Source organism: Watersipora subatra, chromosome 9 (genome assembly GCF_963576615.1).
Source record: "Watersipora subatra chromosome 9, tzWatSuba1.1, whole genome shotgun sequence".
In the NCBI taxonomy this organism is placed as follows: domain Eukaryota; kingdom Metazoa; phylum Bryozoa; class Gymnolaemata; order Cheilostomatida; family Watersiporidae; genus Watersipora; species Watersipora subatra.
This window is the reverse complement of record NC_088716.1, coordinates 21,896,657-21,957,604: the sequence shown is the minus strand read 5'-3', so window position 1 is coordinate 21,957,604 and position 60,948 is coordinate 21,896,657. Positions and strand designations below refer to the sequence as shown.

The 60,948-nt window shown below is 37.6% G+C and overlaps 1 long non-coding RNA gene and 1 pseudogene across 1 annotated transcript; both read right to left on the bottom strand.

Annotated features, from left to right (window-relative positions):
* Positions 1-785: 785 nt before the first annotated feature.
* LOC137403828 (uncharacterized) lies at positions 786-30,083 on the bottom strand. The gene is made up of 3 exons (XR_010979622.1): positions 29,947-30,083; positions 14,766-14,841; positions 786-1,038 (listed from the first exon to the last, which is right to left on the bottom strand). It is a non-coding gene; the product is annotated as an uncharacterized lncRNA (long non-coding RNA).
* LOC137404062 (uncharacterized) lies at positions 3,814-9,420 on the bottom strand (annotated as a pseudogene).
* Positions 30,084-60,948: the final 30,865 nt, after the last annotated feature.

Here is a 60,948-nt window from a genome sequence, read left to right as displayed (position 1 = left end):
TTTCGGCGAACATCTGCGCATTTTCAGCACACCTGACAATCTCTCACGGCATGCTGGATTGCCATGGTACTAGTATACATAATAAAGATGCCCTTATATATTGTTTTCTCCCCAAGGTGCGGCAATAAAAAACAAGACTTTCATAGCTAACTATCGGATAACCGTTATTCAAATCAAAGTCGAGAACTTATAGCAACTTGATGCTTTACGTTATATGGCATTTTTTGTGTAATACTAAGCATGATCAATGTAAATTCTTAACGTTCAAGGGAGTCTACACTAAAGGAAGTTTTAGCTATAAGAGTGTCTACCATATTTGCTTACTAGCTGTGCTACCCGGTGTTGCTCAGGTATTAAAAATCTATTTATAAACAATGAAAGGTAATGAGAGTTGCCTGCCATTTGTTACTAGCCCGGCATATTGCCAATGTATAATTTAACTAAGCTTAGTAATAAGAGCTACGGCTTTTCGTGACTGTGTCGTGACTGAAAAAGCATATTTGCTACCATTTAGCGATATATATTGCCTAGCAAATCTATCAAGCTCGTTTTGCTAAATTGGTCAGGTGTTGGACTGCTGAACGAGAGGTTCCAAGATCAAATTTTCTTTGATGCAGATTCTTTATTCCAAGATTTAAATAACTGTAGCTGGACATATACAAATATGGTTCATCTTTACTGTTAGACTTAATGCTAGGCTTATAATTGCCAACCATACTATAGGATGGATGTTTCACAGCCGTAGTAGCCCTACGTGATGGTACAGTGTACTGGGAGGTTGCGGGAACTGTATAAAACTAAATTTATTGTCTGTTGTAAAAAATACAAGAGCTCACAAAAGAAATGTTGCAGCCCAAAAAAGCAAAATATGAACTTCAAAGGGCAATTGGCTTGTTAGCCTCTAAGACAGAGAATGAGTTAGTACTGAACATCGGTGTTCAAGCAATCTGTGATTCAGCGCCTGGACCTGAACTGACACCTGAACTCCTCTCTAAGCACCCTTTCTGACGCACGTCATTTGATTGTCGTGTGGTTTTTCTGCAAGAGAGGACAATCTCCTAATCATAGCTGAATATTATTGCTATTAATATTTAGGGGAGTCAAGTGTCCAACAGACAAGGTCACTAGCTTCTATATTTGTTTGATTGTAAAATGTTTACTAGTCATAAAATTCTTTGCTTTCTCTCTCAACAATTCTAACAACACATTGATGATAGTTAAATATTTAAGCGAGCTAAAAGTCAGGGTGATGATAACTCTCAAACATATACAGATATGATATCAACGCTGAGAGCTCATGGTTTAGGCAGGTATGATTATTATGATTATTTAAATTATATATAGACATGGCTGTTGGTCATTGTAGAAAAAAATTGCCATATTTGTATTATCTATCAATGTTACCCATAGATTTTACCTTTAGAAAAAATCTCCAAACTGGCAAAATGTATACAATATTTTTAACTAAGGCACCTTTAATGTTTATAAATAGTTGCTACTCGCACAGGAAGTTACGCATAATATGCAGAAGGTAAAACAATCAAGCAGATAATAACAATACTTTTATGGCTTGCACTGACTTCACACATTACTTTATATGGAATTTCTACCATAATATTGAACCAAACACTACATATATTCTTTATATTTTATAATTTGCGTAAAAAGTTTACAATATAACAGCGTCTACTATTCTTGGTTATTAGCAGCTTTGAGATTGTCAGTTATCTGTTTAGCTTGGCAATTAATGGACACAAGGTAGCTCCAGTTCATCTTTATTGCTAGACGTTCTCTCTAAGCAGTGCCAAAAATGGCTAAAATGATTCAAAGCTCTCCTGCTATAAATCATCTATTTTAAATGGTTGACAAATAACTACAAGCCTCACAGAAAGTCTTGCAATAAAGATAAACTGGTCCGTTGTATAAAATACAGGAACACACGAAAGCAAACTTGCAGCTCCAAAAAAGACAAATGTGACTAATTAGGCAATATGTCTGCTAGCCAAACCAGTAGAGAATCAATTCTTATCAGACATAGGTTATTAAAGTGGAATTTACGTAAAAGAAGGTTTACGATTTAGCAGTGTCTATTGTGCTCATTTAAAAATTATGTTACTCAGGGCTTGCATATGTACATATACTGACACTAACTCTAGAACACCATGTAAAGCTCAATTTAATAAAGAAAGCTCTATTATTATATTTTATATATTGTTATACCTACATGTATATATAATATATTATTGAAGAAAGAAAACAACTAATAACATTTAGCTTCATAAAATTGTTATCAACATCGAACGCTCAATATTTAGCATGTTAGTCTCTATTTAAATCTAATCGTTGAGCTGAGGAAGTTAGAAAAATACAAAGCGATTTACAAGAGAACATTTATAACCTGCAGCCATCACACTGTTGCTAGACAATGACAATCAGGTAAAATTGGCTAATCATTCTGTAGCAATAACCAATCATGTTACACTCTGGCCTGCCATGTATAATAGAGAGTGTTGACTAAATGTTCAATGTTCAAATTGAACATTTAGTCAACTTGACTAAATCATGTTGACAAAGTGTCCAAATAGCAATTAAGGCTTTAGCTAAAAGAAAGTGATTTAAAATTGGTCTAAATCGACGGTAGTGTACAAGGTTGTACAAGTTTACATTTCAAAGCTAGTAAAAAAATTGTTGTTTATTTGATAATTTTCTCTCGGTAGGGAGAAATTTCCCCACTTAGAATTTCTCCACTATACAGTGCACCTTCGAGATACGATGTTAATTCGTTCCAGGGTTGGCATCGTATGGTGAGAAAATCGTATATCGGGGTATAGAGACCATTGTAATTATACAATGCAAACACACCCTGGTGAAAATCGTCAAGTCTTTTTATAAAAATGTGTACATATTGACAATTGGCAACAAAATAGTATGTTAACTTTAGTAATTATAGTTACCTACTATAAAGTTCTTTGAACTTTAGAAGTTATTTATCATGCGTGTGTGTGTATATTTGTATTTAGAGTACTTCCCAAAGTACAACGGTGGTTAGATCTTTGTTGACTGTGACTTTATTTCCAACCGACCGTGAAACCTGAAAGGTTTTTAAAAAACAAATTGATTCACAATCTTTAAAGCAAAATTGCTGTCTGAATCAGAAAATGTTACGTAAATTACGTGATATCAAATGTTATAACCAAAAATATTAGATAAAAGACAAGTAAACACAAAACATACCTCTGCCATACTCCAGAATATACATATAAGTTTCTTGTCCGTAATATCGTTAGAATAATGTTTGTTTGTCAATGGCACACACGCAACTGACTTGATCGAGCCAGGTGTCAGACAGTCTTTTGTGTAGTTCTTTCGAAATAATGTCTGATGACAGTTTATAGGTGAAAAGAGTAAAAAATGTTCATTGAACGACCACCATGGCAAGTGTAAAGGCCTGGAAAACTCATTAAATGTTTGGCGACTCGTGAGAAAAGGCAGCTGTTTTATTGTCTTTGTAAACAGGTCAATCAAGTTGTTCTACAGTCATTTTTTATGGCAAGCGATAATAAGTGCTGTACGTATACATCCTAAGAACTGGTTTATTTTTGTAGATTTCGTGCTTTTGCAAACTTTACACTCTCCCACCTAAATTTTTCTAAAAAATTTACTAGTTCTATCTGAAGTTAACAAATCTAAATCTAGTATAATGTAATTGTACTGAGTGTATTCGTGTATACCTAAATAATTGATATTTGGTACTACTATGATAATATTTATGCAAGAAGAGAATAACATACGTTTGGTTAAGAACACTGCGCGTTAGTACTTGGAGTTTATGCTAACCAATAGCAGTAGTTTCTGTATGGGTCTGTAAAGCATGTTAGGTTCCCCTTTCCGCTTGCCGGAACGCGTTATCTGTTCTGGGTTTGAGATTCTGACAGTAGCGGATCTGACCAACCCATCTCTACCTGTATTCACGGAGTCGACGGCTCCCACCTTCCACTGACTACGCCAAGTGTTTTCATCAACAACTGCGACAACGTCTCCCACCTTAAGGTTTTGGCATGGATTTCTCCATTTTTGTCGGGTCTCTACCTTTGTCAGGTAGTCCTGCCAGTGGCGCCAGAATTCATCGGCGAAACGTTGCGTCTTTTCAAACATGTTTTTTCCGTATACCTCGCCGTCTGGCACTTCACCTATCTCCTGATGTGTAGGTACTGACACAGGCTTCATGGTGATCAGATGATGTGGGGTTATAACTCCTTCATCGGGATTGTTCAGATTTGAACAGGTCAGTGGTTTCCCATTGATTATGCTGCAGATTTTGTACATGGCGGTCCGTAGTCCGGCGGTGTCCATCCTCGCGGAAAACCTGCCTTTCATTTGGTTGAATACATTCCTAATCATTCTTATTCCCTGTTCCCATACGCCGCCCTGGTGGCTAGCACCGGGAGTGTTTGTCTTGAAAGTTATTCTTGATTGAAGCATAGTCTTAGAACCCATGAAATTGGTTCCGTTATCGGAGAAAATTGTAACTACAGGCCCTCGTATGCTTTCAAGACACCTTAGCGCTTGTAGGAAACTCTCTGTGGATAAGTCACTTACGACTTCGATGTGGATCGCTCTGGAATACATACAGGTGAAGATGATACACCAGCGTTTCATCTCCTTCCTGCCTTCTTTGACGAGGAAGTGTCCAAATGTATCTACCCCTACATGGGTGAATGGAGGGCTATGTTCCACTCTTTCTTTGGGTAAGGATCCCATCTGTTGACGCAAGGGGGCACCTCTTAGGCGTTTGCAGCCTACGCAGGTTCTGAGTAATAATTTGATGAGGCCTTGTGCACCTATAATGTAGAAACCCGAATGTCTGATTGCAGACTGTGAAAAGATCCTCCCTTGATGGTGGACCTTCTCGTGGAAGTGTCTGATCAGTACTGTGGCTAGGTGACTGCGCTTATGTATGATTGCGGGTCGTAGCTCTTTGTCTGTGAGAATAGTTGAGGATTTTGCTCTACTGCCTATCCTTAGGATTCCTAGATCGTCTAAGTATGGTGACAGCTGTCTGAGACAACTTCCCTTGCTTACCTTTCCGTGTGCTTGGATGTCCAGTATTTCTGAATGGAAGTACTTTTGTTGATGAGAAGAGCCTCTGCATCTTGAGAATGTTCTCTAGACATTTTTTCAAGTTTCCAGATTGGCTTCAGCTTGTCCTTGGCTCGTTTAGCGACTGCACGTAGTTGTGCTGTTGCCCTGATGAGATTGTCCCACTTTGAGAAGTTTTCGACTTTGATGGGGTAGGTAACCTGGTTCATATCTACCCTAATAGTTTTCCTCAGTTCTGGATCTGATGCAGGAACATTGAAGCGCGTAGGTTGATTGAGCAAGATGTCGTCAAGATTTTCCTTCCATAGGAAGTCTGGGCCTGAAAACCAGTGAGAGTTTGTCAGTTGATGTATGGTTGCGCCTCTGGAGGCCATATCAGCTGGATTGACTATTCCAGGAACGTGGTTCCATTGTGCCGGCTTTGTTCTGTGTCTAATTTGGGTTGCTCTGTTTGCTACAAATGGAGAAAATCTTGATGTTTCATTTCTGATATAGCCCAGTACGATCATGCTGTCTGTCCAGAAGAACACTCCGTCTATTGGCATCCTCAGTTCCTCATGCAGTTTCCCTTGGAGCTTGGTAGCTAGCACCGCACCTTGAAGCTCCATACGAGGTATGGTCGTTCGGTTCAGGGGGGCCACTCTAGCCTTTGAGAGGACAAGTGCGCAGTGGATGCGATCTGTGGTATCGATAAGACGGATGTATGAGCATGCGCCATAACCATCTTCACTCGTGTCCGCAAAGTGATGAAGTTCGGCTCGTTTGATAGTTCCAAAATCCTTTGGCTTTATGCAGCGGTCAACTCTAATATCATGAATAGTGGCGAGTTGTCGCGTCCAGGCTTCCCATGACGAAGTAGTATCTAGATCGATCTGTTCATCCCAGTCAAGTCCTTTGCGACAGACATCTTGTAGCACATTCTTTCCCATTAGGGTAAAGGGTGAAACCAGACCAATCGGATCATATACCTGGGCTACGGTTGAGAGAATACCGCGTCTTGAGAGTGGTCTTGCGTCGATATTGCTCGTGAAGCAGAGCTGGTCACTCTGTAGACACCAACTAACTCCAAGTGTTCTTTGTGTCGGCATGATGCTGTTGAATGAGATAGCTTCCGTCTCTTTCTCGGATTCTGGCAAATCGGCAAGAGCTGCGGGCTCATTACTGACATACTTGTGTAGGCGAAGGTTGCCTTTAGAGCAAATTTCTCTCGCTGAATTCACCAGGTCTTTGGCAGTTCTGATGTCATCCACGCTGAATATTCCGTCGTCCACGTAAAAGTTGTCTTTGAGGAATTCTGCCGCACTTTTAGATATTTCTATGTTGTCTTCAGCCAGACGCCTCAGACCAAAGGTGGCTACCCCAGGCGAAGAGGTTGCGCCAAATATATGGACTCTCATGCGAAAGGTTTTCACTGTTGATAAGTCATCGCTATACCATACGAATCTTAGGAAGTTCCTATGATTTTGACTTACCCGAAAATTATAAAACATGGATTCTACATCACACGTTACTGCGACCTTCCCTGTGCGAAATCTGCATAAGATACCAAGTAAGTCATTGAGCTGATCTGGGCCAGTGAGAAGGTGATGGTTGAGGCACGTGTTGGCGTATTTTGCACTCCCGTCGAAGACCACACGTAATTTCCTTTTCTTTGGATGAAGCACTCCAAAGTGTGGTATATACCAGCACTTACCATCTTCTCTTACCATCTCTGAGACTGGGACTTCCTCCGCAAATCCCTTTTCGAATAGTGTGTTCATAAATTTTCGATAGTCTGCTTCATATGCTGAGTCCTTCAAGAGTTTGTTTTTGAGCAGTCCGAGTCTCTGCTCTGCTTGATGCCTGTTGTTTGGCAGTATTGGCATTGATGATGACTTGAAGGGCAGAGGCATGACGTAGCTCCCGTCCGGATCTTGGTGAATTCCTTCGTCAAGGATTTTAAGAAATTGCATGTCTTGTTGTGACAGGGGCTTACCTCCAGGGTCTTCAAAGTCTTGTTCCACTATGGGAAAGAGTGTGGCGTCCGTCTTAAAACTTGTTGCCAGTTTGGTTTTGAGTTTACCCCCGCATAGTGTCCATCCAAACATCGTCATACAAGCTGATGTCTCCCCAGCTTCTCCTCTTTTTGTCAGGAGTGGTGTGATGATTTCTGGACTGTCTTTACCTATCATCAGTCCGATCGGGATGTCCAGCTTTGGTGGGAGATGCCTTGCAAGGGATCTTAAATGTGGTATCTTGCGGCACTTCTCATCTGTCGGTATGTTGTCTGAGTGGCACTTTATTTCTGGTCGTTCAACTGCATCAATTGTTGAGATTTCATCGGTTAGGTATCCTCTGATTTGCAGTTTTTCATACCTCAATGTGGATGATCGGCTTATGGTGTTCATGGTTTCTAGGTTTAGGGTGTCGGGGATGCCACTAGCTCCAATCTCCATTGCGGTTTGCTTGTCAATGAAGGTGATGTCGGACAATGTATCGAGGAGGGCATACACTAGTTTTTCATTGTTTCCAGCGGATACGTATACTGGTACCATCATACTGAAGCTAGATTGTCAGTAGACTCCAGTTGAATTGCATGTCTTAGTTTTTGTTTGTTCTTTGCCTTGGTTGCTGGTAGTAGGTTGTTGGCTGGAATTTCGTTGTGAGTCCGATTTTTCTGTGGGCTTCCAGTCGGGATCATGTAACATAGTCGGGTGCATTCTATGGCAGTTAGAACATGTCTGCTTGCGGTTACAGATGCTTGATCTATGTTTACCGTTCAGACAAGAGAAGCACAATCCCTTCTTGTGTACAGTCTTTTCTTTCCTTTAGTGATTTCTCGGCCAGTTTTCTGCAATCCCTTGTGTAGTGTCCTGTCGTTGCCGTTGCAGAAGTAGCAAAATGGTTCTCTTCTTGTTCGTTCAGTTTGGTATGATGCAGCCCTTCTGTTTGTCCTCTCTTCATATCTGCCCTTACTTTTAGGCTGATCATGCTTTTGATCCTTACTCTGTGATGCCATGATGTTGCTCATGTAGCAGTCCGCTTGCTCGAGAACAAACTCTGTGAAATCAGAAAATGACAAATTTCCTGTCCTCATTCGCTTAGCTCTACATACTCTCTGCGTCCAAGAGAACTTGGCACTGTCGGGTAGCTTTTGGCAAATGCGTTCGTTGTATAGCTCAGTGTTGAGGATCTGTAGGCCTTCTGTGGAGCTCATGCTTCTTCTGACTTGATCCAAGAAGTCGCCGAACTCTCTCATCTTCTTTCCGTCTCCGGAGCGTATGTTTGGCCAGTTTTCCAGCTTCTTCAACAGTATCCTTGCGATGCCGCCTTCCATACTGTATCGATCTCGCAGTTTTTCACGAGCTTCCTGATAGGAGTTATCGCTACTGTATGTCAATAAACCGATTATGGCCTTTTTTGCTTCGCCTGCAACAAATTTCTTCAGGTATCGCAGGGCCTCCCTGTCTGTTAGTCCTTCCTCGAAAACGAAGGCATCCATATCTATCTCCCAATCTGCAAATTCGAGGGTATCGCCAGAAAAGATGCTCGGTTCAACGACTTCCTGTTTGGCTTCGACACACTAGCTGTCAATGAGTTCATTTTGGCATTGAACGATTCTGCTAGGTTGTCGGTGAAGGCTTTGAGGATGTGGCGGGTGCCAATTCCAACTTGCGGTTCCTCAGTTTGTGGTTGTTCGGCTTGTGGTTGTTGGGCTTGTGATTGCTCAGCTTGTGGTTGTTGAGCTTGTGGTTGTTGAGCTTGTGGTTGTTGAGCTTGTGGTTGCTCGGCTTGTGGTTGCTCGGCTTGTGGTTGTTGAGCTTGTGGTTGTTGAGCTTGTGGTTGCTCGGCTTGCGCTACCCTCAGGTTGATGCTATCGATTGCACTTGGTGCTGAGGACGATTCGTATCTGTCTGTGTTTGGAGTTGAAGATGCTGTAGCCCTGATACTTGGACTGCTCAAACGATTTACCCTTACTGATGATGATTCCATCCTTCTCAGGAGATTTTGTCTTTTCACTGTGTAAGCTCGCATTTCTTCTTCCATTCTCCTTTTAGCATCTTCGAGTGCCTTCTCTTCAGCTAGGATTTCACTCTCTTCTTGGCACTGTTCCTGGATCTGGGTTTTGAATGGCTTGACATCCGCTTGAAATTCATTTAAGAGTTGTTCATGGGTGGGGTTCTTCTCATTTTCATTTGTTTCAATAATTTTATTATATAAATTGCCTATATCTTTGACTTTCAAATCAAGGTTGTGAACAAAGGCATCAACAGCAGGTATATCAATGACATGGGTGGCATTTTCAACAGCTTGTGTGAACTTGTCTAGGAAATCTATCATACTCTCAGACTGTCTACTTATTTCATTGATAAAATCACTGCCTAGTTGTAAAATAGTGCGCTCAGTCAGTTTTTGACTCCTTGCGAGCGCTCGTTGTGTTCTAGGGTTGTTTGATTCAGTTACCTCATCTAACTGTAGCTGCTCTTCCTCTACTCTACTTTCGCTCAAATCGGAATTTGAATTTAGCTCAAGGCTTTCGCTTTCCATGATGACCAATTTAAATCACTGATAATTGCTATTAATTTTGTTTAGGCCTTTTTACCCTTATTGTTGCTACAATCTTAATATGAGTACAATTATTTAAACCACTAAAGCTGTCTGGCTAAATTGGCTCGATCGCGGTTCAGTTTTACAACACAGTTTGATTTTTAAACAAAATTATGATAACAACTGTTTGCAAAAGAAAAAATCCAAAATGTGTGACAACTCCAAATTTACTTTACTATAATAGTGTTTATAGCGCACACTAGGTTGAGCAAGGAAATGTCAGTTAGATTGAGTAAGCAAACCTTTCAACACAGTACGTATACTTAGCTGACTGATGCAATGTGATGACTTCCTCGTTGCTGACTATCTGATGTGCGGCTTGATGGCTAATAGGTACGCTTTTGCTTGGCTTGTTATTTGTGAACAGTGACGAGCAATGTTTGTTGTGTGGGTTAGTCTTTCTAAGCGACAGGCTTTCGACCTGTCGAAAGCAAATTGCGTAACCAAATCTATATCAACTGTCTGTTCATTATCCTTGATTTGTTGACAGATGATGTCCGTATTTATAACGCAAACTCGGTTCGTCGATTGTCACCAGTTGTGTAGCAAAACACAATCTTCAGCCTTCGAGACGTTTTGTTTGAGGCTTAGTATTGAATTCAATAACTTCCGTGGCTTTAGATGAGGGTTATCGTCCATAAATAGCACTTAGTCTCCGTATTTCGATAACTTCCGTGATGAGTTTCTATGAAGGTTATTGACCGTAGATTAGCACTTAGGCTCCGTAGAATTGTATGATGTGAACACCTCAGTATGTTGTATGCTTAAGGTTTCACTATAAAGTTCTTTGAACTTTAGAAGTTATTTATCATGCGTGTGTGTGTATATTTGTATTTAGAGTACTTCCCAAAGTACAACGGTGGTTAGATCTTTGTTGACTGTGACTTTATTTCCAACCGACCGTGAAACCTGAAAGGTTTTTAAAAAACAAATTGATTCACAATCTTTAAAGCAAAATTGCTGTCTGAATCAGAAAATGTTACGTAAATTACGTGATATCAAATGTTATAACCAAAAATATGAGATAAAAGACAAGTAAACACAAAACATACCTCTGCCATACTCAAGAATATACATATAAGTTTCTTGTCCGTAATATCGTTAGAATAATGTTTGTTTGTCAATGGCACACACGCAACTGACTTGATCGAGCCAGGTGTCAGACAGTCTTTTGTGTAGTTCTTTCGAAATAATGTCTGATGACAGTTTATAGGTGAAAAGAGTAAAAAATGTTTATTGAACGACCACCATGGCAAGTGTAAAGGCCTGGAAAACTCATTAAATGTTTGGCGACTCGTGAGAAAAGGCAGCTGTTTTATTGTCTTTGTAAACAGGTCAATCAAGTTGTTCTACAGTCATTTTTTATGGCAAGCGATAATAAGTGCTGTACGTATACATCCTAAGAACTGGTTTATTTTTGTAGATTTCGTGCTTTTGCAAACTTTACACCTACAGTAACTGTATTTAGAGTATTTTAATGGTTATGATCTGCAATAAAACGCAAAATTATAATGTGTGTACCAAATGTAGTACGTACGGTAAGGAGTTCTTGCCTTCAAAAGGCACGCATAACAAACTTTGAATTCACTTCAAGTAAGTTTAGCTTGCTAAGCCTACACTTAAAACTAAGTTTTAGTATGTATTTTGAACTATTTTAATGAATTTCAACATTTTATCACGAAATTTTATCCTTCAGCAGTTCCTATCTTCACTTTCACTATGAACTTTAGCCTATCTGGTTGAAACCTTTTTCAATCTAAATGCAGTTATAGAAAGCGACCTCTCGCACACTTGACCATTTAATGGCTATCGAAAAGAAAAAGAAAATTTTATTTTCTATACTGGACGTACATACCTTTGGAGTAGCGTGGCTTTAACTGGTACATGTAGCGGGTAAAGCAGAGAGGAGGAAAAAACGTATCAATGCTAGTTATGGTGCTGTACACTTGAAAATAAATTTAAAACGTAATGAATTGGAATTTTTTAGCAGGCTAAAAGAAATTGTCTATTCCTGTCCAATTTTTCTACTTTTTCTACAAAAAAATTGATGGTGCAATGCAGAAAATTGCTAGCTAGCGCCTGTAAAAAGATCCAGAGAATGTGGTACAGTAGTTTGTCTTGTATGAAATGTGCACAAGAATCAATGTAACCATACATACAAAGTTTGTACGTATTTATACCCTATGGGGGGACAGGGCTTTAGCAAATTTCAGAAAGTAATGTGGATGCGTCAACTATCTTGAGTAGCTAGTTATATGAGTTACATACATACATACGATGAATTGTATTCACGTAGAAGATAACAAGCCCACATGCAAAGACATGGTTAAACAAAAAAATATAACATAAAATCAAAAGGAAACAAATGAATAAAATATGAAAAACATGCCCCACAAGAGATAAATAATATATATTATACATGCATTGTTTTAATGTACCAGTCCACATCAGCAAATTAAACACTTGAAATATTTCTGCGAATGTGGGATTTTCTGTATCTTCTACATCCTCGCCTTTACTAAATGGTTGCTCCTTTTGAATGCTGATCGCGTGCATGACCTAGCTCATTCAAATCTTCAGTCGGAAGCTCTTTCGTGTGCTTGCTTTAATGGAGTTCTTGTTTTAATAATAATTGCAAATGCTGATTGGTTGCGATGATATTCCTTGACAATGTTAATAATACGGGTCCGTTCTTTTTATTTACGACATCCAACTTTGTTGACATAGAAATCCTTTTTCCTTCGTTTTGTAACGTTTGTATCGGTCTCAGATTCCATAGATAACGAATTAAATGTAGATAGTTGTAGTTATATACGTATGCTGACTTGAAAGTTCATAGTGAAAGCTATATTAACACTACAAATGAATATTTGCTCTCGCTTGTGTATTTTACACGAAATTTTCCACGCGGACATGAGAGAAGTCGATCATCGTGTCTCTTCTAAACGTTCTAAGAATGTTTTCGGCAAACTATATTGCAGTGTCTTTTTTATTTCGATGTGTGTTATGAGCACACCGACGGCCAAATTTTAACTCGGGCGAAACTTTTTTCAAATTTGTATAGTGAAATAAAATTCGTATAGCGAGGTGAAGATATCACAATGTTTCACTTCGTAAGGTGAAAAATTCGTATATCAGGGTAATCGTATCTCGAGGGTGCACTGTACAATATATCTCTGGTTTGCCAATACATGCTTGTCAGTCCGGATGAAGGTGTAAAAGGAGCTTAGCAGTCATTCTCAGTTACCATAACAGGCGCTTCCCACCAGTGTTGTAGTTGATTGAGGCAATACTAATCGCATAGGCTTCTGCACACTACATCTGTGACATGGCTACCTGGTAGCTTAGATGTGTGACTTCAACAAGAGATTTGAATTATTTTGGGAATGAGCTTCTATAACGCTATGAGCAGTAACTGCTGCCAAGTACAAGCTCCATCCTTTCTGGTACGTGAAGATAGAAGTATTGGATAAATAAAATAGTGGTTTACAGAACAGCAGTATGTTTTGGGTAACTTGCTTATTAGTGATAGTTTTTATAGTCGCAACAGTTTGAAGTGCCGCTGGTGGTTCCAATGATAGAAAAATATCTAGCCAAAGATGAATTGTTAGCTTACTTCCAATGAACATTTATAGGTAGAGGCAATATAATCTAATCACGGTTTGAATACTCTAGTGTATTTCTGAAATGTACTCGACCAGACTTGCTAGCAGCTGCTACTATTTACCTGCTACAGAGTTGTAAGATGAGCCTCTTGTAAGTGATAGGAAAATAGAACAGCAATTTTACTGTTTTCATGGTGTTTATTTAAAAAGTTGAAATCAAAAAAATTAAAGACATCGTGGCTGAATGGGTAACTTAAAAAGCAAAAAAAAACCGCTTAAAAAAGCTATAACATATGGGCGGGGCTTAATCCTAACAGAACACGATCATTAAACCATAACTGTCACGAACAACTTTTATTGTATTTTCTAGGTAAATCAGACACGCTGATTCCGATTTTGTACTCAAAATAAAGATTAGTCCACTAACCTTCAAAGTCATTTAGGCTTTTTTAAAGCGTTTCAATATCCGTTTCGAAAACAACACAATCGGCATTACAAGCTCCGCCCATAAATATGTGACGAAACCTAGCTTTTTCAGAAACGGAAGTTAGGAAAGTTTAGTCCGATTTAAAATAATAGAGATGGGTGTCTTAAAACCCATTATTATCTAAATCCAGCCTGTAAAATAGTTTCAGTTTTTTATGAAAGGGATATAAACTATTTAAAATTGCTCGCAGCTTGTTACATGACGTTTAAATGGGCTGGACGCCGAGAAAAATGAGCTCAAAAAGCGCGGTTTTATCACGAGCTAGCGTTGTTATCGCGCTTTTTAAATATGCAATGCTAAATAGCTTATCTACCTTTCAGAAAAGACTGATATTATTTTTAAAGCTGGATTCAGATATTAATAGATTTTAAAACACCCATCTCTATTATTCTAAATCGGTCTAAACATCTCTACGTAACTTCTGTTCCTAAAAAGCTAGGTTACGTCAAGTATTTATGGGCGGAGCTTGTTATGCCGATCGTGTTGTTTTCGAGACCGATATTAAAACGCTATAAAAAATCCTTTATTACTCTGAAGGTTAGTGGCCTAATCTTTATTTTGATTACAAAATCGGAATCAGCATGTCTGATTTACCTAGTAAATACGATAAAAGTTGTTCGTGGCAGTTATGGTTTAAACCCCACCCATATGATAGCCGTCGCCTATCCTTGGGGGGGGGGCGGTATATCATTGGTTGGAAGCATAAAAATAGGCATAATGTGAACCGAAACAAACAACTGACTCTTTTGTATACCACAGCGGCCATGGCCCCAAAATATTATTTTCGACATTACATGCTGGTTATAATTATGGGCCCAAGCACCAATGTTCAAATCAATGTTTAACTCAAACACCGCAAACAATTTGCTATAACGAAAAAAAAGAGCAAATTAAAGCAGATTTCATTCGTTGTACGAACAAAACAAAAAGCAGTGCCTTATGACAGACGCACAAATCGAGTTTGACAAACAGGTGCAGTCCATTACCTGTAGGCTACATGTTCTGCTTTAAGTTCATTTGACCATCCATCGTTGATCGGGTAGTCTCCCATGTAAGTAATAGCTGCAATTGGAGATCGAAATAAATAGTCTCAAAGAGCTGTTTCCTCCAACTTCAAGGAAACATGCTTCAAAGTCACACTCATTCGTTGGACTATTTCATCGTTGAATTAATTTCTTCCTTCAACTATTACAAAATACCTTTCGCATGAGTAAATGCAACATTTTTTGATTATAGAGAGATTTGTCTTTGTTAAAAGTTCAGGAAAACAGTTATTAAAATGGACTTGACCATAGACAAAGCAATCATAAACCTCCACCTTTGATCTCCACGTCACTGACCTACTAAAATCTTTCATTCAAAAAATGAGGTTTAAATGGCTTCATGGCTTCTCAGCAAATGCTAGCTGCTAGGAAGCGTGCGTAGCGACTAGGGACACATAACTGCAGATTGCTACAAAAACATCTGCTTAAGTGGAATTCATCTGGTGAAAATGAATGGCAACTGGTTGAGTAGGGATGCATCATGAAAAAAGTCAGAAGCAGAAACTAGGTATGCTATGGTTAGAAAAAGGATGCTTTAGCGATTACATGTGCTTGAGAAAAATTTCGTTACTACCTAGTGGGACAGAAATTTGTAAAATAGAGTCAGATCACAAACCTTAGATCTCGAATCTCGGTGAATAGATCTCTACAACTTGCAGACGAGAGTGCGTTTCAAGTTAAGGTTAATGTGGTGTGATTACAATATTTTTCATACAGCAAGCAAGAATATGTATTTAGCTGATTCTATGAGTCGCCCAAACAGCAATACATTTTGTGAAACTTATAAGTCTAAATGTAACTCGATATAAGCCTATGTACACAACATAGTCTCTACCAGCATACATGCCAATGTGAGGGAGGGGGGCCGTGGTCAGCGCTATGGCTAATGATGAGTGTGGTAGTCAGTCTATGGAATATTTAATCCAGATAAACATGGCTGTTTACCGGGTGAAATTTTTATGTTATGCAGGGGCAAGACCAAGCATAGTGTCACACACAAGCAAACTTTTCTCCATCTTTTGTGATCATAATTTTCTGTCAATTAGTGAGTAGACATGTTCAGACATACCGAAACATTAATTTTTTTTAAATGAAGCCTACTCTCATGATGATATAGGACATGCAAGTAGATTTTTTTGGTACGATGCGTGACACGCGGGACAATGGGTCATCTTCTCTCAAACTTTGCTATTCATTTTGAAATGAATTTTGCTTTGCTCTTATGATCAACACAAGAGTAAAATTTTTAGCCCAGGTGTTTTTTAGCAAATAAAATTTTTCTTTACCATTTAGGCAAGCAAAAATAGTTTGTCCCGCACGTCACAATTTTAGAGCATTTAGTTGCATCCTGTTCTCCCTAAGCTATGAGGTAAAAAATTCATTTGTATAATTCAATTTTGGGCTGCTATGCCTTAGCCAAACTTGTCAGTTTGCTGAAAATATGGCAAGTTTCTGATGTATAAGCACGTACAAATATTCCGGTCACACGGGAAATTTTTAATAATATGACGATGTCTGCCTATGTTTGGGATGTTTTTTGTTGTAAGAAAACCAGTTTTTTTTTGAGAGAATTGAAAAATTAGAATTAGTTTGCGATGTTTCGTAACTCAAATGGACTTTTTCAAGATTATCCTACTTATACAGACACCTAGCATGATGCCTTCAAATCACGGAGTAATCTCTGAACCAAATGTGTGTTTTAAAGTATGGTTACATAAATTACATCGCATGACAAAGGTGCAATAGATGGGATTGAGCGAAAGCGTCAAACAACAGGTTATAATGGCAGTGTACTAGAAAAGGTACGCTGTAAACTCCGCAGTCATTTGTGGAAGCCGCAACAATAATAACTTCCAAATCAGCAAAACCATTAAAGAACCACTACATCTCAGAAAATATGATTACTGAAACAGCGCGAATCTACATAGAACCCTGGTCAATAGTGCCTCTAATACATGGCATTCGATCGTGCCATCATAGCAACTAAAAAAGATAGCGATGTTGTTCTGATTGAATGGTGTCCTTCCTTTGGCAGCCAATTCCACACACACAGAGCAGCGAACCTAATCAAGAGGTAACCACAAGAGATATTTCACAAACACTAACGCAGTTTGCACCACAAATGCTGGTCGTATTGGCCTATGACTCTTAGGTCAACATTGGAGAAATTCTAACAGCAGAAGCCAATGAAAGTAGCTACACTATAAAGTACATGCACCGTGAAAGCAAGAAGTTCATGTGGCCAAACCCCAATGAAAAAAGAACCACCCAGAGAAACTGTCTTCTTAAAGCATCTCCAGTTATTGCACCAGCAAGAACTATCAGGTCACTGAGCTACTTTTGACAAAAAAATGAGGAAATAATAATGGCAAAATACGACGATTTTAAGAAGAAAAGGTTTACCGCATGAAAGTCTAATAATCTCTGAATCATGTGTTTTAAGTTTAAATAAAATATACCAACTTTAAATTATTATTTGGTTTACCGCTTGTATATCGAAGTTGTAACTCCAACTCATGACGATTTATTGTCTAACAACTGCAAAAATGTAGAAAAATGTGGGATTTTTCATGTTATTTTTGTCCCGCCCGTCACAGGCGGTTGCCTTTTTTGAAACCTCACAGAGCCATTAAACTTGGGTCTGAAAACAAAATAGTATGTATTTGTAAGAAATATGAGATTGTAAAACAATCTCACAAGTCAAAAATCTCAGAAGATTTTTGCAATTGATCACAAAGTAGTTTTTCATGTCAAATTATGGTCCAGCGCATCACACCAACTTAAATGTTTAATAAGTCTTCAATCCATTGCTGGATGAAACTTCATTCAGTGATAGTTGGTGTCAAATGCTGTCTAAAACAGCATATATGTCAGCAAAAGTTTACATCTGGGCTGTAAAATATGCGTTGAAGCATTCTAATGTCTCTCGCGCCACAATCAGGCTTAAAAATGGCCTTGCCCACACAGCTAGAAAAAGTTTGTGTGTATATGGAGTCATGTTGTATAATTCTAGGATATAAATACGCAAGTCTTTAAATCGAATTCAGGTTACATTGATGGAATGAAAAGAGAGATTTTGGCCACACCTTATGATATAATGTTTGATGACTCGCACCCGCAGCATGATTACTGCCCTGACAATGGCTGGTGTTGGTATAAAAATTCCAAAAGAGCGCCTTCAAAACCTGACTTACCGAATGCTCTGTTGAAAGCGATCCTGCCGGTGTACGAGAGATTGTCTGACAGGAAATTGTTGGAGCGGTATGCGAAGGTGAATACGCAGAATGCGAATGAAGGTTTGAATGGAGAAATCTGGTGACATTGCCCGAAAACCCAGTAGCATGGTAAGCGTGCAGGAACAGTCAATGCAACGATGGCTGTGATTTTTTTCAATGGTGTTAGGACCGAAGTATTTAGAGTCCAAAAGTATTTTGGTATGGTTGGAGGTGAGAAGTCATTGCTGCATGCAGAAGCCATAGATAGGCAGAGGTTGAAGAGAAAGATCATCAGTAACATCAGTAACAGGCAGAAGAAATCAACAGCATGTCGCAGAATGACCGAGTAACAGAGACAGCAGCATGTAAAAAGCAGAGGTTGAAGAGAGATCATCAGTAACATCAGTAAGGTTGACTTTTTCTTGCAATCACTTGAGCCTCTTCCTATTTTAGTTGAGAAAGCAGCCGAAGTTTATTTGCATAATGATATGGTCGATACCAAGTGAATACATATACCAAGTGAAAGCTCAGTAGAGTTGTCTATATATAGTGAAAATACAAATGGAAGAAGAAAACTTTTTATCTATCTATTTTTCAATCTGTACAGCTGTTAGAAAAATCAATTGGCACCACTAAAACCACGGAATCTCGCTTATGCATACCTATCCCGAATGCCTAAAGCAGCACAAAAAATAACTGTAAATAGGTATTACGAAGTTTGCACAGATCCTTGTTGCTTTCGGCTAAAAAAACTCAACATTGAAACTTTTTAAAACAAAATAGAATTATCCAGAGCTTTAGAAGTCGGATTGAATACACTGAGGCCATTAAGTTCAAACGTTCTATCAAAAGACAAAAAGCTGCTTGAATATATTTAGCAGAACATGGTCAGAACAGGTAATCTTTTGTTCCTATGTCAAATGTTGCTGCTAAACAAAAAAGTTTTATTTCTAATCAAATTGAAATTATTTTTGCAGGATATAAACGAAAGTGGTCAGAATACGATGAAGTAAGGTCCAAAGAACTTTACTTCGATGGTTCGTTATCGAAAAGAGTAAAGACGCTAGAGTTAAAGAAGGCCTTTCCAGATCGCTCCGAAGCAGTAATTCGGGCACACTGCAGCAACAAAGTTAAAAAAAGTGTTCAAGCCTTCTATGAACTATTCGATATTTACAAGAGACGCATTCTTATAAGTGTACTTTCTTTTGAAAAATATTAAAATTGTGAAATTTCCAACAAAGACTTTGAGATTATGCTGTGTGCAAAGTTGTGCGTTGTGTTTTATAAGTCAGATGACTTTTTAAACATTTATGTGGTATTAGGGAAAATACTGTTGTTTTTTCTGATCTTTCATATGACTTTTCTTTATCATAAAATATTTCCTATTTGTTTCAATTTGAGAATGCAAATATCATGACAGAGGGTATATTATATCCAGCTATATCTGCAGACAATGCATGTTCATAATGTGAACTTTATTTAAATAACATGGTCCCATAGCCAATAAAAATCTATATTTTATAATACAATAAATTTTTGGTTTGTAGAACGCAGGTCAACAGTGGGATCAAATCCAACAGACCATCAGTGTCCACATTTTTGTTATAATCATATTCATAATTAATTATTATGAGCTTTTATGAAGGGCTAGCTAGCATTTTATGCAATCCTTCAATTCATGTTTAAATATTCTACCCCTAGCAACAAATATTGTGTTGTTTCCAAAAGGAAACTCGTAAAAAGTTGGAATTCAAACCTACAAGTTCGTGTTTTTCACTCTGCTGCTTGTACCAATTTATGCAGCCATGTCAGTGGATGCGTTTCTTACAACATTTTTGAACTTGAAAATATGTTCCTATTGCTTGGTTATAAGCAGTTGCTTTTCTGTAAATTATTTGTCACACCATAAATATTTACATACGTACTAGGAATGAGCAGTAAACCTTCTATCCCAGGGTTCCATCCATATTTATAAATTCAGTGCATCTGAAGGTCTTTTATTTTGTTTTTCATAACATACATTGGATTCTTATAGTTATAATGCGGTATATGGTCTTAGTAATGGATTTTATGGGTAACTTCCTCACACAACAGCTCAAGGACCGTGTAAGTGAGAATAAGTACATTTTTATTCCTTTGCAACATTGAAAAGTATCAATTATTTTGGTTATGATGCCAGTCACTTAGAACTTAGGTAACAAACATGTTTTTGAACAGGTATCTAGAGGAGAAAGTTCCATTGATCGCGTGAACAAATATGATGTAACGGCATGAATATTCTAGTTGGATCCCAGTACGCATTCAATACAGAGGTTGAACGGCTATCACTGCAAGTTTTTGGTATTTTTATTTTGTTATACAATATGCAAGGTGTTACTAGACATGGACATTAGCGTTGATGCTATACAGAACCAGAAGTTTAAATAATGAGAGTCTGGTCATTGTTGTTTGTACGTATCACAGACTTGGAAACGCAAACGCTTCGCAAGCGCTAGATTAACTAGTTAATGTCTTATGATGCGCATGGTTTTTATATGGGGCGTGTCCATAAATAATAATTTGGCATTCAGAGTTATTTGATGCCAACTACACATGCTTATTTACTCACATAAAATTCTTTGAATTAATTATTTTCTTGGCGTTCAGATGATATAAAATTTACTGCTCTCAAAATAGTAGTTCTGGAGCTATGAAGTGAAACTTGCTTAAATGATGGGACATTTGTGATAAAAATATAATGTTGTGAGAAAAAAATTGGCTGTATTAAATCAAATTAATTGTACTACTTGGTTAGTTTTTCTTGTGATATTTCGCAATTCAGCTGTAGAGAAAATCTCGCATGACTAGGTCTTTCAGACCAAATTTTGGTATCTTAACACTTGCTTTTTGTTCTTGTCTCATGCAGATACTATGAATATTTATATATCGGTGAATCCTTAAACTAATGAGACAAACTAATGCAATTCCTCAGAAAAGTTCTTGATCTCTCCAGGACTAGAAACTTGAAACTAGCAGGACCGGATCGTAAAGCAACAACTACAAAAAAACTACGGAGGTCAATTGAACAAATAAAGCAGCCTGTAACAGCAGTTAAAAATATCAAGCAGTGAGTTACCTTTGTTACAGTGGCAAAGCATTTTGTTTTCTGTTTGTCAGTCTGATCATTTCAGCTGTTTTTAATTAAAAAACTACTTTTTTAAACACATTTCAGCACCGCACCAGTAAGTACGGAAATAAAATCGGCAATTATACAAAAAGGCTGACCATAGAATCACCATTTAGATAAACAATCTGTTTTCCCAGCTTGTAACAGTCTGTGGCGTCAATGTCTTCGTTCTTCTAATGCTCTTCTCCTGATATATCATTATTGGTGAGATGGGCAATTTTCTGATTTATGATTTGTACTTTCTATGGATTATCTCCTCAATATGGTGTGTGAAAAATTTCTTCTTTAAAATCTTAACTTCACTTATTGATTGGAACTGTGGTGGTGCAAACTGCGAGTCGCTGAATGTTATGATTAGTTTATTGAATATTGTAGTGTCATGTGGTTCGTTCTCTTTTTGAATTATATTTAAATTGGCCTGATGTCTGGCGAAGGGAATCCAAAAACATTGTCAGATGTGAAGAGCAAGCATCCATGGGTCATCGCAAAAATAACCAAATAGGTTGCTTGTGGTGCCAGAAGGCACCCATTCCTACGATGAAGCAGAATAAAGGAATGAACCCATCAACAGAGTGGATGAAGATTAAGGTCAGCTTTGAGCCAATAGACAGTGGCGCTGCCAATTTTAAACAACAGTGCACCACTAAGTTGTCCACGGTTAGGGGTGAGATAGCTAAACATTTAGCCTCAGAGGCACATAAATCATCAGAGACAGTATTTAAAGCTAAAAAAAGGACAGCGTCACTCAGAAGATGCTGGCAAATAAATGCGCCAAACACCTGAGCTCAACAGAAAAAGTATTTCGTGTAGCCTATAACATTGCAAAAATGAATAGACCATAACACCTTATGGTGAGCACCTGTGTGAGCATATTATATGTTACTAGCAGAATGGGATTGATATGGGCGGTGTCCTCCATAGTGACAAATCATGTGCAAGTATGATTTCAAGTACTTCTTCAGATATGAGAGGGGCATTGGTTGGTTATATCAGTCAGAAACAATTAAAGATTTCAGTAATGGTTGATGAAAGCAGTACAGTAAGCAATGAGGAGGAACTTGTTATCCATCTCAGGGCATGTGTTGACATTCCCACCACTTTATTTTAGATATGGTACATTTGAAGACTGCTGATGCTAAATCTATTGTAGATTGCTTGATACCAACTCTTAACAACCACGGGTGTGACCACTCATATCTGAAGCGCCACTTCTGCTTTGCCTCAGATGGTGCTTCAGTTATGCCTGGTCAAACTTCTGGGGTTAGACGTCTACTGTTAGACCGATTCTCAGACATCATTTCTAACCATAGATTAGAGCTTCCTGTTGGTGATGCAATTGAAGAGGTAGGTTAATTGTGGTATCAACTCATTCAAGATATTTGTCGCCAGCTTGTATTCTTTATATAGCAAGTCTCCCAAGATGCAGGAGGAAGTGAAGCAGTGTGCTGAATCTTTAGACAGTCAGTTTAGGAAGATAGGCAAGCTTCTAGATACAAAGTGGTGTGCATCTTCTCCGAGTATAGCAACAACAATATACAGGTATCCTTTGAAAGTCTTGTTGCCCACTTCAAGTCCCACCCACATGATACTAAGTTTCAAGGATTAGTTGCAACTCTAACAAGCCAGAACTTCGTCATCAATCAAGATATTATGCCAGATGCACTGGAAGAGGTTTCTAGGCATTCCTTACTTTTGCAGAACAGAGATCTTTCATTGGTAACTGCCAATTTTTTGATTAACCAAACAATCAAAGCAATGAGAGGATACATAGACATGCCAGGTAAGTATCATTCTGAAGCCCTGGTGTCCTGTGAGTCAGAAGAGTTCAAGGGAGTGGTAGAGGAGATGGGGGTATATTGGGACATAGCACATATTGACACATCACAATATTTGTTACTTGTCTTCTCTTGGCAGCAGTAATCTTTAGACAGGTTATAGGAAATGACATCATTGGGCAGCCATATTGAAATCAAAAGCCAGAGACCAAAAGCTACAATTTGGTAAGTGAAAACCTTTTGAGATATAAAAGTAAACTAGAGCCTTATACTGGATATTGTGCTCCGTAAAAATGACCAGGTACAAAGCTTAGATTTTTAAACAGAATAAGTTAATGGTTGAGAAAGTTACGTTGAGAAATTTTTGTCAAACAACTTTTTTGTGGTAGGTATACCCACGGGGCATATTGGGACAACATAGATGGGGCATATTGGACATGTCCCAATATGCCCCATATGCTGTTAGCACGCCTACATTATTAGTTGTTATTACAGATCATGGTTTGCAACAGAGCCCCTACAAAGAGAAACAGACCAGATGATACTCATATCCATGACGTTGTCCAGAGTCCATGACGCTGATATCCATGGCGCTGCAGAGTCTGTGAGTATGACTAAATCCACCCTGGCCCGTGCTGTAGACAAAGCAAGAAAAGCTCAAGAATGTGGCGACACTGTAGCTGTTTCAACCAAGGCATGGACAATATCGTATTTTCAATGACCGTGAAAAAAGCTTACTGGTGGACTACATAATCAAAGCTTCCAAACTGCATTCTGGACTGACCAAGAAAATGGTTAGAGAATTCGCCTACGAATATGCATGCTATTTAAATAGAAAACAGCCGAAAACTTGGAAAGGAGATAACATGGCCGGTGCTGACTGAATATATGGATTTTTAAAATGACACCCTACAATTTCAGTGAGGACACCAAAAGCGGCAAGTTTGACTCATGCGACCAGCTTTAACAAAACTAATGTCCAAACCTTCAACAATCTCGAAGAAGTTATGAAATAGTATGAACTTTTTATAAGAAATATATATAACATGGATGAAACAGCCCTCATAACTGTCCACAAGCCTGAGAAGATTCTTGCACAGAAAAACATCAAGCAATTAGGACTTTCAACTTCAGCAGAGAGAGGAACTCTTGTGACCCTAGTAGGTTGTATCCAATGCACAAGGTGGGTCGATTCTTCCATTTATTATTTGGACGCGGGTGCACATTAAAGAGTCGATGTTGAATGGGACACTTCCCGAGTCTGCAGGTACAGCACAATCGACTGGCTGGATAAATCAGGATATATTCCTAGTGGCTGGCTCATTTTGTTAACTGCACTCCAGTGTTCTAAGGGAGTGGAGTCCGTTTGTTTCCCTGAGCGTATCATTGCCTTCCATCTAACATTTTTTACAGTGAAAGCATATGCTAAGGATATGAAAACAACATATATGGTGTGGCATGAACGACTGGCCAGTCGCAAGTGTGAGGAAACTCATGTACGTTAAGGCTCTCTTAGTTGATCAAGATTACAACAACATCACATATTACATGGATAATTGTTCATCGCAGAACAAGGATTGGGGACCAATCACTACCATGATCCAAATTGTGAACTCAGGACGTATCAATGCTTCAGAAATAACATTTAAATTTCTAGAAGCTGGACATACTTTCATGTTCGCCGATTCCGTTCACGCTTCGGTTGAACGTCAAATGAAAGCCATCAAAGATGTATTTGACTTTGGAGATTTATGTAAATGCATAGAGCTGGCTGGAGCAAAGGTAGTCGTTCCACTCTGTGAAGACTTCAAAAACTACCAAGGCCAACAGCGTAGTGCAAAAATAAACAAGGCAGAACGCACACATCTTTCTAAGATGAAGTCGCTTCAATTCAGAAAAGGGAGCAACAAGCTGTACTTAAAGACGAGTTATGAGAAAGAAAACCAGGAGTTTGACTTTCTCAAGGTGAAAGCGAAAATATCACATGAACCTGAACCACTCCGTCAAGGAAATCGAGGAATACCTGCAAGCAAGAAAACCGAGATCATAACAAAGCTATGTCCCCTTATGCCGAGCTCGAGCCGCGAATTTTGGGAACAGATACAGGCAAATGATGTCGCAGATTTAATATCAGCTGATGATTGAATCGTTCAGACGTTTGTTATACATATATTTAGATAACCAAAACATTTGAATATGTGATGTGATTGTATATACAGTACATATGCATGATTTCAATTTTACAAACCTGTGCGACTGGTTGTTTTTATAAAAGTGTGTGATTTTAGGCTAATTAACTTTGTGCGATCTTAGTTCATATTAACATGTAACTTGAGCTGATTAAATAAATATTGAAATTTTGTAAAAAGACATTCTCTAGCAATTCATCTGGCTCTATTAGTTTCAGTCAATTAATGCATCATTTTTAACCTTTTTTACATAAATCAATGACAAAACAATGCTTTGGCTAAATGCAGTGTTTTGTCATTTATTTATTCCGGCATGCCTCACTTGAAGAAGAAATGACAAAACAATTTATCTCATAGAACTTGTTATCCATTTATTTGAGAATTTCTTTTCTTGGTCATCAAAAAGAGCATAAAATTCTGAATAGAATGTGTGAAAAGTTTTTCAAATTGCCATTGACATGTGAGCGGGGCAAGCAGTTAAAATTCAATCTTTACTGAACAATTGCAAATTTGGTCAATGCATTGTTTTGCCATTTATGGGCAGGGCTGGAGTTCGACTTTCTAAAGTCACGGTATAAACTTTTGGCTGACCAAGGACCGTCGCAGTCAGCACATCAGGGAGTAAGCGAGCAGAAGAAGCAGGGACTGGTCAAGAACCTGGTTGAGAAACATATGCCACCGAGCCATCAACGAATTTGGAAAAATTTGGTAGTCAGCAATGCTGTAGACTTGGTCACAGACTTTGAGTAGACCCATATAACTATATGTTAAGCAAGTGATCATTCAATTATTATATAGCATTACTGAGGGTTTATAATTTGTGTGGTATAATAATTATATTTAACTGATCTCCATATGTGTTACGCAATGTTTCTCTCTTCTAAACCATATATCAATAATTCAATACATATTTGTTCAAACGTACATGCTAATATGTGGATTATTGCAGGTGATAAAATGCAGACAAAGCCCTATATATCAAAGTAAAGGGTTTTTCTGCATAATTTTAGTGAACAAATGACAATATTAGCTCACTAAACCAATTATCCCATTGTTTACCCCATTGTTTAATCCGAACCAAAATTTCACTTGGTAATTATATTTGAGATAACCATACAAACATTGTGAAAGAAATTTTTTATATTTGTATTCATATGGTAAGGTTAGACAATAAGCGCTCTTAAATAATCTTTTCTGAACAATTTCACATTCCGGAGATATAGGGTTATGTCAGCACAGGGCAGTATACAATGATCATAGTCTAGCCATATGTAACATCTCCCCATGAAGAGCAGAAAACATCAAAAAGAAAATATGCAAAATCTTTACACAAAAGCAAGCCATCAATAACCATTGAAGCTAAGAAAAAGAAGGTTAATTTTCTAGATGACTTTTAACTGTAACAGCAGCTCATACAGACCCTAGACTAAGTCACAGGTAGTAATCACCTAAATATAATAATAAAATGAATGACGAAAAACATTAACGACTGACTGCTGATCGTCTTCTAGATGAAGTACAGGCTGCCTTGGTAATGGGCATATCTTTTCGACATATAAGCGAGTCGAGTAATTTTATGTATAGAAACCAAATAAAGTTGCTCCAAATTTGCTGTAATTTCATATCAATGACAAGTGATACAATTGTGTTCTTTATCGATTTTCCGTATTAGCACTGAGCAAGTAATGCTAGAATAGTATTGTATAAATCATTGCATAATTATTACTGCGGCTTAAGATGATAGCTCTAATATTACTACGAAAGTTGTCCCAAATGTAGAGAAAAAATCAAATGGACAGGATTGCCAGTGACGGAGTTTGATCTCAATAGATAACAGGAAATAGGTTGCTTACCATTTTTATTTGTCAAACTTCAATCTTGTACATTGTACTGATTTGCAAATACATAGTATTGCTACACTAAAACTTCTACATGACAAGCTTAATATTTTCAAGATATGCGAGGCATGTCAAACGCATTACAAATGTACTAATCTACGTAACCCTGCTAAAAACTTTGAACATTGTACATGTAAGTTAAAATTTCATTAGCAAGAAACTGGTTTCGTAAAAAAAAAAGTTTATTTGCGATACTTCTTTTGTAATCGCTGGTTTGTAGCCACAAATCCTAACACACGTGGAATTCGTTGAAACGCTGTCTGTAGCCCTGTAACTAATGATGATTTGAGTCAATGTTTCAAGTCAGAAAGTGAATTCCGCTGTCTAATGTTGTTTTCAATCGCATGGAAAGCTGTGCCACGTTATGGTGCTTAATGTAGGCTTGATGAAACGATCATTTAATATACCGAGTTGTGACCATTGCCTGTGGAAACCTATTGCAACAATGGCTGACCATGTAACGCTTGGCTTGTGGCTAGTAAATTCAGAAGGGACTGCATTTTTCCAGTTTGTCTACCTATTTCATCTAGGCGTTCTTCAGCATCACAGTCCAGCCCTTAGCATGAGCAGCAATCTAGCAACTTTTGGATTAGTCACATGCCCTAATGCCAAAGTAAACTAACATTTATTGGGTAATAAATGTGCTTTATATGGATGTACAAGCACAGAAGAGATGGGCCAATTCAATGGCCACCATGGTCACCAGATATAGGGCCAATTCAATGGCCACCATGGTCACCAGATATAACACTAGTGAACTTTTTTCTGTGGGTTTATGTGAAGGATATCATTATTAAAACAAAGGTTCATGACCTAATTGACTTGAAAACAAGGATTTCTAAAGCCAATGCCGCTATTGATGAGCATGTCCTGCAGCGAACATGGCAAGAACTGGTATATGTACTTGGTGTGCTTTGCCTCACTGACGGTGCTCATGTAAAGGTGTATAAAATTATATATAAAAAAAACTTCACGAATCACTGATGAAAATAAAACAAATCTGGTTAACATATCTCCACAACTGACTTTGTAATAAATTTTTTCAAATTGTATCAGGACTTTACGTACACCTTGTTAGTCGCAACGTCAAAACTTACATTTGTCGAAGTTGAAATTCTGTTTGGTTTAAAATATTTTTTAAGCACCTTATGCAATGACTGTTCATGTCGTCAAAATATTTGTTGGCTTTTACATTTCGTGTCAATTTTGCCCGCATTATTTTTCATGCCGCTTTATGGATATTTTTTGATATACGCATATTTTTTTCATCAACAAATAAAAAACTTCTTTCTGATGCTCTACACTTTGTGTAACAGTATATAAACATTCCTCATGACCAAAAATGCATATTACAAAAAGCTGTAGTGATTAACAATGGCCAACTATGGGCAAAAATATTTTAACACGTTTGACACCACCGAGGGCAGCTATGATGGAACTTAAGCTTGCTCACTCATTGGTATAATACATGCTGCAACTATTAAACAGCAACCTCAAAAACGAATGCGGCATTGGACTAAACAAGAAGCAATAGTCTAGCCATATGTAGCATTTCCCATGAAGCATAAAAAACGGAGAGGCAATACGAAGTCTTTAAAAATCATGCCTATCAATGACCATTGAGGCTAACAAAAGGGGGGTGTCGACTTTCTAGATGTGACTTTGAATCGTAACAACAGTTCATATAAACCCTAGACTAAGCCAAAGGACACCATGTCACATGTACATTGTTGAATTAATCCACCAAATACCAAAAATGAAAGACTGCCACAAACCGCAGGCTGATCACCTTATCTCTATTGAAGTAATTAAACTAAGCAGCAGCACCATCAAAACAAGAAGACCTCACCAAAAGCGGATTACAAACAGCTCACAAAACCAAAAAGAAAACAAAACTGAACTGTGACTTGATTTAGTCCACAACACAGTTGTAAAAACTAAAGGAAGAGGCTTTTCTCCACTATCCAGAAGTTTTCAACACCCAAGCACAGACCTTTAAAGTAAAAAACCGATACAACCCTTCTACCCATGCAACCCCGACCTAAAACAGGTAACACAATAAAGCTGTACTGAAAGAGAATAACAATACAAAAATCCAACAAACATCTAGAAATTGTTACTGCAGAAAGAGAACTGTACTCGAAATGGCAGCTAGATAACATTATCAAAAAATGTGAAATTTTGGGTCCTTGAGTTCACAATTAAATGCTTGATTCTAGATTCGTAGAAGAGATGCTTGTAGTCTAGAAGTTGAAGTGTGCCTAAAAAATAAAGGTTGAGGCAGCCTCATACGATTACAGAGTTGGAGAGGAAACCAAAACTGCCACAGTACAATAGTGTAACAATAGCGCTGATATCTGTTTATTATTATTTGTTATTTATTTAAATTATTACATGGTTTAGCACTTGCACATTCGATTTTCTAGCCAAGTATCACCAAAATTTGTGGTGTAAAAACTAGAAAACGGAGAAAATGCTAGATGTATTCTTCAAACCGAGCAGAATCCTTAACCTTCGGCCTAGAAACAAAACGGTACGTATTCCTAGTAAAACGATAATAGGCCGAAATCTCTGAACTGGTCGAATAATAATGTCATGACTTTAAAAACATGGAAGATTCTTTCAATCGAGCCATCATAGTTATTGATATGTCAGATTATGTATTTGCATGTCATAACAACTTAGATGGTTCATAATGTTTAATGCATTGTATGACAATGATGAAATATCATTTAACAAAAGCTGGTGTGGTGTGCTTTTTAAAACAGTATAAAGGACAGCAGAATGTCCCGTCTGGGCTGACTAATTTGCTAGAAAGCATTCAAATGTCCCGTGCGTCACAATTACTCAAAAACTGTTTTGCCCATACGTATTTAGGTACTTATGTACACTTTAGGTCTACCAATAACCGGATCACCAACACTGATGGTATGTCGAATGTTCCGTCTAACGAGCATCCGATGTCATGATTAACGCGAAATTAAAATGTGTTCGTAAAATGTTTTGTTGCAGTCGCGACATTGCGAGCCAGAAATGAAAATCCTATGCTGGTCGAGGTATTTTTATGCACCGAATATGGCTAATAGACTTTTTAACAGACTTTTGTATGATCTCTATCTATATTAATTTATTTTGCTATTTTTAAATATTTAATGGTTAGATAAGTCAATTGCGAATAACTGAGATAGGTATTTATTAAAAAATAATGACGTTTTTGGTTGTTTTCTGATCACTAGCTCACTCAGTCAAAACCATCGTAACGCCATGGAAAACCCCTGGTGAATCCTTTTCGTGAATGCTATTCGATGAGCTTAGCTCAAGCGCGAAACTGCACATTTCATTCCCGAGTGCTTGTGAGAAGTGAAATGTTGAATGTCGTTTGATGTTTCTTCTTTCTACAGACTTGAATTTACAGTTCGGAATAGTAAATGAATTTCATAGTAATGAGTGATTCGACTAGCGACGACACTAGATCTCCATATCTAAAAACCATGCGCATCATAAAACGGTAACTAGTTGTAAATCTTCTTTTGAATTTTGAAATTTGAATTTCTTTGGTGTATGTATCATTATAGTTAAGTTATGTATGCTACTTCTATGCTATTTGATATTGCTATGCTTCTACGCTACTTGTATGCTAGTCTGTTACTCTCAATATTTGGTGAAGGTGTATGAAGTCTGTTATTCTCCATTTTTGGTGAGCTGTATGCAGTCTGACTTTATTTCAGACAGAAAAGGTGCAGAAGAATAGGGGTAACAAAGGTGAGTAAGCTTATGTAAAACTTGGTTAATGCTTGAAAAACTAATCCTATTTATAATTTGTATAATATTACTGTCAGCTTTCAATCATGAAGGCTAAACATTGATTTTGTTTCCATCACTTGAAAGTAGGGTTTGTTCTATTTATAGGTTCGGCCGAGACCAAATATCAACGCTCACTATAAACGCTTCATGGGCAGCTTTCTTAAAAAACCAGACTACCTGTCCACACAGCAGCCGACAATTGTGCTCACAAAGATGGTGATATCGTCATCAGAGGTTAGTTATTTCTGCTGTGAAATGTTTAGGGCCATGTTTGCCTTGACAGTTTGATATACACACATAACTCAAATTTTGTAAGAATTTTGGGATACATTGCTGTGGTAAGGCAATGTACTGTTTGTCAGCCAACAAAGCGCAATAATTATTCTGTTTTGACCCAGTATGTGGCGACTGGGGTTTGATTTCCTTATCATCATGAAATGTCAGTGATCTCAGACTCTGCGAAAACAAAAACACCTTTTATTTGCCTAGTGATAGCGAATTGCTGGCACCAGAGGCTGTGACTGTTACAAAATTTGAGCCTTAAACAAATCCACTTCTTAGTTCTATGTATGCATAGAATAGTCCAGTTTCACATGTTGTATCATTTAGTACATGTAAATTTGAATTGCAACAACTATTAATTTGTTTTGAAGTTGACATGGATATCATAGTTGTTGTTGAAGAAAAAAGGTGTATGTGTCTGACTAATCCAACAGCCAGGTCAATTGGAAAACTGTTTATTATAGGAAGTAGCAGCATGTTAGAAAACAAGATAATTTTTTGAGGTATTCCAATAATCAGTACAGGTGATACCAGAAGACGTGTCATCAAAGTCTTTAAAAGCAGACACTGTTGGTGATGATGAAGGTAAATTCCTATTAGACTACAAGCTTTGAATATGCTTGATGTTTAAGTACATGTAGAGCCACGGTCCAGGACAAGGACCAATTGGTCTGACACATCATGAGTTAAGCCTGTCAGCTATGCTGTTGCGCACGACGCAATATTGAGCTCGTTGATTTGCCAATCATTATGCAAAGCGTTGTGTCAGAATAGCGAGGTAGGTCTGATGAAGTGTCAGACCAATCGGTCTCATGGACAGTGGCTTGCAGTTATCTTGATATAAGATATGGAAGCGCAATATTTAACAAGCCTCGGTTTGCCTTGATGCCATGTGTATACTAATAATATATATATATATATATATATATATATATATATATATGTTTCTTAGGTCTTGCTTATTTAAGTCACAGCTGTAAAACCATGTATGTGAATCAAATATTGACTCCTTTTCCAGAAGCTCTGCAGCACCCAAGTGTATGCAAAGACGCTCTAGAGAGCATGACACTTGGTGAAAAGAGATCTCTCGTGATGAAGCTTGTGCTTAGTAAGTTAGAAAGTGTTTATATCTAGGAAATAATTACTCTTTTGAAACACATCTTCAAAATTACTTAGTGGTTATCAGAGAGTTATTTTTTACATCAATCACAGCTTGTACATTTATTTTGGCCAGAGTTTGCCTTGTCAGTTTAATTGGATTTTATTTTACAGCAAATAGAAAGAGACCATGGTCAACATGGGGCGTGAAAGAGCAACAGCCAACATGGTGGCCCGAAGGTATCCCATTCGCGGCTCCAACAAGCAAGGATGAAAGCGAGTTTTAATTGTTAGTTTTAATCCACGAGTTAATTAGAAAGTTTTTCTCCATTTTATAGTAGTAGCAGTATCTGCTATAACACCACACATGCCTATCCTATGCCTGTCTTAAGAGTCCCAAAATACCTGGCATATCATACCTATTTGAAGTATTGAGTTCTCACCAAAGGTGTTGTTGATAAAAACTAGTTTGTGTATAATGGTTGTCATTGTTTTCTGATGAAAATCTACATCATTCCAGTGCCACACTGTCAGCTGTGCTCCTCTCCGCTCAATGCTTTGCTGCAAAGAAAGGCATCATATCAGTAAGTTGCGTGCAATTCCGATTGTTATACAACCTTTGCCCTTCACTTATCAGACCAAACGGAAAAATTGTACTCCGGTGCTTTGCCACTTTGCTTTCCGAGCACAGATCAAAATGAAATTCTGTTATGTTATTGTTCTTTTATCAAATGAAATTGGAAAATGCTTAAAAAACATTGCCCAAAAGAAATACTGCTCTGGGCACAATGTTCATGAAATGAGAACTTTTACATTGATGTCTGACCAGCTTCAAACCATCATTATAGTGAAGTGTTGTTTATTCACTAAACAACCATTTTTTAATTAAAATTTTGTCAAGTCTCCTTTTCTCAACTGCATCTCTTCATAGTCCATTACTCCCATTTTCGGCTCGTATGAATTCAACTGTACAGGTATGTTGTGGTGTATGAGTTTCATTTGTATAATATGGTGCTTCTCTTCTACCTTGATCAATAACCACTGCTGTTACTCTGAAAAATCTCACATCATTTCCTATTCACTATTTGTGATTTGCACATCAGCTTAATAACACTCAAGGCATCCATCATTGCTTGGTGTACTTTTGGCATTGATCTTACAAAACATGTACCATATTTATTAGAGATATGAATGGCTCTTCGCTTTATCCAATGCAGGTACCACCAAGTCCTCTAGCTGATGATGTCAATGTATCATCCCCATGCCTCAACAGTAGTTTTATTAAAACGACAGAGGACCAATGATCTAGATACGAATACAGAGCCTAAACAGAAACGTGTGTCATACAGGTGTGTGTTCATTTATAATACTATTTGGTCCTTTCAAGTAAACCAATGGTTTATTGCAATGTTCTATTCTGATTTCATCTTATGTCATTTTACATGCCATACACAGCCACACTACAATATTTTTAAGCCAAAGACAACAAGTATGCCATGTACATTGCAGAGTAGAACGTGAAGACATTAACATTTTACCGTCAGAACGTTTGCTCAACTATTTGAACTCGCCAACAGCATGGCTAGATGGCAAGATAATTGACTGTGCACTTAGGTAGGTTAGCCAAAAGATCAGTTACAATCTGTGGAACATTCTATATGTATCTACTATTTCTTGCACTGTTGGCTGTCAATATTCTATCGTCTTGATTTGTCAAATTTTCAACAAAGATTGAAATTATGATGTGTGCAAAGTTGTGCGTTACTTTGACTTGCTCAACCAAATCATTTCTGCCTGTAATCGTGCTATAAATTCTCAAAGGCTTCCAAATTATAAATTATCGCCTACTACTAGCCACTGCCAGCACTCATGTAATGCGTGTCAGCTGACATTGGATACATCATACGATTGTGTAAGTTCTTGGTTACTGCTTCAGATACTTATACTTGTTTCACAATCTCCAGTTTGTTTCTGAAAGACAGAGGGGCCAAGAAATGGGTTGCTTGGACAGCCGACATATGTCAAGTCCAAAATGTCAAAGACGCTACTCAAAGGTGGGCATTCATGCATCAGTGTGTTTTATAAGTCAGCTGACTTTTTAAACGCTCATGTGGTATTAGGTAAAATATTGTTTTTTTTCTGCTTTTTCTAATATGATTTTTTTTTTATACAATCGTTCCCATTTGTTTCAGTTTGAGAATCCCATCGCTCATACCTGAACATGAAGGAGTCGCGGTACACACGACTGAAGAATAGTGCACATGCTGATTGGCTGACGACATCAAGTATTCCCGCGAAGGCATTCGATTGTTGCCAGTCTATCTAGCGCATTCGAAGCATTTGCATTTCCAAATCTGTAGTATGTACTTGTAAATGTATGTTCAAAAAATGAGGGTATCTTTTTTCCTAATATTGAGTTTCAGCGAGAGAGTTGATCAGGCAAAAAAGACAATAAAGTCTTAGCTTAGGTCTTAAATAGGTTCATCTCGATACTTTCATAGTCCTTATGTTTCCTGGAGGTTGATGCGTCTGAAACCTCTTTCTCTTACCATCAATTCCTTATTTTTCTAGTGCACCTTGGAAGCTTTCACTGGGCTTTCGAGTACTATTTTCTCTCTAGCCTGGTGGTACACATAAAAAAGCTTGTTTCATTTAATTCCATTTTTCATTAAGCTGTGCGCACATCATGCACATTAAACCCGTCTTGGTGTTTTATACTTTATGTTCTGAATGCATCGATGGCAGTAAAATACACTGTTTCTTTCACTAATTTCTGCATTTACTCCCAATCACTTTGCTCTGCCTCTCAATGTTCCAGAATAATGTTCAACACCTCTTATGGTTCGTCTCGGTTCACCTGATTTCTCAGCACACTTGTACTCAGCTTTTGTGGTGGTCTAGCTAAGAAAAGCTTTCTTAATGCTTTATTGATCCTGAAATGAATGTGCTCAGGACTGAGAATACTTTAATTCTGCTATCATAGCACATATTGAGATGTATTTCATTCTACCTAATGCGCTACGAGTATCCTCCATAATTGCTTTAATCAAGCTGTTTATGTGTATTATCATGTCTATTTAGGTGCCAGACCAAAGAAATGGAAATGATTGTGGAGTTGCTGTGATAACTCTTGCTGCGAGATCATTGGTTTTCGAAACAAAGGCTTAATTTTTACAGTATTTCATGCTCAATAAAAACTTGGAGGTAAGTTGTAGCAGTTTTCATGAAACCATGTGCAAGGACCAAACTGCTGCACTAATTGGCATCTTGAATGCTTCAGAGGTATGTGAGCAATGAATCGAGGTTCATAACTTGATTGTCATCACATATAAAAAGACCAAATTTGCTGCAAACTATGACAAACATTAACATCAAATAGCATGCAAGCGGATAACAGATAAGACAGGCAGGCAAACTGCAAAAATGACTGAATTCAAGGCATTTTTATATCTAAACACAAAAAGCATATCCATCGCAAATGAGACCTACCACTTCAAAGTAACCAAACGTATCACTCTAATTACAAAGTTGAGGAATCTAAGGCAGAATTCATCATGAATGAAACTCAAAACACCCAGTCACGCTTTGCAAATCCAAGTTGAACAACATCTAGTCAAAAGCAGCATCGGCGGACAAAAGCAATCAAAAGATGATAAAACAATGAACAAATACTAAGCATCAGGAAAAATTAATAATAAAAAATATTATAGTACATGGGCTGTTTGACAGCTACTAAAAATGTAGCAGACAAAACCACAGCTGCAAAATAGGACATAATGCTCATATAAATTAAAATATAGATGATAACATACTTTAGTTTGAAGTTGAGCATTAATTACACGTAATGACCTAAACTAAAATGCAAAACTAAACCATCATGCCATGTAACTAATCCCACGAGATCATCGAGAAGTATCAAAAAATTTGTAAGACAAACTTGAACAAAATTAACAAAGAATTCTTTTAACCTGATGAAAAATCAAATCGAGCATGTGGAAAAACTTTTATTCAGCAGTTGAATGGTTTAACCCTTTATATCCTGACGACAGTGAATCCTGCATTGCGGCAGGGTGTGTCAAAAACTTTGACGACCGTATACACATGGCTGTGTTTACAATTGCTGTCATAAACTATGCCTAAACTTTACAAAAACTCATAAATGTGGCATAAACCAACCAAATTATTGTACAGAGCACCAGGCTAGAAATTTCAGTTTCATTTTCAACAGTTCTAAAATATCTTCATCATCATTTTCATCATCTCCTTCGTTATAACAAATTTTATTAGTGCGGTATCGCAAAAAAAAATCGATGTGACTTGTACTTTGCTAAGTTATGGATAATTGTGATGTAAAATGAAGAATTTTTTAATATTAACCATAAGTTTTCAGTTCATTTTGAGTCTCGAAACGATGGTGAACATGTGCTTGATGGATATGATGACACTGTAAACAATTTTACGAGTTTTTATTCGTATGAATTTACATTGTTTAGCCCCAATCACTGTAAAACACTTTTTTTCTGTTTGGTGACATTTGATGTGTTGCGGGAACTTTTTACTAGTGTTTTATAAAATATTATTGTATTATAAGCAAATTTAGATATATTTAATAAAAGTTTAAAAACCTCAGATCGGTGGAGGGAATTGCCCAAGGTTACCGCTACATTGACAAAGATGGCCTGAGTTTAAGAGCCAATGCAGCCAAAAAAGTTAACTTTCATAAAATTTGGTACATGCAAATTCTTTGAATGTCTGCTGCAGAGATCATCTTAAATGGGACACACACAAAAAGAGGAGGGCCAGAGATTGCCTGCATTACATCATGCCCCAACATTGCTGAACTCATGATGTGTCTCCCTACGAAACGTGTGGCACAACTACTGTACATACCATGGTGAGCTTTGACTTGCACTACAAGATGAGATTTGCCGCATGACATGTCTGCTCTGTTTAGCATATCCCTTCTTCATCCTATAACTTTTTAATCTTTTGAGCAGCTTATTATGCAGCTCGATGTACTAACTTCTTACAAGAATATTATACATATCTTATTGCTTAGGTTCACCTACATCCAGTATGATAGGTTGAAAATCACCCATAATCTTAACCTAGCATTCGTGTACTAGGTTTTTTTTATTTAGTCCTGGTCAGTTACGTAGACATCCACTTTATCCTTAAAAATTTCAATCAATGCACCATCAATGAATAACCCGAATCACGATTAAGGTTAACCTTTGTTCCTTTTATTACAGTACCACAAAGACCAGATGCAGAATCACTTAGAGTGGGTCCAAACCTCAAGCAAGAAGATATGAACAGGCTGATTAATGAAAAGAAAAGATTGTGCGCCTACAGGTCTTTAATACTCTGGGCATACCCAAGCTTGAGACGAGATGAGAGAAAGCCACTATCTGTCTGCATCCATGGCTATGTCAGAGCACTGTTTTCGAGTACAGAAAACGAAGACATTTATGCTGATTGGCAGCATACACTTTTTGCTTATGGGCAAGATCACAATAAATGTTCACTTGATCACACTTTTGGTGTGATTAAAACTTAATTTTTAAAAAAGTGTTGATTTTTATAATGCAAGAGGGTCCTAAGTACCCTAAAACGGCAGTTGTTATTACTTAATTGCTACGGCTTGGGAATTATCAATCGATTACTGGCAACATGTCCAAAAATTGTGTTAGTTTCGAGACAAAACTTAAAATAGGCTGCAAGTAAAGATATGCAAACAAAATAATTCTTACGCAATTGGATCTCTTCAACACCATCTGAGGAAGCAACAATAGCAGTTTAACCCACTATTATGGCACTGGTTCTTACAAAGCAGGTGAAATCCACTACCATGCGTCCCGTAACTAACAAAATAAGCACAGTGTTCTTTTTTCTAGTGCTCAAGATCATCACAGCATGCTAGTTTTTATTTTCTATTTAGCTGTGTCGGTGTGCAATAATATGAGAGGCTTTAAATTTGAGTTGAGTCTTCTCTGTATATGAGCCAGCAAACATATTGTTTGTTTCGGGACATGTTGTGAGTTTCGGGACATAAAGATGAATTAAAGCAGGATTGTATTGTGATAAATGACCCCTGCTGTTTCCATTCACATGATTCAGCCTTAAAATTACTAATCTAGTAAGAAATACAATAGATTTGATTTAATCCCCATGGTCTGGTGGTGAAAAAGGCATCTGGGTGATCATGTCAAAGGTCATGTCATAATACCTCTTTATGCTGTGACTTGTGTTGTCACACAACGTTATTGCCTTCATTGTTTGACTGGGTTGCATGAGGGTAACCTATCTGAACTAAAACTATGGGTAAGACAAGCAAAAGGCAAAGAAATTATGCTTAAAGGCAACTGGAAAAAGACGCTCAGGGTTACAGGAAGAAAAAAATGAAGGCTGTTAAGAAAAATGTCGGCTTAGAAAAGCAGCTGTCATGAACAAAGCAGATACAGCTAAACAACGTGAATACGAGAGAATAAGTAAACGAGAGCAGCGACTAAAACAAAAAGCTGGGATAAGTGAAACAGTCAGGACAAGGAGAGTGATGGAACACCGAACTCTACACCAGCTTTCTTTTCATTCGCAGTCTTTGGCAGGTAGACATCGAGCGACATTATGATTTCTTTCCTTGTCAAACATGGATATTTATTAAAAATTTTGGAATGAGTGATCATAAAAATGGGGGAACTTAACAGGCAGTGTTCGAAATGGGGAAGGGCACGCCGTACCCATAAGAAGAACTAGTGAGGGTGCCAACACTAGGGGGCTGTGTTGGTGGGTGATGCGTAGTTTATATTGGGATTCCCCAGGTGCCCGTGTTGCTTGCCAGCGTCATAGCAGAGCTCTCATTGGAAAAATTACAAGTTTTTTTACTTCAAATGTGCTATACAATGTATTGTTATTGTTTTATCTAATAGGAATGATGAGGCTGAAAAGTCAACAGAATCAAATCTCAGCGAGGCCATAGTGATTGGTGAGTCGACCAGTTTAATTTTGGCTGCTTATTGGAATTTCAGTGTAAGTACTCATACACAGTATGCCATATGTTGTCCCAAACCGATCTCACTTCATTCTTTTTTTGTTAGATGGTGAAGAACAAAATGACGTGATCTCAAGTATCAGCACTGTGGATGGTGAGTTGCAAATACAATATTTGTAATTAGATAGAAAAATAATGCAATGGTCAAAAACAAATATTTATTAATTTCTCTATTCAATTCAAAGGAACCTAAGAATACCTTTTCTGGTGTAAAGATGAGTATATCTGGGCTAACAAATGTGTAGCTAGCAGTAATATAGCATAACTAATCTGTTTTCTCAGCTTGTAACAGTCTGTGGCATCAATGTTTTCTTTCTTCAAATGCCCTTCTCCTGATATATCATTATTGGTGAGATGGGCAATTTTCTGATTTATGATTTGTACTTTTTATGGATTATCTCCTCAATATGGTGTGTGAAAAATTCCTTCTTTAAAATCTTAACTTCACTTATTGATAGGAAATGTGGTGGTGCAAACTGCGCATGGCTGAATGTTATGATTAGTTTATTGAATATTGTAGTGTCATGTGGTTTGTTCTCTTTTTGAATTATATTTAAATTGGCCTGATGTCTGGCGAAGGGAATCCAAAAACAATGTCAGATGTGAAGAGCAAGCATCCATGGATCATTGCAAAAATAACCAAATAGGTTGCTTGTGGTGCCAGAAGGCACCCATTCCTATGATGAACCAGACTAAAGGAATGAACCCATCAACAGAGTGGATGGAGATTAAGGTCGGCTTTGAGCCATTAGACAGAGGTGCTGCCAATTTTAAACAACAGTGCACCACTGAGTTGTCCACGGTTAGGGGTGAGATAGCCAAACATTTAGCCTCAGAGGCACATAAATCATCAGAGGCAGTATTTAAAGCTAAGAAAAGGACAGCGTAACTCAGAAGATGCTGGCAAATAAATCCGCCAAACACCAGACATCAACAGAAAAATTATTTCGTGTAGCCTATAACATTGCAAAAACGAATAGACCATAAGGTGACATGTCTGATCATATTATATGTTACTAGCAGAATGGGATTGATATGGGCCGTATCCTCCATAGTGACAAATCATGTGCAAGTATGATTTCGAGTATTTCTTCAGATTTGAGAGGGGCATTGGTTGGTCATATCATTCAGAACCAATCAAAGATTTCAGTAATGGTTGATGAAAGCAGTACAGTAAGCAATGAGGAGGAACTTGTTATCCATCTCAGGGCATGTGTTGACATTCTCACCATTTTATTTTTAGATGTGGTACATTTGAAGACTGCTGATGCTAAATCTATTGTAGATTGCTTGATACAAACTCTTAGCAACCATGGGTGTGACCCTTCATATCCGAAGCGCCACTTCTGCTTTGCCTCAGATGGTGCTTCAGTTATGCCTGGTCCAACTTCTGGGGTTAGACGTTTACTGTTAGACCGATTCCCAGACATCATTTTATGGCATTGCTCTAACCATAGATTAGAGCTTCCTGTTGGTGATGCAATTGAAGAGGTAGGTGGTGGTATCAACTCATTCAAAATATTTGTCGCCAGCTTGTATTCTTTATACAGCAAGTCTCCCAAGATGCAGGAGGAAGTGAAGCAGTGTGCTGAATCTTTAGACAGTCAGTTTAGGAAGATAGGCAAGCTTTTAGATACAAAGTGGTGCACATCTTCTCTGAGGATAGCAACAGCAATATACATGTATCCTTTGAAAGTCTTGTTGCCCACTTCAAGTCCCACCCACATGATAATAAGTTTCAAGGATTAGTTGCACCTCAAACAAGCCAAAATTTCGTCATCAATCTAGGTATTATGCCGGATGTACTGGAAGAGGTTTCTAGGCTTTCCTTACTTTTGCAGAACAGTGATGCTTCATTGGTAACTGCCAATTCTTTGATTAACCAAACAATCAAAGCAATGAGAGGATACATAGACATGCCAGATAAGTATCATTCTGAGGCCCTGGTGCCCTGTGAGTATGAAGAGTTCAAAGGGGTGGTAGGGGAGATGGGGGTATATTGGAACATAGCACATATTGACACATCACAATTTTTGTTACTTGTCTTCTCTTGGCAGCAGTATATTTTAGTCAGGTTATAGGAAATGACATCTTTGAGCAGCCATATTAAAATCAAAAGCTACACCAAAAGCTACAATTTGGTAAGTGAAAACTTTTTGAGATACAAAAGTAAATTAGAGCCTTATACTGGCTATTGTGCTCCGTAAAAATGACCAGGTACAAAGCTTGGATTTTTAAACAGAATAATTTAATGGTTAAGGTTTAAGTGGCTTGTGTCAGACAATGTTAAAAGTTGAGAAATTTTTGTCACACAATTTTTTGTGGTAGGTATACCCATGGGGCATACTGGGACAACATAGATGAGGCATATTGAGACATGTCCCAGTATGTCAGGAAAATCTAATGGACAGGATTGCCAGTGACAGAGTTTGATTTCAATAGATAACAGAAAATAGGTTGTTTACCATTTTTATTTCTCAAACTTTAACCTTGTACATTGTAATAATTTGCAAATACATAGCATTGTTACAATAAAACTTCTACATGACAAGCTCAATACTTTCAAAGATATGCGAAGCATGTTAGAATCATTACAAATGTACTAATCTACGTAATCCTGCCAAAAACTGAACATTGTACATGGATGTTCAAGTTTTATTAGCAAGATCCTGGTTTTGTAAAAAAAGGAGTTTATTTGCGATATTTTTTTGGTAATCGCTGGTTTGTAGCCACAAATCCTAACACACGTGGAATTCGTTGGAACGCTGTCTGTAGCCCTGTAACTCAAGATGATTTGAATCAATGTTTCAAGTCAGAAAGTGATTTCCGCTGTCTAATGTTGTTTTCAGCCCCACGTAAAGCTGTGCCACATTATGTTATTTAATGTAGGCTTGATGAAAGAATCATTTAATATACCGAGTTGTGACCATTGCCTGTAGAAACCTATTTCAACAATGGCTGACTTTGTAACGCTTGGCTTGTGGCTAGTAAATTCAGAAGGGACTGCATTTTTCCAGTTTGTCTCCATAAGAAACTGTTGTCTAATAGAACGTATTTCATATAGGCGTTCTTCAGCATCACAGTCCAGCCCTTGGCATGAGCAGCAATCTAGCAACTTTTAGATTAGTTACATGTTCTAATGCCAAAGTAAACTAATTTTTATTAAGTAATAAATGGGCTTCATATGGATGTACAAGCACGGAAGAGAGAGGCCGATTCAATGGCCACCATGGTCACCAGATATCCCACTTGTGGACTTTTTTCTGTGGGTTTATGTGAAGGGTATCGTTCATAAAACAAAGGTTCATGACCTAACTGACTTGAAAACAAGGATTTCTGAAGCCAATGTCGCTATTGATGAGCATGTCCTGCAGCGAACATGGCAAGAACTGGTATATGTACTTGGTGTGCTTTGCCTCACTGACGGTGCTCATGTAAAGGTGTATAAAATTATATATAAAAAAAACTTCACGAATCACTGATGAAAATAAAACAAATCTGGTTAACATATCTCCACAACTGACTTTGTAATAAATTTTTTCAAATTGTATCAGGACTTTACGTACACCTTGTTAGTCGCAACGTCAAAAACTTACATTTGTCGAAGTTGAAATTCTGTTTGGTTTAAAATGTTTTTCAAGCACCTTATGCAATGACTGTTCATGTCGTCAAAATATTTGTTGGCTTTTTCATTTCGTGTCAATTTTGCCCGCATTATTTTTCATGCCGCTTCATGGATATTTTTTGATATCCGCATATTTTTTTCATCAACAAATAAAAAACTTCTTTCTGATGCTCTACACTTTGTGTAACAGTATATAAACATTCCTCATGACCAAAAATATATACTACAAAAAGCTGTAGTGATTAACAATGGCCAACTATGGGCAAAAATATTTTAACACGTTTGACACCACCGATGGCAGCTATGATGGAACTTAAGCTTGCTAACTCATTGGTATAATGCATGCTGCAACTATTAAACACCAACCTCAAAAACGAATGCGGCATTGCACTAAACAAGAAGCAATAGTCTAGCCATATGTAGCATTTCCCATGAAGCATAAAAAACGGAGAGGCAATACGAAGTCTTTAAAAATCATGCCTATCAATGACCATTGAGGCTAACAAAAGGGGGGTGTCGACTTTCTAGATGTGACTTTGAATCGTAACAACAGTTCATATAGACCCTAGACTAAGCCAAAGGACACCATGCCACATGTACATCGTTGAATTAATCCACAAAATACCAAAAATAAAAGACTGCCATAAACCGCAGGCTGATCACCTTATCTCTATTGAAGTAATTAAACTAAGCAGCAGCACCATCAAAACAAGAAGACCTCACCAAAAGCGGATTACAAACAGCTCACAAAACCAAAAAGAAAACAAAACTGAACTGTGACTTGATTTAGTCCACAACACAGTTGTAAAAACTAAAGGAAAAGGCTTTTCTCCACTATCCAGAAGTTTTCAACACCCAAGCACAGATCTTTAAAGTAAAAAACCGATACAACCTTCTACCCATGCAACCCCGACCTAAAACAGGTAACACAAAGCTGTACTGAAAGAGAATAACAATACAAAAGTCCAACAAACATCTAGAAATTGTTACTGCAGAAAGAGAACTGTACTCGAAATGGCAGCTAGATAACACTATCAAAAAATGTGAAATTTTGGGTCCTTGAGTTCACAATTAAATGCTTGATTCTAGATTCGTAGAAGAGATGCTTGTAGTCTAGAAGTTGAAGTGTGCCTAAAAAATAAAGGTTGAGGCAGCCTCATACGATAACAGAGTTGGAGAGGAAACCAAAACTGCCACAGTACAATAGTGTAACAATAGCGCTGATATCTGTTTATTATTATTTGTTATTTATTTAAATAATTACATGGTTTAGCACTTGCACATTCGATTTTCTAGCCAAGTATCACGAAACTTGTGGTGTAAAAACTAGAAAACGGAGAAAATGCTAGATTTATTCTTCAAACCGAGCAGAATCCTTAACCTTTGGTCTAGAAACAAAACGGTACGTATTCCTAGTAAAACGATAGCAGGCCTAAATCTCTGAACTGGTCGAATAATAATGTCACGACTTAGAAACATGGAAGATTCTTTCAATCGAGCCATCATAGTTATTGATATGTCAGATTATGTATTCGCACGTCATAACAACTTAGATGGCTCATGTTTAATGCACAGGTGTCAAACACATGGCCCGCGGGCCACATGTGGCCCGCCACCTCATTTTATGTGGCCCGCCACCTCATTTTATGTGGCCCGCCACCTCATTTTATGTGGCCCGCCACCTCATTTTATGTGGCCCGCGAGGGCTTAATCACTATGTTTCCATGATGCGCAGTGCTTCGAAGTTGCGCTATCTCCGAATCATGGAAACGGCGTCTTCACATTGAAATCACTGCGCACTGTTCAGTGCGAAGCCAGTGCAAATTCGCAGCAAGGAAACAGCGACTGCGCAGTGGCTGCGCATAGCTCTCATGCCGTGGAGACGGATTTTTCGATGGCCATAAACTAGTACAAAGGTTGTCCTGCCAATCTTGTTTTTTCACTATTCTTCCGATCTTTTTCCACATAAATTTAATTATGGTCTGCATTCACGAGGATGATGAGGTGATTACTTTCCTGGACTTTGTTATCGATGCCAGCACTTCGAAAAATAGGTGGCAAGTCCTAAATTAACGTTTAAATAATATATTACTTAAAAAATACTTATTAAAAATATATTACTATGTAAAGAGTGTGTTAAGGTTTGTAAAACCTTGTGAACGTGTATTGTAAATAAAAGTATGACGACAGAATCATAAAAAAAGACTGTTTATGACGTTCGGTATCCGTGATCGATTCTATTTCTCCATCAGGCGATTCGATTTATACAATTTCTCTTCTCTGGCTAATTTGCGGTATTTGCTGAAAACCACTGCGCAGCATGGAAATGTACAATCCCCTCGACTTCGGAGGGGGCTGCTTCGCAGTACTGCACACCATGGAAACATAGTGAATTACTCATTCGCACGAGACTCATCTCCCGTATTTATAACGTTGCTAGGCACACCAACGCGAGTTATCTTGCCTCTAAAATTTATCTATTCCTTGTGTTGTTATTTTTACATTACATAAGAATAATTTTGATTAGTCAGAAATTTTTTTTCTGGCCAATCAAACAAACGTACATATATATCTCAATGATCTCTCTGGCAAAAGTTATAACTAAATTACTACGCACATTGCGACATCTAACTGAACCGAAAATCATCGCTGTCGCTTTAAAATTTATAGTTCGCGATCAATTTTTTTCAACTCCAGAAGTAAATATGCAGATTCAGAAGGGGTAAGACAGTGAAAGACTGCATAAATCAAGTTGAAACATTATTTTTAATGTTTCAAAGTTTTTACTAACTTTTAATTTTGTCAATTTGAATCGTTACACTCGGATAAAAATGAACTTTTTAGGCTGTCAACCGTGGTCAGACAAAAGTTATCATTCAATCTCGATAGCTGAAGTCTGAAAAGTCAAGAACAGAGTTACTGAACATAATGTTATTGTTTGAAATATGTTTATGACAGTTTATTTGAGTTATAATGGGATGCAGATTTGCTATGCTTTGAAGATAATACTCGCGAGGAAAAATTCGAAATTATAGTGTCGTGATTTTCATGTTCATGACTAACTGTATATGTATAAATAATATTCATAACTTTGTATTGTATGTAATAAATTACTAATTTTAGTCAAACACTGTATATTTTGTAATTTCTTTGGTGCAAGTCTAACTTTGTTTCAGCAAATAGCAAATAATTTTTTGATTTTTAGCTGCTTACATATTGATTTTGTGTTGCTGCTGTTGCAATTATTTAGTGTTTGCAGATTTAATGTGTGTATGCCAACAAATTTGTGTTCTTAGCAGCTCACAATTTTTGATTTTACTGAAAGTATGCCCATGTTGATGGGTATTGTGTAACTTTTCTGATTTCTTTTCGAAAACAAGTGTTCTGCATGTTTTGCTGTGCAACTGTTCTGTTTGCAACTTTAAGTAATAAAGTCAGAGTTATTTAATATCAAAGACTAGTTTAAGTTATTTTATATTAATTGATTACATTTCATTACAATTATAAGTTACATCTGGCCCTTTGAGGACAGCCATTACGCTGATGTGGCCCTCGGTGAAAATGAGTTTGACACCCCTGGTTTAATGCATTGTATGACAATGATGAAATATCATTTAACGAAAGCTGGTGCGGTGTGCTTTTTAAAACAGTATAAAGGACAGCAGAATGTCCCGTCTCGGCTGACTAATTTGCTAGGAAGCATTCAAATGTCCCGTGCGTCACAATTGTTCAAAAACTGTTTTGCCCATACGTATTTAGATACTTGTGTACACTTTTGGTCTACCAATAACCGGATCACAAACACTGATGGTATGTCGAATGTTCCGTCTAACGAGCATCCGATGTCATGATTAATGCGAGATTAAAATGTGTGCGTAAAATGTTTTGTTGCAGTCGCGATATTGCGAGCCAGAAATGAAAATCCTATGCTGGTCGAGGTATTTTTATGCACCGAATATGGCTAATAGACTTTTTAACAGACTTTTGTATGATCTCTATCTATATTAATTTATTTTGCTATTTTTAAATATTTAATGGTTAGATAAGTCAATTGTGAATAGCTGAGATAGGTATTTATTAAAAAATAATGACGTTTTTGGTTGTTTTCTGATCACTAGCTCACTCAGTCAAAACCACTGTAACGCCATGGAAAACCCCTGGAGAATCATCTTCGTGAATGCTATTCGATAAGCTTAGCTCAAGTGCGAAACTGCACATCTCATTCCCGAGTGCTTGTGAGAAGTGAAATGTTGAATGTCGTTTGATGTTTCTTCTTTCTACAGACTTGAATTTAAAGTTCGGAATAGTAAGTGAATTTCATAGTAATGAGTGATTCGACTAGCGACGACACCGGATCTCCATATCTAAAACCATGCGCATCATAAAACGGTAACTAGTTGTAAATCTTCTTATGATATTTGAATTTCTTTGGTATATGTATCATCATAGTTAAGTTATGTATGCTACTTCTATGCTACTTCTATGCTATTTGTTATTGCTATGCTTCTACGCTACTTGTATGCTAGTCTGTTATTCACAATATTTGGTGAAGGTGTATGAAGTCTGTTATTCTCCATTTTTGGTGAGCTGTATGCAGTTTGACTTTATTGCAGACAGAAAAGGTGCAGAAGAATAGGGGTAACTAAGGTGAGTAAGCTTATGTAAAACTTGGTTAATGATTAAAAAATACTGATCCTATTGATAATTTGTATAATATTACTGCAAGCTTTCAATCATGAAAAATAAACATTGATTTTGTTTCAATCACTCGGAAGTAGGGTTTGTTCTATTTATAGGTTCGGCCGAGATCAAATATCAACGCTCACTATAAACGCTTCATGGGCAGCTTTCTTAAGAAACTAGACTACCTGTCCCCACACAGCAGCCGACAGTTATGCCCACTGTAACCAAAGGTGGTGATATCATCATTAGAGGTTGTTATTTCTGCTGTGTAATGTTTAGGGCCATGTTTGCCTTGACAATTTGATATACACACATAACTAAAATTTGGTAAGAAGTTTGGGATACATCGTTGTGGTAAGGCAATGTACTGTTTGTCAGCCAACAAAGCGCAATGGTTATTCTATTTAGACCCAGTACGTGGGCGACTGGGGTCTGATTTCCTTATCAACATGAAATGTCAGTGATCCCAAATACTGCGAAAAAAAACACATTTTATTTGCCTAGTGACTGTGACTCACAAAATTTGAGCCTTAAACAAATCCACTTCTCAGTTCTATGCATGCATAGAATAGTCCAGTTTTACATTTTGTATCATTTAGTACATGTAAATTTGAATTGCAATAACTATTAATTTGTTTTGAAGTTGACATGGATATCATAGTTGTTGTTGAAGAAAAAAGGTGTATGTGTCTGACTAATCCAACAGCCAGGTCAATTGGAAAACTGTTTATTATAGGAAGTAGCTGCTTGTTAGCAAAAAAAGATAAATTTTTGGAGTTATTCTAACAATCAGTACAGGTGATACCAGAAGACGTGTCATCAAAGTCTTTAAAAGCAGACACTGTTGGTGATGATGAAGGTAAATTCCTATTAGATTACAAGCTTCGAATATGCTAATGTTTAAGTACATGTAGAGCCACAGTCCATGACAAGGGATCAGGACCAATTGGTCTGACACATCATGAGTTAAGCCTGTCAGCTATGCTGTTGTGCATGACGCAATATTGAACTCGTTGATTTGTCAATCAATATGCAAAGCGTTGTTTCAGAACAGACAGGTAGGTCTGATAAAGTGTCAGACCAATCGGTCTCATGGACAGTGGCTTGTAGTTATCATGATATAAGAAATGGAACCGCAATATTTAACAACAAGCCTCGGTTTGCCTTGATGCCATGTGTCAGGTGTATACTAATAATATACAGTGCTGGACAAAAGTTTGGACTCATGCTTACATTTCTCAATGGCCTAACAGGCATTAGTTCAAATTGTCATATACAGATCGATTTTTATCCTATCAAGGCCATTTTTGGTTCAAACTGATGCTGAACTCTTACTGATTACACAGTACATATTAAATAATAATATACATATTACATAATATGATTAAAGTATTAAAAGATTAAATGACTAATTTATCCAATTTCTCACAAAAATTGGCTGTATTAAAACCACTATGAAACCGAAATCCAATCGTGATGAGATTTTTCTTTTTATTGTTTATTGAATTTGAGGAATGTGTGGCATTTTAACAAAGAAAGCGCAACAGACAAAGCCTTCCATAGCATATAAAAGTTGCATCAAACAGTGGACTTCACATACCCTAATTTTCCGTTACTTTATACACTAAATGTACACATCATGCCCGCCATGCTTTCTGAAGCTAAGCAAGGAGTTATTCTGCACTTGCACACAAAAAGATGTCCACTAAAAAGATAGCCCAAAATGTTGGATGAAGTGAGAAAAGGGTAAGATCAACTGTGAAGTGCTGGAATAAGACCAAAAGCCTTAAAGCGCGTTCCAGATCCGGAAGACCTCGAAAATCATTTGAGCACTATGACAGAACACTTGTCAGGCTGTCTTTTGCTGATCGTTGTAAAACCAGCCAAAAATTGGCTAAGAACTGGAAGGAGAGTACAGGTGGTAATGTTGACACTAGAGCAGTCAGAAAGAGACTTTTGGCCAGTGGTCTTAAGGGATGCAAAGCAAAGAGAAAACCTCTGCTGACACAAAACCATCAAAAAAGAGTTTGGAGTGGGCTAAGTTGCACCTGCTCTGAACACATGCTCAGTGGAAGAGAGTTTGTTTTTTTATGAATCAACTTTACTACACAGAACCATGCAAGTAACGACTTTGGGCGCCGAAGACTAGGAGAGAAGTACCGACCAGAATGTATCCTCCCAACAGTCAAGCGCCCAACTTCAGCGATGGTTTAGGGATGCATGAGTGCATCAGGAGTAGGATGATTGAAAGTCTGTGATGGTATGATGAATGGAGCAAAATAAATTTCAGTGTTGTAAGATGCTAACATGTGCTTGAGACATCTTTACTGACAGATAATTGTGGTGTTTCCAAAATGACAATGCGCCCTGACACCGAGCAAAAAATGTCAAAGAATGGATGGAAAACAACAGAGTGTGTTTCATCAACTGGCCTGCACAAGGTCCAGATTTAAACCCCGAAGAAAATCTATGGCAGAGGATTGGGACAATTATCAGCAAAGACAAGCCCTCAAGTAAAAGTGAGCTGATAGAAAAGATAGTGAGAGCCTGGAACCATGTCATCCCTGTAGAAGAAGTGGACAAACTTGTTTAAAGCATGCCAAAACGATGAAAAATGGTTATCGAAGCCAAGGGCAGTGCTATTAAATACTAAACTCTTTCGAAACAACCCCAAGGGCTCTTTTCAGGGCCACAAACCTATAAAAGAGATAATTTTTAATCTTATCTTTGTCACATACAAAGTTTTTGATCAAAATTAATGTTGCAAAACTTAAGTCAGAACAGACGTTTTTCATTGATGACATATAAGATTGCGGAAATCCTTCCTGATCACCTTTGATATGTTTATAATAAAATTGAAACCTGTTTCATTGTATAGTCAGCACGTTTCTGAACTGTTTGATATATAATTTGCCATGCTTTGAAGAAAATTAAAGCCAATAGCCTCTAACACATTTGCAAAATAGTCAATAATGCATGGTGAGTCCAAACTTTTGTCCAGCACTGTATATATATGTTTCTTAGGTCTTACTTATTTAAGTCACAGCTGTGAAATCACGTATGTGAATCAAATATTTACTCCTTTTCCAGAAGCTCTGCAGCACCCAAGTGTATGCAAAGACGCTCTAGAGAGCATGACACTTGGTGAAAAGAGATCTCTCGTGACGAAGCTTGTGCTTAGTAAGTTAGAAAGTGTTTATATCTAGGAAATAATTACTCTTTTGAAACACATCTTCAAAATTACTTAGTGGTTATCAGAGAGTTATTTTTTACATCAATCACAGCTTGTACATTTATTTTGGCCAGAGTTTGCCTTGTCAGTTTAATTGGAATTTATTTTACAGCAAATGGAAAGAGACCATGGTCAACATGGGGCGTGAAAGAGCAACAGCCAACATGGTGGCCCGAAGGTATCCCATTCGCGGCTCCAACAAGCAAGGATGAAGGTGAGTTTTAATTGTTAGTTTTAACCAACGAGTTAATTAGAAAGTTTTTCTGTTTTATAGTAGTAGCAGTTTCTGCTATAACACCATGCTATAAATTCTCTAAGGCTTGCAAATTATAAATTATTGCCTACTACTAGCCACTGCCTGCACTCATGTAATCCGTGTCGGCTGACATTGGATACATCGTACAATTGTGCCAATTTATTGGTTACTGCTTCAGATACCTATACTTGTTTCACATTCTCCAGCTTGTTTCTGAAAGACAGAGGGGCCAAGAAATAGGTTGCATGGACAGCCGACATCTGTCAAGTCCAAAATGTCAAAGACGCTACTCAAAGGTGGGCATTCATGCATCAGTGTGTTTTATAAGTCAGCTGACTATTTAAACGCTTATGTGATATTAAGTAAAATATTGTTGCTTTTCCTGCTTTTTCTCATATGATTTTTCTTTATAAAATAGTTCCCATTTGTTTCAGTTTGAGAATTCCATCACTCACACCTGAACATGAAGGAGTCGTGGTACACATGACTGAAGGATAGTGCACATGCTGATTGGCTGACGACATCAAGTATTCCCGCGAAGGCATTCGATTGTTGCCAGTCTATCTAGCGTGTTCGAAGCATTTGCATGTCCAAATCTGTAGTATGTATGTTCACAAAATGAGGGTATCTTTTGTCCAAATTGTGAGTTTCAGCGAGAGAGTTGATCAGGCAAAAAGACACACTAAATAGTCTTGGCTTAGGTCTTAAATAGGTTCATCTCGATACTTTCATATTCCTTCTGTTTCCTGGAGGTTGATGCTTCTGAAACCTTTTTCTTTTACCATCAAATCCTTATTTCTCTAGTGCACCTTGGAAGCTTTCACTGGGCTTTCGAGTACCATTTTCTCTCTTGCCTGATGTTACACATAAAAAAGCTCGTTTCATTCAATTCCGTTTTTCATTAAGCTGTGCGCACATCATGCACATTAAACCCGTCTTGGTGTTTTATACTTTATGTTCTGAATGCATCGATGGCAGTAAAATACACTGTTTCTTTCACTAATTTCTGCATTTACTCCCAATCACCTTGCTCTGCCTCTCAATGTTCCAGAATAATGTTCATCATGGTTCGTCTCGGTTCACCTGATTCCTCAGGACACTTGCACTTAGCTTTTGTAGTGGTCTAGCTAGGGAAAGATTTTTTAATGCTTTATTGATCCTGAAATGAATGTGCTCAGGACTCAGATTACTTTAATTCTGCTATCATAGCACATATTGAGATGTATGTCATTCTACCCAATGCGCTAAAGAGTACCCTCCATGTTTGCTTTAATCAAACTGTTTATGTATATTATCATGTCTATTTAGGTACCAGACCAAAGAAATGGAAATGATTGTGGAGTTGCTGTGATAACTTTTGCTGCGAAATGACTGGTGTTGGAAATGATCGCTTAATTTTTACAGTATTTCACGCACAATTGAACTTGGAGGTAAGTTGTAGCAGTTTACTTGAAACCATGTGCAAGGACCAACCTGCTGGACTAATTGGCATCTTGAATGCTTCAGAGGTATGTGAGCAATGAATCGAGGTTCATAACTTGATTGTCATTGCATATAAAAAGACCAAATTTGCTGCAAACTATGACAAACATTAACATCAAATAGCATACAAGCGGATAACAGGTAAGACAGGCAGGCAAACTGCAAAAATGATTGAATTGGAAAGCATTTTTATATCTAAACCGAAAAAGCATATCCATCGCAAATGAGACCTACGACTTCAAAGTAACCAAACGTATCACTCTAATTACAAAGTTGAGGAATCTAAGGCAGAATTCATCATGAATGAAACTCAAAACACCCAGTCACGCTTTGCAAATCCAAGTTGAACAACATCTAGTCAAGAGCAGCATCGGCGAACAACAGCAATTAAAAGATGATAAAACAATGAACAAATACTAAGCATTAGGAAAAATTAATAATAAAAAACATAGTAAATGGGCTGTTTGACAGCTACTAAAAATGTAGCAGACAAAACCACTGTTGCAAATGAGGACATAATGCTCATATAAATTAAAATATAGATGATAACATACTTTAGCTCGAAGTTGAGCATTAATTACACGTAATGAACTAAACGAAAATGCAAAACTAAGCCGTCATGCAATGTAAATAATCCCACGAGATCATCGAGAAGTATCAAAAAATTCGTAAGACAAACTTGAACAAATTTAACAAAGAATTCTTTCAACCTGATGAAAAATCAAATCGAGCATGTGGAAAAACTTTTATTCAGCAGTTGAATGGTTTAACCCTTTATATCCTAACGACCGTTAATCCTGCATTGCGGCAGGGTGTGTCAAAAACTTTAACGGCCATATATACATGACTGTGTTTACAAATGCCGTCATAAACTATGACTAAACTTTACAAAAACTCATAAATGTGGCATAAACCAATCAAATTATTGTACAGAGCACCAGGCTAGAAATTTCAGTTTCATTTTCAACGGTTCCATTGACAAAGATGGCCTGAGTTTAAGAGCCAATGCAGCCAAAAAAGTTAACTTTCATAAAATTTGGTACATGCAAATTCTTTGAATGTCTGCTGCAGAGATCATCTTAAATGGGACACACACAAAAAGAGGAGGGCCAGAGATTGCCTGCATTACATCATGCCCCAACATTGCTGAACTCATGATGTGTCTCCCTACGAAACGTGTGGCACAACTACTGTACATACCATGGTGAGCTTTGACTTGCACTACATGATGAGATTTGCCGCATGACATTTCTGCTCTGTTTAGCATATCCCTTCTTCATCCTATACCTTTTTAATCTTTTGAGCAGCTTATTATGCAGCTCAATGTACTAACTTCTTACAAGAATATTATACAGATCTTATTGCTAAGGTTCACCTACAGCCAGCATGATAGGTTGAAAATCACCCATAATCTTAACCTAGCATGCGTGTACTAGGTTTTTTATAAAGCCATGGTCAGTTACGTAGACATCCACTTTATCCTTAAAACTCTCAATCAATGCACCATTTATGAATAGCCCGAATCACAATTAAGGTTAACCTTTGTTCCTTTTATTACAGTACCACAAAGACCAGATGCAGAATCACTTAGAGTGGGTCCAAACCTCAAGCAAGAAGATATGAACAGGCTGATTAATGAGAAGAAAAGATTGTGCGCCTACAGGTCTTGAATATTCTGGGCATACCCAAGCTTGAGACGAAATGAGAGGAAGCCACTACCTGTCTGCATCCATGGCTATGTCAGAGCACTGTTTTCGAGTACAGGAAACGAAGAGATTTACGCTGATTGGCAACGTACACTTCATGCTTATGGGCAAGATCACAGTAAATGTTCACTTGATCACACTTTTGGTGTGATTAAAACTTAATTTTTAAAAAAGTGTTGATTTTTAAAATGCTAGAGGGTCCTAAGTACCCTAAAACGGCAGTTGTTATTACTTAATTGCTACGGCTTGGGAATTATCAATCGATTACTGGCAACATGTCCAAAAATTGTGTTAGTTTCGAGACAAAACTTAAAATAGGCTGCAAGTAAAGATATGCAAACAAAATAATTCTTACGCAATTGGATCTCTTCAACACCATCTGAGGAAGCAACAATAGCAGTTCAACCCACTATTATGGCACTGGTTCTTACAAAGCAGGTGAAATGCACTACCATGCGTCCCGTAACTAACAAAATAAGCACAGTGTTCTTTTTTCTAGTGTTCAAGATCATCACAGCATGCTAGTTTTTATTTTCTATTTAGCTGTGTCGGTGTGCAACAATATGAGAGGCTTTAAACTTGAGTTAAGTCTACTCTGTGTATGAGCCAGCAAACATATTGTTAGTTACGGGACATGTTGTGAGTTTCGGGACATAAAGATGAATTTAAGCAGGAATGTACTGTGATAAATGACTCCTGCTGTTTCCATTCACGTGATTCAGCCTCACAATTACTAATATAGTAAGAAATACAATAGATTTGATTTAATCCCCATGGTCTGGTGGTGAAAAAGGCATCTGGTGATCATGTTAAAGGTCATGTCATAATACCTCTTTATGCTGTGACTTGTGTTGTCACACAACGTTATTGCTTTCATTGTTTGACTGGGTTGCATGAGGGTAACCTATCTGAACTGAAACTATGGGTAAGACAAGCAAAAAGGCAAAGAAATTATGCTTAAAGGCAAAAGGACGCTCAGGGTTACAGGAAGAAAAGATGAAGGCTGTTAAGAAAAATTTCGGCTTAGAAAAGCAGCTGTCATGAACAAAGCAGATACAGCTAAACAACGTGAATACGAGAGAATAAGAAAATGAGAGCAGCGACTAAAACAAAAAGCTGGGATAAGTGAAACAGGCAGGACAAGGAGAGTGATGGAACACCGAACTCTACACCAGCTTTCTTTTCATTCGCAGCCTTTGGCAGGTAGACATCGAGTGACATTATGATTTCTTTCCTTGTCAAACATGGATATTTATTAAAAATTTTGGAATGAATGATAATGAAAATGGGGGAACTTAACGGGCAGTGTACGAAATGGGGAGGGGTACGCCGTACCCATAAGAACTAGTGAGGGTACCAACACTAGGGGGGCTGTGTTGGTGGGTGATGCGTAGTTTATATTGGGATTCCCCAGGTGCCCGTGTTGCTTGCCAGCGTCATAGCAGAGCCCTCATTGGAAAAATAAAGTTTTTTTTATTCAAATGTGCTATACAATGTATTCTTATTGTCGTATCTAATAGGAATGATGAGGCTGAAAAGTCAACAGAATCAAAGCTCAGCCATAGTGATTGGTGAGTCGACCAGTTTAATTTTGGCTGCTTATTGGAATTTCACAGCGTAGGTACTCATACATATTATGCCACATGTTGTCCTAAACCGATCTCACTTCATTCTTTTTTTGTTAGATGGTGAAGAACAAAATGACGTGATCTCAAGTATCAGCAGTGTGGATGGTGAGTTGCAAACACGATATTTGTGATTAGATAGAAAAAAAATGCAATGCTCTAAAACAAATATTTGTTAACGTTTCTATTCAATTTAAAGGAACCTAAGAATACCTTTTCTGGTGTAAAGATGAGTATATCTGGGCTAACAAATGTGTAGCTAGCAGTAATATAGCATAACTAATCTGTTTTCTCAGCTTGTAACAGTCTGTGGCGTCAATGTTTCCTTTCTTCTAATGCCCTTCTCCTGATATATCATTATTGGTGAGAAGGGCAATTTTCTGATTTATGATTTGTATTTTCTATGGATTATCTCCTCAATATGGCGTGTGAAAAATTCCTTCTTTAAAATCTTAACTTCACTTATTGATAGGAAATGTGGTGGTGCAAACTGCGCGTGGCTGAATGTTATGATTAGTTTATTGAATATTGTAGTGTCATGTGGTTTGTTCTCTTTATGAAATATATTTAAATTGGCCTGATGTCTGGCGAAGGGAATCCAAAAACATTGTGAGAAGTGAAGAGCAAGCATCCATGGGTCATCGCAAAAATAACCAAATAGGTTGCTTGTGGTGCCAGAAGGCATCCATTCCTATGATGAACCGGACTAAAGGAATGAACCCATCAACAGAGTGGATGGAGATTAAGGTCGGCTTTGAGCCATTAGACAGAGGTGCTGCCAATTTTAAACAACAGTGCACCACTGAGTTGTCCACGGTTAGGGGTGAGATAGCCAAACATTTAGTCTCAGAGGCACATAAATCATCAGAGGCAGTATTTAAAGCTAAGAAAAGGATAGCATAACTCAGAAGATGCTGGCAAATAAATCCGCCAAACACCAGACAACAGAAAAATTATTTCGTGTAGCCTATAACATTGCAAAAATGAATAGACCATAAGGTGACATTTCTGATCATATTATATGTTACTAGCAGAATGGGATTGATATGGGCCGTATCCTCCATAGTGACAAATCATGTGCAAGTATGATTTCGAGTATTTCTTCAGATTTGAGAGGGGCATTGGTTGGTCATATTCAGAACCAATCAAAGAGTTCAGTAATGGTTGATGAAAGCAGTACAGTAAGCAATGAGGAGGAACTTGTTATCCATCTCAGGGCATGTGTTGACATTCCCACCACTTTATTTTTAGATGTGGTACATTTGAAGACTGCTGATGCTAAATCTATTGTAGAATGCTTGATACAAACTCTTAGCAACCATGGGTGTGACCCCTCATATCCGAAGCGCCACTTCTGCTTTGCCTCAGATGGTGCTTCATTTATGCCTGGTCAAACTTCTGGGGTTAGACATCTACTGTTAGACCGATTCCCAGACATCATTTTATGGCATTGCTCTAACCATAGATTAGAGCTTCCTGTTGGTGATGCAATTGATGAGGTAGGTGGTGGTATCAACTCATTCAAGACATTTGTCACCAGCTTGTATTCTTTATATAGCCAGTCTCCCAAGATGCAGGAGGAAGTGAAGCAGTGTGCTGAATCTTTAGACAGTCAGTTTAGGAAGATAGGCAAGCTTCTAGATACAAAGTGGTGCGCATCTTCTCTGAGGATAGCAACAGCAATATACATGTATCCTTTGAAAGTCTTGTTGCCCACTTCAAGTCCCACCCACATGATACTAAGTTTCAAGGATTAGTTGCACCTCAAACAAGCCAAAACTTCGTCATCAATCTAGGTATTATGCCGGATGTACTGGAAGAGGTTTCTAGGCTTTCCTTACTTTTGCAGAACAGTGATGTTTCATTGGTAACTGCCAATTCTTTGATTAACCAAACAATCAAAGCAATGAGAGGATACATAGATGTGCCAGGTAAGTATCATTCTGAGGCCCTGGTGTCCTGTGAGTATGAAGAGTTCAAGGGGGTGGTAGGGGAGAGGGGTATATTGGGACATAGCACATATTGACACATCACAATATTTGTTACTTGTCTTCTCTTGGCAGCAGTATATTTTAGTCAGGTTATAGGAAATGACATCATTGGGCAGCCATATTAAAATCAAAAGCTACACCAAAAGCTACAATTTGGTAAGTGAAAATTTTTTGAGATATAAAAGTAAATTAGAGCCTTATACTGGCTATTGTGCTCTGTAAAAATGACCAGGTACAAAGCTTAGATTTTTAAATAGAATAATTTAATGGTTGAGGTTTAAGTGGCTTGTGTCAGACAATGTTAAAAGTTGAGAAATTTTTGTCACACAATTTTTTGTGGTAGGTATACCCATGGGGCATACTGGGACAACATAGATGAGGCATATTGAGACATGTCCCAATATGTCAGGAAAATCTAATGGACAGGATTGCCAGTGACAGAGTTTGATCTCAATAGATAACGGAAAATAGGTTGTTTACCATTTTTATTTCTCAAACTTTAACCTTGTACATTGTAATAATTTGCAAATACATAGTATTGTTACAATAAAACTTCTACATGACAAGCTCAATATTTTCAAAGATATGCGAAGCATGTTAGAATCATTACAAATGTACTAATCTACGTAACCCTGCCAAAAACTGAACATTGTACATGGATGTTCAAGTTTTATTAGCAAGATCCTGGTTTTGTAAAAAAAGGAGTTTATTTGCAATACTTCTTTTGTAATCGCTGGTTTGTAGCCACAAATCCTAACACACGTGGAATTCGTTGGAACGCTGTCTGTAGCCCTGTAACTAAAGATGATTTGAATCAATGTTTCAAGTCAGAAAGTGAATTCCGTTGTCTAATGTTGTTTTCAGCCCCATGGAAAGCTGTACCACGTTATGTTATTTAATGTAGGCTTGATGAAAGAATCATTTAATATACCGAGTTGTGACCATTGCCTGTAGAAACCTATTTCAACAATGGCTGACTTAGTAACGCTTGGCTTGTGGCTAGTAAATTCAGAAGGGACTGCATTTTTCCAGTTTGTCTCCATAAGAAACTGTTGTCTAATAGAACGTATTTCATATAGGCGTTCTTCAGCATCACAGTCCAGCCCTTGGCATGAGCAGCAATCTAGCAACTTTTAGATTAGTTACATGTTCTAATGCCAAAGTAAACTAAGTTTTATTAAGTAATAAATGGGCTTCATATGGATGTACAAGCACGGAAGAGAGGGGCCGATTCAATGGCCACCATGGTCACCAAGATATCACACTCGTGGACTTTTTTCTGTGGGTTTATGTGAAGGGTATCGTTCATAAAACAAAGGTTCATGACCTAACTGACTTGAAAACAAGGATTTCTAAAGCCAATGCCGCTATTGATGAGCATGTCCTGCAGCGAACATGGCAAGAACTGGTAAATGTACTTGGTGTGCTTTGTCTCACTGACGGTGCTCATGTTAAGGTGTATAAAATTGTATATAAAAAAACTTCACGAATAACTGATGAAAATAAAACAAATCTGGTTAACATATCTCCACAACTGACTTTAATAAATTTTTTCAAATTGTATCAGGACTTTACGTACACCTTGTTAGTCGCAACATCAAAAACTTACATTTGTCGAAGTTGAAATTCTGTTTGGTTTGAAAGATTTTTCAAGCACCTTATGCAGTGACTGTTCATGTCGTCAAAATACTTGTTGGCTTTTTCATTTCGTATCAATTTTGCCCGCATTATTTTTCATGCCGCTTCATGGATATTTTTTTGATATACGCATATTTTTTTCATCAACAAATAAAAAACTTCTTTCTGATGCTCTACACTTTGTGTAACAGTATACAAACATTCCTCATGACCAAAAATATATATTACAAAAAGCTGTAGTGATTAACAATGGCCAACTATGGGCAAAAATATTTTAACACGTTTGACACCACCGAGGGCAGCTATGATGGAACTTAAGCTTGCTCACTCATTGGTATAATACATGCTGCAACTATTAAACACCAACCTCAAAAACGAATGCAGCATTGGACTAAACAAGAAGCAATAGTCTAGCCATATGTAGCATTTCCCATGAAGCATAAAAAACGGAGAGGCAATACGAAGTCTTTAAAAATCATGCCTATCAATGACCATTGAGGCTAACAAAAGGGGGGTGTCGACTTTCTAGATGTGACTTTAAATCGTAACAACAGTTCATATAAACCCTAGACTAAGCCAAAGGACACCACGCCACATGTACATCGTTAAATTAATCCACCAAATACCAAAAATAAAAGACTGCCACAAACCGCTGGCTGATTACCTTATCTCTATTAAAGTAGTTAAACTAAGCAGCAGCACCATCAATACAAGAAGACCTCACCAAAAGCGGATTTAACCATTTTCATTGATATACAAACAGCTCACAAAACCAAAAAGAAAACAAAACTGAACTGTGACTGGATTTAGTCCACAACACAGTTGTAAAAACTAAAGGAAAAGGCTTTTCTCCACTATCCAGAAGTTTTCAACACCCAAGCACAGATCTTCAAAGTAAACCGATACAACCCTTCTACCCATGCAACCCCGACCCAAAACAGGTAACACAATAAAGCTGTACTGAAAGAGAACAATACAAAAGTCCAACAAACATCTAGAAATTGTTACTGCAGAAAGAGAACTGTAGTCGAGACTGTACTTGTTACTGCAACACGAGACAAAATTCTCACAAAATCGGCCAAATTTGGACGAAACGATTCGGACGAATTGACATTTGGACGAATTCGTCCATTGTTGGTTGCACACGATGAACGAATCCTGAATTGGACGAAACGTCAGAAATTCCTACGAATCGTTGTTTGATTGGTCGGTTGAAAAGGTGAGTTGAATGTTGAAGGTCGTTTTCTTTGGCGCATATCCAGAAAAAATAAGAGATTTTATCTGTTTTGAAAAGAGAGTTGATTTTGCATTTAAAATGGAAGACAACCATCTGGAACTGTTTATAGACTTGGTTAGGGAGAGAAAAGTTATACGGTGCAAACGGGAGAACGGCTTTAAGGACTCAAGAGG